At 45.3% G+C, this 69215-nt stretch overlaps 5 protein-coding genes across 5 annotated transcripts; all 5 read left to right on the top strand.

Annotated features, from left to right (window-relative positions):
• Positions 1-12113: 12113 nt before the first annotated feature.
• LOC116875836 (keratin, type I cuticular Ha7-like) lies at positions 12114-16161 on the top strand. Its single transcript, XM_032871605.1, has 7 exons — positions 12114-12605; positions 12871-12953; positions 13813-13969; positions 14342-14503; positions 14590-14715; positions 15123-15343; positions 15751-16161. The coding sequence occupies exons 1-7, from the start codon at positions 12114-12116 to the stop codon at positions 15830-15832; spliced, it is 1323 nt and encodes a 440-aa protein (XP_032727496.1). The 3' UTR covers positions 15833-16161.
• A 7743-nt stretch (positions 16162-23904) lies between these two features.
• Positions 23905-28962, top strand: LOC116875978 (keratin, type I cuticular Ha8-like). Its single transcript, XM_032871813.1, has 7 exons — positions 23905-24333; positions 25573-25655; positions 26654-26810; positions 27140-27301; positions 27388-27513; positions 27892-28112; positions 28827-28962. The coding sequence occupies exons 1-7, from the start codon at positions 23905-23907 to the stop codon at positions 28960-28962; spliced, it is 1314 nt and encodes a 437-aa protein (XP_032727704.1).
• Positions 28963-36911: 7949 nt separating this feature from the next.
• Positions 36912-40244, top strand: LOC116875951 (keratin, type I cuticular Ha1). The gene is made up of 7 exons (XM_032871793.1): positions 36912-37262; positions 37364-37446; positions 37796-37952; positions 38713-38874; positions 38970-39095; positions 39246-39466; positions 40112-40244. The coding sequence occupies exons 1-7, from the start codon at positions 36915-36917 to the stop codon at positions 40242-40244; spliced, it is 1230 nt and encodes a 409-aa protein (XP_032727684.1). The 5' UTR covers positions 36912-36914.
• Positions 40245-51565: 11321 nt separating this feature from the next.
• LOC116875950 (keratin, type I cuticular Ha1-like) lies at positions 51566-54914 on the top strand. Its single transcript, XM_032871792.1, has 7 exons — positions 51566-51928; positions 52027-52109; positions 52639-52795; positions 53653-53814; positions 53909-54034; positions 54159-54379; positions 54830-54914. The coding sequence occupies exons 1-7, from the start codon at positions 51581-51583 to the stop codon at positions 54912-54914; spliced, it is 1182 nt and encodes a 393-aa protein (XP_032727683.1). The 5' UTR covers positions 51566-51580.
• Positions 54915-61588: 6674 nt separating this feature from the next.
• On the top strand, positions 61589-67409 carry LOC116875949 (keratin, type I cuticular Ha3-II). The gene is made up of 7 exons (XM_032871791.1): positions 61589-61939; positions 63431-63513; positions 64486-64642; positions 65544-65705; positions 65800-65925; positions 66050-66270; positions 67283-67409. The coding sequence occupies exons 1-7, from the start codon at positions 61592-61594 to the stop codon at positions 67407-67409; spliced, it is 1224 nt and encodes a 407-aa protein (XP_032727682.1). The 5' UTR covers positions 61589-61591.
• Positions 67410-69215: the final 1806 nt, after the last annotated feature.

The following is a 69215-nucleotide window of genomic DNA, read 5'->3' as shown; positions in this document are numbered from 1 at the left end:
TAATAAACATCTGTTGAAAGAACGAATGTGTCTTCCTGACTTTATCTCTGACTTGTTATGGGGCTTGAGAATCATCATTTAATTCAGCGTTTTCCCCCTGTTATAAAATGAAGGTTATGTCATCTTTCCTACTTACAACCTAGATCTGTCATGGATTCTATGGGTGAGATGACAAAAATTTAAAAAATCTGAAAAGGAGAAAGCACCACATTAATTTCATCCAGAGCCAATGTCATATAATTAGGAATGTGAGTGCTGAGCCAAACTACTCAGAGTTCACCCATGGCCTCGGGTTTTTCCCTCTGGGCAGCTAAAATGAATTTCCTCCAGCAGCTAAATACAATCAGAAACAAAATGGTGCACTTAATAACTTGCTTTCCAGAGCAAATTTTATTTGACTATTTGCATTAGTTCAAAGAAGAAAACTGCTCCAAGGGGTAGATAGAGCCTTCTTAGCAACTCCTTTATATTGAATCTATCCAACAATAGGGGGCCCAATTTTGTGGGTGCTCTTATTTCCTTTTTCTTCCTTTGGGTCCACCATTGTTGAAGTGATGGGAGAATACACTCTAGTCCCCAGAGTCACTCAGTAATTCTAAAGGCCACTGTGATTCTTGTAGAACTCCATTTTGGAGGCTTTGTTTTGGGGGAATAGAGATTATTACCATTTGCAGCCCTGCCTTCTAAATGTGGTTAACAGCTAAAAAAAAATAGCAAAAAAAAAAAAAAAAAAAGAAAAAGAATAGCTCCTATTAGCCTCACTGCTTCTCAGGTCTTGTGCCATCATAAAAGAAAAAAGCAACAAGGAGAAATGAAGTCACTTTGACTACCCACGTCAGAGTAAAGACTGGGATGGCTCAAGGCAGCCATGGGGACAAACTGCTTGTTGGCATTTTGGGCTACAGATACCAGTCCTGAGTGTGTCCTGGTGCTGAGGGGTGATGCTCAGGAAGAACTTCTTATGATATCAACTCACCATTTTGTCTGAAGTGGATTGACTGGCCTGTGTTGGGGCAGGAACAGGAGTCTTTCCAGAAACTGGTTTGTTTTTTTCTTCCCATGAGCTGGAAAGCTTCCTCTGCAACCTTTGCTTTTTTCTGAGAAGTGAAATGAATGAGATGGGACCTGCTGTATTTGTGCCCACCACTGGAGCACTGCCTTTCAGGAAAGATCCAGTTTCCTACTTTTGGCCAGCTTCAGTCCCCTCACTCTGTGGCTGGTGCATTTCTTTACTTCTTGTGAAAAGCAACATCTACATTGCACAGAACCTGCTTTGCTCTCCCCCTCTTTGGTGGTTAAATATTTGAATATAACTGCACAGTTTAATTAAAAAAAATTTTTTTTTTCCTTTTTAAAAAATTAATTTAATTTAATGTGTGTGTGTGTGTGTGTGTGTGTGTGCGTCAAAATTTATTGTTTATGCACCTCACCCAGTACTCCATGCAATAGGTGTCCTCCTTAACACCCACCACCAGGTTCACCCAATCCCACTCCCTCCCCTCCTAAACCCTTAGTTTATTTTAATGGCACAGTTGTAAAATGGAGTTTTATATAGTTGTGTCTTCCTCCCACCTGATGTTAAATGCTGTCTCTTCTTCCCAAAAACAGAATACCACTCTCCAGCATTCTTGTAGGGCAGATGTTATAACTGCTTTTAAAATATGAAGCAGTGACATTCACAGAAGTTAAATAGCTTGACTATAGATGTAATTTGGCAAGTGGCTGATCTAGGACTCAGATCTAAATTTCACTGGCTGTAAAGCAACTCTCATTTTATCACTTAACACATTTTTAAAATTTTTTTTATTTTTTATTTATTTTCAGCATAACAGTATTCATTGTTTTTGTACCACACCCAGTGCTCCATGCAGTCCGTGCCTCACTTAACACATTTATCCTCTGTTACTTTGAATGAGTGAGCCGCCTTTTAAAGAGAGACACTTATGAAAGAAATTGAGAAGGGCACAAAAAGATGGAAAAACATTCCATGCTCATATATTGGAAGAATAAACATTGTTAAGATGTCTATGCTGCACAGAGCAATCTATGCTTTCAAAACAATCCCTATCAAAATACCATTGATATTTTTCACAGAGCTGGAACAAACAATCCTAAAGTTTGTATGGAACCTGAAATGACCCTGAATCACTAGAGGAATGTTGAAAAAGAAAACCAAAGCTGGTGGCATCACACTGGCTGACTTCAAACTATATTACCAAGCTGTAATCATCAAGACAGTATGGTATTGGCACAAAAACAGACAAATAGATCAATGGAACATAATAGAGACCCCAGAAAGGGACCCTCATCTCTATGGCCAACTAATATTTGACAAATCAGGAAAGAATAGCCAATGGAAAAAAGACCGTCTCTTCAATAAATGTGCAGGGAAAATTGGACAGCCACATATAGAAGAATGAAACTGGATCCATTTTTTTTTAGGCCATATACAAAGATAAACTCAAAATGGATGAAAGACCTCAATGTGAGATAGGAATCCATGAAAATCCTACAGGAGAACATAGGCAATAACATCTTTGACTTTGGCCACTTCTTTTTAAGACACATCTCTAAAGGCAAGGGAAACAAAAGCAAAAATGAACTTTTGGGACTTCAAGATAAAAAGCTTCTGCACAGCAAAGTAAATGTAAAAAAACTAAGAGGCAACCCACAGAATGGGAGAAGATATTTGAAAATGTCAATACAGATAAAGGGCTGGTATTCAACATCTATAAAGAACTTCTCAAACTCAACACCTCCCAAATAAATCATCCATCAAGAAATGGGCTGGAGGGGCACCTGTGTGGCTCAGTGGGTTAAAGCCTCTGCCTTCAGCTCAGGTCATGATCCCAGGGTCCTGGAATTGAGCCCCGCATCGGGCTCTCTGCTCAGCAGGGAGCCTGCTTCCACCTCTCTCTCTGCCTGCTTTTCTGCCTACTTGAGATCTCTGTCTGTCAAATAAATAAATAAAAAATCTTAAAAAAAAAAAAAAAGAAATGGGCAGGAAAAGAAGACATCCAGATGGCCAACAGACACATGAAAAAGTGCTCCACGTCACTTGGCATCAGGGAAATACAAATCAAAACCACAATGAGATACCACCTCACACCAGTCAGAATGGCTAAAATTAACAAGTCAGGAAATGACAGATGCTGGCGAGGATGCAGAGAAAGGGGAACCCTCTTACACTGTTGGTGGGAATGCAACTGGTGCAACCACTCTGGAAAACAGCATGGAGGTTCCTCAAAAAGTCGAAAATAGAGCTACCCTATGACCCAGCAATTGCACTACTGGGTATTTACCCTAAAGATACAAATGTAGTGATCCGAAGGGCACGTGCACCCGAATGTTTATAGCAGCAATGTCCACAATAGCCAAACTATGGAAAGAACCTAGATGTCCATCAACAGATGAATGGATAAAGAAGAGGTGGTATATATACACAATGGAATACTATGCAGCCATCAAAAGAAATGAAATCTTGCCATTTGCGACAATGTGGATGGAACTAGAGGGTATTATGCTTAGCAAAATAATTCAATTGGAGAAAGACAACTATCATATGATCTCCCTGATATGAGGAAGTAGAGATGCAACATGGGGGGTTTGGGGGGTAGGAAAAGAATAAATGAAACAAGATGGCATTGGGAGGGAGACAAAACATAAGAGATTCTTAATCTCACAAAACAAACTGAGGGTTACGGGGGGGAGGGAGAGGGTGGTGGGGTTATGGACATTGGGGAGGGTATGTGCTATGGTGAGTGCTGTGAAGTGTGTAAACCTGGCAATTCGCTGACCTGTACCCCTGGGGCTAATAATATATTTATAAAAAAAAAATTATTAAAAAACAGAAAAGAAATGGGCAGAAGACACGAACAGACACTTCTCCAAAGAAGACATACAAATGGCTAACAGACACATGAAAAAATGTTCAACATCACTAGCCATCAGGGAAATACAAGTCAAAAACCACAATGAGATACCACTTCACACCAGTTAGAATGGCAAAAATTAACAAGATAGGAAGCAACAAATGTTAGTGAGGTTGTGGAGAAAGGGAAACCCTCTTACACTGTCAGTGGGAATGCAAGTTGGTAGAGACATTTTGGAAAATAGTGTGGAGGTTCCTCAAAAAATTAAAAATAGAGCTACCCTATGACCCAGTGATTGCACTACTGGGTATTTACCCTAAAGATACAGAAGTAGAAAAGAAGGGTCATATGCACTCCAATGGTCATATGCACCACAATATCCAAACTGTGGAAAGAGCTGAGATGCCCTTCAGCAGAAGAATGGATAAAGAAGATGTGGATAATATACACAATGGAATATTACTCAGTCATCAGAAAGGATGAATACCCAACTTTTGCATCAACATGGATGGTCTTGGAGGAAATTACTAAGTGAAATAAATCAATCAGGGAGAGATAATTATTATATGGTTTCACTCATGTGGAACATAAGGAATAGTATGCAGGACCACAGCGGAAGGGAGTGAAAACTGAATGGGGAGAAATCAGAGAGGGAGACAAGACCATATAAGACTCTGGACTCAGGAAACAAACTGAGGTTTACAGAAGGGAGGGGGTGGGGGATGGGGTAACTGGGTGACGGGTATTAAGGAGGGCACATGTTGTGATGAGCACTGGGTGCTATATGCAACCAATGAATCATTGAACACTACATCAAAAACTAATGATGTACTATAAAAAATAGATACCTTCTTTCCTCAAAAATTTAAAAATAGAATTACCATATGATCCAGTAATTCCACTACTGGGTATTTAACCAAAGAAAATGAAAACACTAATTTGAAAAGATATATGCACCTCTATGTTTATTGCAGCATTATTTACAATAGCAAAGATATGGAAGCAACTCAAGTGTCCATTGATAGACAAATGGTTAAAGAGGAGGTGGTATATATACACAATGGAATATTATTGAGCTGTATAAAAGAATGAAACCTTATCATTTGCAACAACATGAATGGCTCTAGAGGGTATAATGCTAAGTGAAATAAGTTAGTCAGAGAAAGACAAATACCACATGATTTCACTCATATGTGGAATTTAAGAAACAAAACAAATGAACAAAGGAAAAAAAAAGACAAACAAAAAACCAGACCCTTAAATACAGAGAATAAACCAGTGGTTGGTTGCCAGAGAGGTTATAGATGAGGAGAGGGTTGAAATAGATAGAGGAGATTAAGAATGCATTTATCATGATGAACACTGAGTAATGTATAGAATTGTTGAATCACTGTATTATACATCTGAAACTACACTGAATCAAAAAACAATACAGGGAGACCCTGCCATGTGAGCCTTGGATAGCCCCATTTTTTATACGCAAGGTCACTGACATAGTATAATTTGGAAATGGTCACTGAAACCATGTAAGCCCTTTGATTTATTTAGTATAAACCTTACAGGACAGTGTATTATCAGTTCCTGAATGAGCTAATCTGCCCCCTCTCACTGCTGCCTAATTCCTCCTAAATGCCTTGTCTGTTTTGAACATTTCATGGGTCAAATCAGTTATCTGAGAAGGGGTAGAGGATGACTTTGAAGGGGGGAATACGTCATTAGCAGAGAAGGACTATTCCCAGTACAATCAAAGTGATTGATTCTGTCATTAAATAATTCTATTCTTTTCCCAAAAGGACATGGGCTAAACACATAATTCAGTGTGATCTGCTTTTGAATGCTCTGTAGGACTTTTCATAGGAGTATGTTCCTAGATGAAAACAAATGTTATCTTGATTTTGATTTGATTTAAGATGACAGGGTTTAGAAGGCAAGGATTTTCTGTCCTTGGGGCAAGAAGCTACTGTTTGGTTCATACTACATTCATTCATTCATTCATTCATCACATAATTGCTGAGCATCACCATGTACCAGGCACAGTGGAGGATAAACTGAGTGTGACTGACTCTGAGCTGAGTTCATTTAGTTCTTTCTTTCATGTTTTCATTGATTGGGCATTTCCTATGATTTCTTGTGTTGGGAATTACAGAGATGAACAAGACAAAAGTAACAAGGCAAAATCCCTGCTTCCAAGGGTCTTCCACATATGCTGGCAACAGAGCACACTATGGAGAGGGCTATGTTTAAGGTAAACTGGGGATTCAGTGTGAGTGGAGAAGAGGAACTGACTGAATGTTCTGGGAACCTGGACAACGCTTTCTCTTGAAGGCAACTCTTCAGTTGAGAAACATGAATTCCCAGAGATACACTTGACTCTAAGAATGTTTCAGAATCAGGGTATTTAATAATAGGTTTTCAATGTGAAAAATAATGCAGAGTTGTCAATATTTACCTATTTTTAAAGGTTTGTTTATTTTTTTGAGAGAGAGCGAGAGCGAGAGCAAGCAGGGGGAGGGCAGAGGGAGAGGAAGAGGGAGAGAGGAGCAAACAGATATTACACAGAGAACAGAGCCTGATGCAGGGCTTGATCTCACAACCCCGAGATCATGACCTGAGCCGAAATCAAGAGTCAGATGTTCACCTGACTGAGCCACCTGGGCACCCCAATATTTACCCATTTATATTGCATAAAAACTGTGAAGTGGACCAAATAAATAGTTTGACAATGAGTTATTCAGAATTTCATATTTTCCCAACTCCCTAAATCATCCATTCTACAAGTTTCTACAATTGCATTTTTCTCCTTTCCATTAAACATACCTTTGCCCCAGAACCAAGTCAGTGAGAGATTTGTTAGCTTCACATCCATAGGACATGGTACCCCGAGAAGCTCAGAGAAATGGACTCCCAACATTGGGGGGGAAATCCACAAGCCTTTGGGGGCACAGGATAGAGGACATGGCTCCTAGCCTGATGTCCCAAGGACCTCATCAACCAGAATCACCACTCAAAGATGAGACTGTGGAGGGCAAAGCGACTTTTGAATGCTGGGCAGAACAACATCTGAACCCAACCAGTTCAGCACAAAAGTCATAGATTCCTGAAAGGGGAAATGGACCCCAAGGGTGTGCAAACTCTCACAAAACACCAAGAATTTTTTTGTTTGTTTGTTTGTAGAAAGGCTTCTTAAAAAAAAAAACTAGCTTACAAAAATTATACACATAGAACATACATCTTGTGAAAACTTGAAACAGAAGTGAAGCCTACACCATGGAAATAGTCCTCCTCCACAAATTAGTTTCCATATGTATACAGAGGAGAGGAAGCAAATTTTGAGGTTCTAACAGATGATCATCACTATATTTCCTTGTACCCTGGGCCCTTCTAATAGCTGTAGCCCAAGCAGCTCTCGGTGATTTGGGAGAAGGATGGCATAGCAGAAGACAGGGAAGAGGTTTTGAGTCTCATGAGTCCAAGCCCTGAGTTGACAAGAGAATGGACTTGGATGAGATGAGTAAGGGGAAACGTCCCACCCTCCAGTCAGAGGAAGGCATCTGGGATTGAGGAACAAAGAGGAGGGGAAGGGAAGAGAATTTAGATGCTGGTGGATCCCCTGTTTGTCCCACCCCTTTACCCAGGTTGGGATACAGAGTCAAGGGTCAGAAGGGTAATAGGTTGGGGAATGTAGGACCAGAGGGCATCTGTTCTCCCTTTCCCAGGTAGAACTTGGAGAGGCACCAAGACCCTAGGGGAGAAATAGTTCATGGAGAATCTGGACAGAGGGCCTGAGAAAATATAGACAATCCCGAGGCCCAGGATGGTACTGAAGCTGAGACATGACTCTGTGGATCAGAGACTAGCACAAACGGAGCAAAGGGAGACCCGAGAGCTCAAGGGCCATGTGGGTGAGGATGACGATACCATGGCAACACCAGGGTGTTCTGATAGCCGAGAACTGGGCAGGAGGGCCCACATGGGTCTCTCTTACAGTGTGGATGGAGGAAAATGCCAAGGGCTGATTCCTGCCCACCTCCTGTCTCCCAACATCCTGGAGAAAAGGCCCCTGGAACTCAGGGTCACCTCTCGGGAAGGGGTCCTCAAGATGATTCTGCCACTTGGTGTCATGTGGGATGAAGATTAAAAGTACAATTTAGTTCAAGCACAAGAAAGTAAAGCTACATATCTCTCACACCTGACTTTATGGTCTGAGATTCATTCTCACCATAAATGTATTCCCCTTTGGGTAAATATAAAAAGTAGCATACTGGGTATCTTCTTGAGCGTTTGACCTTTTCTTCACTGAAGCTTACATTGCAGGTGTCATTTCTATGTTACTCTATCTGTTTCTCTGTATATCTACCTCATTATTTGCAATGGTGGCAAGCTTTTCCCTATATGCATATACTACAATTCACTTACCCAGGCTTCTTTCGGTGGGTGTTTCATTTCTCTCTAGTCTGCTATGATTCCCCAGATATTGCAATAAATACTCTTGTTATTCTTATGCACATGTCTATGTAAGTGCATCTGGGGTAATTCCTGGAAGTGGAATTATTGGGTCACGGGGTATGTGCAATTGCTATTTGCATAGATATTGCTGAACTGCCTTGAAGAGGCTGCATGATTTACTGGCCCACCCAACAGTGTTTGACAATGCCTGTTTTCTATTCATTGCCAACATTGTGACATCAACCTTTTTGATCTTTGCTCATTTAAATAGGTACAAAATGGTAATTTAATAAGCATTTTAAAATTTCAAATGATGTGAGCATCTAAACCGATGATTAAAAGCCACTGGAAAAAAGCCAGCTAGCACTTATTTTAGTATTTACTCTGCCATGTGCCGGACATTATTTTAAATGGTTTACAGAGATCAAACTCTTTAATAGTTAAAATAAGTCTATGAGCTAGATGCTATTACTGCCTCCGTTTTGCATATGTAGAAATCTCAACACAGAGAGGTCAAGCTACCAGGCCAAGTTTTCACAGCTAGTAAATGGTAGAACCAAAATCTAAATCCAGGCCGGCTGGCTCCAGAGTTCTTGGCCTTTACCACACTGTTATGCTGCATTAAAGGGCTTCATAATGGGCCTGGGTAGGAGATAAATAAGGGCAAATGTGCTGCCCTAGAGTGTTATAAAGGAAAACTGTTATCAGGGGATGGAGAGAGGAAGTACAGATAATTGTTTTTGTCAGCTAGTCTCTGATGCCCTAGAGACCTGGGATAAGACTAAAGCAGAAACTATTAATAAAGACCCTTAAATCAGACTTAAGATTTCCAAGTAATCATATCATAAAATCCCACTTAATAGAGAAGACAGTGGCAGCTTTTGGTCTTTTTCAAAGCCTCTTGAGGTGGCCTTCTGGGTGTCCGTCCTAGAACCCCCTCCTCACAAATGTCCCTGAAGGTGTCTGTCCTGGAACCCCCTCGTCCAGCATGTCTGAGGGTGTACGGACATAGCTGCGTCAGGATGGACCACCTGCTGTGGTTTGACATCTTCCTGGTGTAACACACACAGAGCACGCTGCATGTGGACAGCACCTGCTTCCTTAGACACCCTCAGAATCTCCCCTTGGCAACAGATAAGGTAGCTGCAGACTAGATCCTAACCCTGGGTTGCTCCAACCTCACTGCTTTCTCTTTCACAAAGAGCTCTCTCGGTAGGTCCCAGCGCCGGCATTGAATGATGCTGTTCTGGACCCAGTGCTTCACCTCCCTCTGAAGACAAACTATAACTCCAAAACTTATACTCCCAAAGAGCGACAGTGTGGCCCCTGTGAATGAAGGAGGGCTGCTAGACTGCCTCTCTTTTCACAACTCATCACCAGGACTTCCCTCCACACAACCTGGCCCATATGTTGCTCTCAGGGTCCAGGGTCTCTTTACAGGGAGTGAAAGGAGGCAGACTGGGATGTCAAGGATGGGCTCCTCCCCAGCTCACAATATCTCAAACACCTGTCTCATGTCTTCCACTTACTACCAGTTCTTTTGAGACAAAAGAAAATCAGCAGAACCCTCTTCTCAAAGAGCAACAGGTGGCATCAGTGTAATTATGTAAAACAGACCACGCTGAGCCCAAGCCAGGACTTTAGAGAGGGGTGTCAGGGAGGGCATCAACACTCCAGCTGTGAAGCCTAAGAAGTAACAAGTGGCATGTGTACTGAGATGGAAGGAACCATAATTTCAGTCAATGGGATAAATCCTTCCAGGAAGTAGGGCCACAACGTGGAGCCTATTTAGCAAATCAAAGGAAATGACTGTAATGGTCCAATTCTCTGGATTAAAGTGATGCATTGGGATGAGGCAAGAGAGAAATAAAGAGGTGTTTGAAGATGGAACTTATGCAGATTGGACCTAGAAGCCTCTGAAGGATGGGAAGGCCAAGCCTGGTGATGTCTCCTAATTATAGTGTTTGTAAGGGGTTATTCACTGGTGACCTCAGGGTAACTGGCACTGACCCCACAGTGGGTTTTCCTTTTGGGAAGAATTCCAGATTTCTTTATTTCTTTTTGAGAGAATTCTAAGAGCCCAGGTCTCACCAATACTCATACCCACTGCCTCCCATTTGGTTTTCTTGAGATGCTTTTTCTTGAATTTTAGGAATTAGAGAAAAGACCTATTTATATTCTCCTGGGGTGTTCTCTGATTAACTCTTCCTCCATTCTTTGGTCCGTCTACTTTCCCTCTAGCACTCTGGAGGGGCGACCTCTGACCTCACAGCCCATGGTTGCATTGGTCTCTAACAAAAATCTCTGGGATGTGAGGCCCACTTTAGACTCTTGACTTTTTATATGACTTTCTGTGTGCATTTTTATTTGTCCTTTCTGCTCTGTGTCTAGGCATCTTCTTTTGCTGGAACACAAGGACCCTCAGATATTTTAGTTCTTTTCACATTAGCTTCTTGCCCAACAACTAAGCCTGCGACAACTAAATCCAACAACTAAGTCCTGTGACAAAGCAACAACACAGGCAGTACATAAGTTGTTCTAATTGGGGGTCATGGCAGGGTGGGAAGAGAATGAATGGGCCCTATAGACCTTAGACAGAATCAAGCTCTTGACAATTTATTTCTCTTTGAATTGGAAGATGGACTTTAGTTTCTTCACCTGCACACTGAGGCTATGACTAGCTGCCTCATAGGTAGTAAGGATTAAATAAGAGGGAATATCACAGTATAGCTATTGTCCTTACATCTTCATAAATGTTAGTTCTTGAACTTTTCTTTAGATATCCTTTGAGCTCTGGTCCCAGTTCCCTTTTCTGCAGTCAAATGCTCTACCACTGAGCTATACCCCCTCCCAGTTCCCTTTTCTGGATCAAATAAAGTTTCTTTTAATTGTTGTTGTTTTGTTGTTGTTGTTGTTTGTTAGTAGCTTCACCTAGATACTAGATACATCCTTGGTTAGGACCATGGATCCTCTCTTTCACCAACTCCCATTGATCAATGGTTCTCATTCAAGTTTGTTGAAGATATCCTGAGGTTTCTGGGGTACCCTTTTCTCCTGAAGAATAGGGGCCATTGCATGTTAAAAAACCAGCACACTGCCCACGTTCTAGGAAATGTTCAGGAAACATGATGAACAAGTGAATGACTGAAAACTGATTCTGACTAGTCAACCAAAACTTAGCCAGTTCTAATGTTTCTGGATGCATTAATGCTCTTAAGCTTCTCAAGGGGAGTGTGCAGTGTAAAGGATAGAAGAAAGAAGAAATCAGACCTCTCAATAATCAAGTATCTGTAGACTTACCAGTTTTATAAACTAGTGTTTCTCTTCCAAGGAAAGTCTGCCTGAGTCTAAGCACAGGAGTCATTGTCCCTTCTGCTACAAAGATCACTGGCTGAAAGATTCAATCCTTGAGGGTGTCCACATCCATAGAGATACTGGCCCAGTCCAGAGAGAGGACGTCTGGAAGTTGAATTAACTGCTGGTGATTGTTGGGTAGAAATAGAAATCTCTGACCTTTTGTCAATAGATAACCTGATATGAAAAATCAAAGGGCACCACAAATTCATCAACATTCCTATAATGAGGCGGGGAACTCTTAATAGTAAACTAAACAGCTGAGTAACAGGATGACCGTACAACAATAGGGAGAGAATCGAGGCACTGAGGTCAAACGATGGAGCCAACACCCACCTGGGATGGGGTATAAAAGGCCCAAGAGGGAAGGAGGTTGTCAGACTCAGTGGCTTGACCTTTCCAGCTGCTCTCCAACCTTCTGTGCAACCTCAGCCTAACATCATGACTTCCTGCTACATCAGCTCATCCCAGTGTCCGGGCAGCACCAGGTTGCCTGCCCCAACAAATGTCTATGGCCCCTCCATTGACATTGTGGGCCAGCCTGGGGCAGAGGCCAGGGCTGCCTCCCTGTGCCTGTCAGCCACCATGGCACATGCCAACCGAGCACGTGTGGGGGCAACACCTCTGGGCAAACCCAGTCTGTGCATGCCCTTCAGTTGCTGCACTGCTTGCCCCTTGCCAGGGACCTGCAACATTCCCGGCAACATTGGAGTCTGTGAGAACTATGTGGAAGGTGCCCCGAATGGCCATGAGAAGGTAACTATGAAGTTCTTGAATGACCGTCTGGCCAACTACCTGGAGAAGGTGCGCCAGCTGGAGCGGGACAACGAGGAGCTGGAGATCAAGATCCGAGAGTCGAGCAAATGCCATGAATCTACCATATGTCCAGACTACCAGTCCTACTTCCAGACCATCAAGGAGCTCCAGCAGAAGGTGAGGTTTAGAGTAGCTTGGGGTGTGCTGGGTCTGAGGAAGGTGGAAGGGCATGGCATTTTTCTCCTTTCCATTAAACATACCTTTGCCCCAGAACCAAGTCAGTGAGAGATTTGTTAGCTTCATACCCATAGGACATGGTCCTGAAGGCTCAAGGAGCTTTGGGTTCTTGGATTCTCTCGAATATGAGTGTAGATGCTACCTGTAGAGCTGGAGCCCAGAGTATGATGTTTTGTGTGCAAACTGTCTTCCTGTTTTTCCTCAGATCCTTTGCAGCAAGGCTGAGAATACCAGGATGATTATCCAAGTTGACAATGCCAAGCTGGCAGCTGATGACTTCAGAATCAAGTAAGTAGGGCCAGAAGAGGGCTCAGAGTGACTCCTCTTTTTTGTTCTATTTCTAGGTGCCCATCATGGTACTTGCCCAAAGTAGATGCTTGAAAATAGTTGCTGGCTAGAAGCATTAATGGATCAATACCTAAGTGTTCACATTCTTCCTTTCCAAACCATAATTTAACCTATTACTAGAAATTGTCCTTATATAGGAGAAAGAGAACAAAAGCATTGAAACAAAAAAAGGAAGAATCATCTAGATTGGTCAGGTCCCATGTCATTTTCTCCCCACATCTAGAAGATAAGAGAACTTGGTGTTAGAGCCAGAAACAAAATCAAGTCATTTTAAGAATAAACTTTCAGTGCATTGGCTGTTGACAGATGCACTGACTCTTGGCCAAATTCATCGGTGGGAGAAATTGTCACTGTAGTTCCTTGTTTTCAAGAGTTGCAATTGAATGAATGAGAAAGGTGTAAAAATCCTGCAAAATGATTAATCCATGGGATAAACTAGAAAGCTTTAGGTCCAGAAGGCTTACTTTTAAGCCATTCTTTTCCAGCTGAATGATCTTTTTTAGCAGTATGGACACTGCATTCTTGTTTGAACACTTTGGTTGAATCTGTGTATTTACTATTGACCAAGCAGACAATCCTGGAATATCCATTTATTCTTTCTGAGCCTCAGTTTCCCATTTCATCCCATCCAGTGGGCATAATGATAGTTGTCCTGACCATGAGCTCTGTAGCTACAGGATCCAATAGGGTGAATGTTGATGAATTGAGGAAATGAGGATCCACGTTGGGTGGGAACCAGGGGCAGCTGAGAGGGGATGTCCTTGGTGTCCCGCTGACTTTGCATTTCCTGTGCTGGAAGGCACGAGAGTGAGCACGCCCTGCGCCAAGTGGTAGAGGCAGACATGTGTGGAATGCACAAGCTCATGGATGACCTGAGCTTGGCCAAGGCTGACCTGGAGGCCCAGCAGGAGTCCCTGAAGGAAGAGCTGCTCTGCCTCAAGAGGAACCACGAACAGGTCTGGGCCCAGGGCTGCAGACCCTTGGGGGAGGGTCCTGGGCAGGAAGGAGAGCACTGCTCACCTTGGGGCTCTAGGATTCAAACCTGGGCTCAGTTGGCATCGGGATGAAGAGTTGATCTGGGTCTGGGAGTCAGGCTGACTGTGTGGGAGGTGGTGGAAGGAGAGCTTCTTATCTGTAAAGGTTTGCCTTGTCAATTTAGGAAGGCGTCCAAATGGGCTCTTCCCAGTGGACCATGGGCAAGACTTTTTACATCAGTGCACGAGTGGTGGCATCCCTAAAGCTGTTTGTCTGGAGGAGGGGTTCAGGTGCCATCTGCTCTGTCAAAAGCCCTTTCCTCACTCAGGATGTGGGTCCTTCTGTTCCTGCAGGAAGTGAGCATTCTGAGGAGCCAGCTTGGGGACAAGCTCCAGATTAAGCTGGACGTGGAGCCCACCGTGGACATGAGCAGGGTGCTCCAGGAGATGCGGTGCCACTATGAGGCCATGGTGCAGACCAACCACAATGATCTGGAAGAGTGGTTCCGAGATCAGGTGAGGGCACTGCCTCAGAGCTGGGAGGGACCCTGGCTTTCCCATGGGAAGGCTGCTGATCATGTCTCTGTGCCCTTGTGCTTCAGTCTGAAAGCATCAGCAAGCAGGACATGTCGTGCTCCGAGGAGCTGCGGTGCTGCCAGTCAGAGATCCTGGAGCTGAGACGCACGGTGAACGCCCTGGAGGTGGAGCTTCAGGCCCAGCACACGCTGGTGAGTTCCTTTGCACAGAGGCCTAGAGGCCTCTGCTTGGCTCCCACTCCCAAGAGCAGTTCCTGGCTCAGTACCTGCCTCCCTTAAATACAGACCAGGACACAGTTCAAACCTTGACTTCCTTGCCTGTGCAAGAACCTTTTCATAGATGTGGATGCTGGGTAATGAACATTCGCCCATATGGGGCAGGTCCTGCACACTTATCCTGGGTCTGCAATGAAGAGCAATGGCACATTGTTAGTTCTTCTAGCTGAGGTCTGCTGGCTGAGGTCTGCTAGCTGAGGTCTTCTAACAGGAGCTAGATTGTTCTCCAGGTCTGGCAATACCTCGGGGTGTCACAGTCTTACTGGAGAGACTGAGGGCTACAGTCCACAATTTTCCACTTGCCTACCCCTTTGCCATTACAGAAAGACTGTCTGCAGAACTCCCTGTGTGAGGCTGACGCCCGCTTCGGCACCGAGCTGGCCCAGATGCAGATGCTGATCAGCAACGTGGAGGAGCAGCTGTCCGAGATCCGGGGTGACCTGGAGCGGCAGAACCAGGAGTACCAGGTGCTTCTGGACGTCAAGGCCCGGCTGGAGTGCGAGATTGCCACATACCGGAAACTTCTGGAGAGCGAGGACTGCAAGTATGTGTGATTGGGTCTTTTTCTGCCCAAGATAGATACCTGATGGTCAGGTGGGTCCTCAGAGATAACTGATGGGGTTGTGGAAGGAGATGTCATCGGAAAGAACAAGGCTCCCTGTGCATGCTGGCTAAGGGACGCACTCAGCTCTCTGATGTGTGCAGACTGCCCTGTAGGTCAGTTATATGAAGAGCTGATTCCTAAGCCGAGTACCCCCCCAGAGGGCTCCTGGATGTGGAAAGACATAGATGAGGGTGGACGAGGAACTGGTCATACGGAGTTCATGCGGCCCTGTGACTTGGTGGTAGACCCGTCCTTTACCTGTTTGGCGTTGCCCTTTCTGTGCGTCCCTGAGACACCTTTGCACCTCTCGTGTCTAACTCTTCCTCTCTCTCTCTCCCCCCCTGCAGACTCCCCATGAATCCCTGCTCTATGGCTGCCTCCTGTGTCCTTTGTCCAGGCTGTGCCCCTGCCACCTGCAGCCCTCTCTAAGCCGGTGGCACCAGCACTGAGACCCGATTCTGAAGGTCTGAGTGCCAGCATGGAAGGTCAAGACTGGTTGCCCTCACCTGCTTAGTGTTCCTTCCAGGAAGACCAAACTCACTGGAGGCATTTTCACTGAATCAAAATGTAACAGAAACTTCTAAGCAGTGGCTCCCTGTGCGTCCCTAGGCTGTGTTTCTCCCCCAAAGCTGTAACTGTCTTTCACTTAAGCTATTGTTTGTTCCCAGTACCTCTTCTGGGATTTTGGTTCTACTCCAGTGCTTCAGCCTTTCCTAAGATGTAATTGGATTCCTGTACAAAATGGCCAATAAACCTCCTTCCTGCATTAATTTCTATACTTCTTGTGTTTGGCAATGTATGTGGGGAGATAAAGAGCTCTGGCCCTCAAGACCTTGGGTGGTCGCTGGCTCCAACATGTCTCGTTGCTGCCAGGATCTCTCTGGGGCATTGGGGTCTTAGCCTCTGGATGAAGGCCCTTTGCTGACATGGGATGTGTACTTACCTTGCCCATCGATTCCTATGGACTGGTGAAAGCAAGCCATGCTGGTTGCCAGGTTTGAATTCCTTTAGTACAGCTCAGAACTAACATGTCTCTATCATGCTTTTGGCATCTTCAGACTCCAGGTATTTTGTCTAAGAGCAAAATCACACAACTTAGATTTCCAGGCTAGCCAAAGGGAGGTCATGCTGAGAACTGCCCTGGCCAGGTTGCCAAGTTCTCTCTCTCATTCAGATTGTCCCTTTTATGGAGGCATGGCATTACTACATGCTGTCTTAGATTGGGCTCTGGGGACAGATCTCTGGGTCCTGGGCACGTTTTCTTCCAGAGAGATGTGTGCTGGTCTCCACTGCTGTTGCCTTTGGAGCACCGATGCTGACTGAGGAATGCAGTTGGTGTGAGTGCTCCGTATGCCTGTCTGTCTCTTGGACATGGCTTTGACCCAGACTCAGGTGGGTCACAGCCAGGCATGGCAGAAGAGCACTTGTGAGATTATGTGCCTTCTTTGCTGTCCAAGTCAGTTTAGCATCTGGCATGGGCTGAGCATTTCCAAGAATGAAACTCTCAGATTTTGGCTCCCCTGTGTACCCTGGTCCAAAGACCAAGGCAGATTCGGTTCTTCTGCACGGTAGCATAGTATTGTGGAAAGAGCACTTGCTCTGGAGTTGGGTCGATCTGGGCTCAGATCCCACCCTCTGTGATCCCAGTTCAATGGCCAGGCCACTACACTCTCTTGAGACCTACTCTTCAGTTGTCAAAGTAGAAAAATGTTATTTCCCCTTCACTGTTGTTGAGGGATAATTCATACAATGCTCTTGGCATAGAGAAGATGTTCAGTGGGTATTGGCCTATGGGGCTCCCTGGGAACCAACAGGGATGATCTTTTCCTCTTAGAAGGAAAGCGGGACTGAAGAGTTGATAGCAGAACCCATTAGAAGGATCAGGGGCCATGTATTTCCAAGTCAGTGGCCTGGAAGTTTGACCACCCTCCTTGTCCACTTCTAAGCAATAAGGAAAACCAACCACTCTTGTTACTGGAGCTTAGTGTTCCTCTCCAAATGGCCTAACCCAAACCAACCAACCAACCAACCAACCAAACAAACAAAAGACATTCTTTGGGCTGTTAGAGGACAAGTGGGCTCTTGTGAGCCTCCGTCTAATGAGTAACTCACAAGAATCGTATGTTATAAGGAGTGGCCATAACTTTTTCATGTAACACGGTCGTGAAAATCTGGCCTGTTCCTGCCTTGACTGGTCGGGTCACGATCTGCATGCACTCTAATTTGGGACCCCCACGGTTAGTGGGTGTGATAGGAAAGGCTATTCCGACACAGGGGGGACTGCAGGCTAGGGAAGCTGGCAGGTGGCTATCTAGCTGGCAGGTGGCTATCCCGCCTCGCCCAGGGCACCTGGACACTGGTTTTACAACCATCCATAATGATGCCCGGCAGCTCAGGGCGCCCTCTGGTGCCAAAACCCAAGCATTTCTCCAATCACAGACTGGTTCTCGGGTGTGTACATTCCACCCTGGGCCCTCCAGCCTCCCTTGGTTCCACTATCCTTGCATATTGGACTGATAGGAACCCTAGATGCAGTGTCTAGTTTTGTTTTGGTCACAGTGATTTCAATGAGGTTGATTATTTTTTTTCTCCTGAGACTATTGCTCTCTTGGCTTGGAACCAGATCCTCTTTTGAGCCACCTAGTTAAGTTCCAAGCCCACTAGTTTTCAGATTACTGCCTCTGCACTACCAACGTGCTGATCTGTAATATTTTTTTCCAGGCTTCACACAATAACACCAGGCAGGCCTCTGCAGGCCTCTCCACTCATTGCCTGTTTTTTACTCCAAATGCCATTTCTCCCAAATACCAGCAAAGTGGAAGGAGTGAGGGTAGCTGGCTACAGGCCCCAGGACAGAGGCTGGCAGTCGCTGAGCCAGCTTTGGGGAAGGGCTCACACGTCTGCTCCCACCACCATTTGCTCCTGGAAGCCAAGAGCACTGAGATGGAATTCTGGACTTTTCCAAACAGGAACATTTTTTATTTAGATACTACTTTTTGGTGTGTTGTGGTCCATGACATGTGATCGTTAACGCTTTGCTTCACCACTCCTTCATCCTCCTCCCTTCATCTTCCCGACTGAGAACAAAATCAATCTGCCCCTTCTGTTGGCCACTTATAATAACCTCCCCGAGTTCATTTCATTGAATCATTTCTTTGTTTTCTTGTCACCTAATTTTGTGTTTCTCAGCCTTTTTTTCTTCCTCATCCGTGGCTTTTCTTTAACAAATATTAAAAAAAAACCAAAAAACAAAACCCCTCACTTCTCACTTAATGTTGTTTTAGCTCTCAAAAATATGAATACCAAGCCCTGTCATGGCTAAAAGCTCATTGAGAACATAGGCGGTTTGTTTTTAAATGACACTCCCTCTAACCAAAATATCTTCCTCACCACATCCCCATTGGCAGGGAGAGGGGACTCTTCCTTGGAGAATCACTGCCTGGTTCAGGTAGGAGCCTCTGGGCTAGCTCAACCCAGGCTCTACCTGCCTGCCAGGTGTAAGAAATCTCAGCGACTCCGGAGAGTGTCTCAGTGAGTCCGAGCCACTCAGGTTGCTCTCGTCTGGCTCCAGGCCTTTCCTTCGGTCCTCCTGGTGGGCAGTCCCGTTGGGCTACATTTCACATTCTCAAAACTTGAAGTCAGCATCTTCCCCCTCGAGCCAGCTCTTTGCCTTGACTTTCCGGCTTCCCTTACCACTCCATTCTTGTCCCAGGAACCCAGGGACCTCAAAGACTTTTGATGTCCCTCTCTTCTTTGACCCCCATATCACTCAGCCCTGTAGTGTTTTGGTAGAGTCCTCTTGTAACATGTCTTCCCCCTTCTCTTCCTCTCTGTTGGCACTCCTGATTTCACCACATGCTGCTAGGGGTCTTGTAGGAGCTTTCTCCTCTTCCGTCTGCCCCGTCTCCTCTGTACTGAGTTTATCCTGCACACACTCCAGCCTTTCACCATTTCATTTAACAGTTCCTGGGTATGTGTTATGTACCAGGCACTACACTAGGTGCTGGAGATTGTGCAGAATGGAGATTCAGCGTTTCCATCCCAGGGTGCATTCTGGGCGCTGCTTTTCCTAAACTACCCTTTGATCATCTCTCTTGTCTACTCAAAACCTCCAGAGGACTCTGTCCTCTTCCCTGCTATACTTCTACCTCTCTGGACGAGTGTGCAGCCCGGAGGGGACTGCGGCACTGGTTTAATGAGTGGAGCACGTGGATGGAATGGGTGTCCGTGGTGGCTGGCAAGAAGCCTTGGCTTGGGTTTGAGGGTCTTGGTCGACCTGAGCTAATGTTTCTCGGACTTCCTTTTCTAGTTTTGTGAGCCCAGACAAGTAACCTAACTGCTCTGAGCTTTTTGCTTATTCTATAATGGGATACTAGCAACCACTTTGCAGTGTGATTGAAAGGATTAAAGCCTGAGGTACAATACTGGGGAGCACATAGTAGGTAGTCAAACGTGATAATGTGTCTCAACTCTGAATGTGCGTGTGTGTGTGTGTGTGTGTGTGTGAGAGAGAGAGAGAGAGAGAGAGAGTCATGAAATTCTGTGTGACTGCCAAGCCAAATTCCCAGCACCTAGTAGATATTAATCAGTATCACTTCACTTGACCTTCATCTGTCCGCTACAGACATTGTTTCTTGTGGACAGACTTCATACCCACAGGTTTAACAAACACTGTATGGGTTTCCCTCTGGTCCCTCCCTTCTCCTTCTGTCTTAGACGTTCTTATAAAACAAACCTTTGTGAAGAAGAGTAAACTAGGAAGAAGAAAACAAACAGAATTGCTTATTATATTAAAGACAACCCATGCTAACACATTTCAAGTATGCGCAAACATTGGCCCCTCCTGAATGCATCAAATACTAATGTAGCCCAAGCTACGCTGGGCTTCATTTATATAGGATGACGGCCACCAGGAAGCTCTTCTCTTTCTGTAGAAGAGAGGTCCTGTTCTCAAAGTGCGGTCCCCAGACCCCAGAGTTGGTATCACCTGAGAATTTGTTAGAAATGCAGACTCTTGGGCCTGACCCCAAATCTACTGAATCAGATACCCTGGCATGGGGCCCTGGCAACCTGTCTTTCTGCAAGCCCTCCAGATGATTCTGATACAGCCTAAAAGTTTGAGAATCACTGTGTAGAAGTTATAAAAATATAAGGAGACCACACTTTTTTTTTTTGCATAAATTAGTATAAATTCCACTTCTATAGGCTTTAAAAATGCGATTTGACTCTTGGGGTCTACAGTTTTCTGTCATTCAAAGTTATCTCTGTTGGGGCAGGCCTCTGTTGGCTGCATGCTCACATTCCTGAGGTTGCACCCCTGCTTCTTTGGAGCCCACCATTACGGTTCTGCTTCCGAGTGTGTGCCTGTGGTTATCTTTGTTTTCTAGAAATTCTTTCCCTCTTTCCTCTGCCTGTCCAAATCTTACCTGTCTTTCAAGCTCCAGATAAAGTCTCTTGATGTCCAACGCCCCCACCCCATGCCTGCAGCTCTCTCTGTGACTTTTCTTTCCGCTGAGTGACATGACTATTTCTCTTTCTGCTCTGAGCTTTTTCAGAGATGGGCACTTCTCTGATTCATCATTGCAATCCTCATGGTGCCTTGAAAGGGCTTTGAACATTGGAGGAGGTTATATGAATATTGAATCACTTGGAGTAGCTCACTGGGACAAATTCATGGATGGTGGTAAGCCTCTGTCTTGGTAAATATTGCCCATATCCGTACATAGAGTAATTAAGGGGAAGTGTTCCCATGGGTCTCACTGATTGTATATGAGACATTGTATTGTATATGAGAGTTGGAGGGATCAGCATAGAGCACACAGGAGTCCTGGGAAAGAAGGTTTGCTGGGCCATTTGTTGGCAGCCTCTTAATGCCAGCTCATCAGAAATTCCATTCTAGGGTCCTCACTTAAGAGTAATAGAGGGGGCGTCTGGGTGGCTCAGTGGGTTAAGCTTCTGCCTTCGGCTCAGGTCATGATCTCAGGGTCCTGGGATTGAGCCCCACGTCAGGCTCTCTGCTCAGAGGGAGCCTGCTTCCCCCTCTCTCTCTGCCTGCCTCTCTGTCCACTTGTGATCTCTCTCTCTCTCTGTCAAATAAATAAATAAAAATCTTAAAAAAAAAGAGTAATAGAGACTCCATGGGATGTATTCATAGGAATGTATTCAGGATGGCAAGGGGATTAGAAAGAATTGAAGGTCTGCCATGTGGCCGAATGATTGATTTATCCTCTGTGGGACCCCATGGGTAGAACGAGAAAGTAAATTAACTAAAAGGCAAACTCTCTGACTTACTTGCTAGCATACCACCAGCATCCAGCATCAGAGCCTGCCTGGCACAGTATGGGTCCTCACTCAATGTTTATTGAATGAAAGCAGGAACAAATGAAAGCAATAGCCATAAACAGCACGGAGGTAGATATGTCTTTTTGCATAAAGGACATTCTAACTCCCCTGTATTATAACTCGAGAAGACAGAGCTAGCTGTTTTTATCTCTTGACTCCAGCATCTTGCTCAAAGCCTGGGAAACTGAGCCACAGGGGCCCAGTTGGCCAATGATGGGAGGGGCCTTCTGGGGAGTGGTGGACTGGACAATGAATTGGAAGGTTATCAGAAGACATTTAATGCCAAAGGGCTTTAGACTAGAGGACTTTGAGATCTCCTTTGGCTCATATTCCATGTTTTAGAGCTACCTAAAACATGTAGCTACTGCCTCAAGGGCCCTCCTGGTGAATTCATTCATCTCAGGAATGGGGTCAAAGCAGCGTCTTCGTTAGCATAGCCTAGAAGCTGGCTGGCTGCCCTTTTCCAGAGCTTACTGAACAACTGGCCACTGGCTTATTTGTTTAGGAATAGAGGAGGCCATAAAGCTTCTGATGCGCTGAGTGTGTCTGAAGATTAAGGAAATTTAAATTTTATTTTACAGTCTGCTAAGTAAAGGACCATCAAGGTAGGTGCATTTCAAAGAAATGTACGAAGTTTCAAAAGATGGAAGATCAAAGTTCTTTAGTACGTATCTTCTTAAACAAGGTGAAGAGGGAGTCAGTGGGTGAGAGGACCAATGTCTTACAAGGAAAGCTGCCGGAAAGGAGGGGGAGGTGCCTGAGAACAGACACCATAAAGTACTAATCACTGCCTGCCTTAATTAGCCTATAGACTCTAATACACAAAAACATAATTTTATTTCTTGAGAATCACAGATTACCCTGCTTCATTCATGAAGTTTTTTTTTCCCCCCACTTCCCAAGCTAATTTGTCTCATGCTTGCACAGGGAAGTCTTAATTGCCCAAATCAGTTTGATAGGTGGTATTTTCATTTTAATTCAGTTTAAAATACTTTATTTTCTTATTACCCTTTGACCTATGGTAATTAAAAAGTGTCTCTTCAGTTTTCAGACACCAAAATCAATTTGCAAGTTAGGTTTCTCTTTTGTTGTTTCTGGTCTGATGTTGTCTTCTAATGTTGATACTGGAGACTTTCATCTCTTCTCTATTACTTTCCTTCATAAGGAACATGGATATTTATTTTTCCTCATATTTGGGGAGAGTCAGCTTCCAGGGACAGATTCCTACCTTTGATTTGGCTTTACTTGAAGGCTATATATGGGATGGTCTTGGCATCCAAGGCTTCCCTGGACTGAACGCAACTTTCCAGGGCTGGTGTATGTGTCTTCCTTATAAATGCCAGCACAGTTATACTATCTTCCATTTCCCAGACACGTTTGATTCTGTTCATTTTGGTCTCTATGAGAGATGGTCTCTGTCCCACTGTATCCTGGAAACTATCATTCAAAACACATCTTAAATCCTGTTCCATGAAGTCTTTTTCTAGTCACACAGTGTGCTCTCTTCTTAAAATCTATGCAGCTTTTTTTTTTTAAACCCCTTCTCTTATTGCATTTATAGTAAAGGTCATTTACTTTTTAAATTCTTTTTACTAAAATCTAAGCCCCTCCCTCCAAGCAAGCTAAGCTGTGTCCCACAGTGGAGATCTCTATACACACCTGCTGAAAGAAACTAATTGTGATTTGTTTTGCTTTCCTCAATGTGCCCGATTGATGACCATTTTAGACTTTGCCATGATGGGAAGATTTGGAGGCAGGAAAAGAATACTGGAGTGGGAGAGATTTTGAGGGGATTTTAGGAGACTCCGGTTCTTGATTATCTCACAGACATAAGCTGACAGAGGGGAAAGAGACATAAGCCACTGAATGTGGGCCATTTGAAGAAGACCTCATTTTCTCTGTGTTCTAGGACCCTGCAGTGAGGGGAAGTATCCTGTGTGGGTGAAGGCCTCTTTCATGAGCTCATTAACTCTTTATAAGAGACAAAAATCCCTGACTAATAGAGTGATTGTATGAGAATCAACATAAATATTAATGAGGAAAATGCCTGTTTTCTTGTACCAACACCCACTACAGACCTATATAAGGTCTGGAGGAAGAAGGCTTCTACTTCAAGCAAATCTAACTGTAGGCAAAGCACTCGTCTGGCCTTCAGCACCATGACTTCTCATCGCTGCAGTTCTCTTCTCAGTGGACAGGTTCCAGAGACCAAGGCTGCCTCTCAGTGCCTGTCAGCCATCCTGGCACATGTTAACCGAGCGCGTGTGGGGGCAACCCCTCTGGGCAAACCCAGCCTTTGTATGCCCTTCAGCTGCAACACCGCTTGCCCCTTGCCAGGGACCTGCAACATTCCCGGCAACATTGGAGTCTGTGAGAACTATGTGCAAGGTGCCCCGAATGGCCATGAGAAGGTGACCATGCAGTTCCTGAACGATCGTCTGGCCAACTACCTGGAGAAGGTGCGCCAGCTGGAGCGGGACAATGAGGAGCTGGAGACCATGATCCGAGAGTCGAGCAAATGTCACGAGTCCACCATGTGTCCAGACTACCAGTCCTACTTCCAGACCATTGAGGAGCTCCAGCAGAAGGTGAGGTTTGTGGTGCTTCAGATCAAGGGTTGGTAAACTATGGCCCACTTGGCCTACTGACTGATTTTATAAATAAAGTTTTATTGGTACATGGCCATGCTCATTCATTAATGTATTGCATATGGCTGCTTCTGTGCTCTAATGGCAGAGTTGTGATAGAGATTCATGGCCTTCAAAGTCTTATATATTTACTGTCTGGTCCTTTATAGAAAAAGATTACTGACACTTGCACAAAATTTTCAGGGCCTGGATTGGAAGTGGAAACAGCCACAGTTGAAAAAAAATTTTTTTGGTTGTGGGAAGATAATTTCTCAAGTGCAGATGAATGGGAATATGTAAAAGATGAGATGTTGGATTTGACTCTCCAGGATTCTGAGTCTATGTTTACTTAGTCTTGGTACTTAAAATTCTAACACTGGGGCACCTGGGTGGCTCGGAGGGTTAAAGCCTCTGCCTTTAGCTCAGGTCATGATCCCAGGGTCCTGGGATTGAGCCCCACATCGGGCTCTCTCCTCTCTCTCTCTGTCTCCCTCTCTGCCTACTTGTGATCTCTCTCTGTCAAATAAATAAATAAAATCTTAAAAAAATTCTAACATTATAGTTGCAAAAACAGTGCAACCTAAGTTCTGGTGCAGTACAAGGCAGCGTATTCTAGTGTCCTTTATGAACCAATATATGTCCATTCAGTAGCATTTGTCTCTTCTGCATAGCTACTGGCCCCTTTGGAAATCAATCCAATGCTTCTTAAGAAACTATACCTTTGCTTTGGAGATAGGAAGGCAAAGCATGTCAAATAGGGGCCACAGAAACCTGGATAGATTCACAGAAGACCTTTGGGGAAGTTGGCCAACCAGCATAAGGGACTTCTGATTGAGAATGTGTCCCCCTTCATTTAAAGCTTTCATAACCAGCTCATTGTTCTGTGGCCTAGATTTCAGATCTTGTTTATATCAGGCTAAGTATCATGGCTGGCAAAATAAAATTAAGTCTCTGTTATATGTTCAGTTTGCTATTCCTTTCTATCTCCCAGTTCTTTTGGCTGTATGCCTTTCGCCTCTGCCAAGCATCCTCAAGCATAGCCCCCACCCTGTATCACAGCAGCATTTCTTACGTGTTTGGGAGTTTGTGTTGTCCAAAGGGATGTTGTCGTTTGAATCTCAGCCAATGCAACTTCTTTTGACCCGAGGCCATTGATGGCTCTGGGGATAGTGACTTACTAAACCTACTTTCTTTCCCCAGATCCTGTGCACCAAATCTGAGAACAATAAGCTGGTCGTGCAAATAGACAATGCCAAGCTGGCTGCAGATGACTTCAGGACCAAGTGAGTTGTGGTAGAACAGGCAGAGGGAGGAGGCAGATGCCTAGCCTAACTTCTTGTCTCTTGTGATGCAGTTGGCATCAGAGATATAATTGACCAAGATCCCAAACCGATAGTTACAGCAGGAGAAAAGAGAGGGCATGATGTCCAAGGTCTTGAAAGAACACTCCTCTGCCCCTCGTTTGTTTAGCTTTTATAGTTCACGCCATGTTTGAGAATACATCATACACTTGCTGCTATTGTTCCCAGGAACTGGGGAGGTAGGCAGGGCAGTGATGGCTCCATCCTTGTGAGAGTACCAAAGCTCAGGGCCCTGAAGTGACCTTTCTGAAGCCACGTGGCTACTGAGTGGTAGAACTGTAACCGGCACCACATTTCCTACCCCGAGGCCATTTCCTACCAAATTCTGCTGCCTCCCAGCCAGTTGTGAGCACTAGCACTAGGAACTCACAACAGACATCATGCTCCACTGTCTATGATGGAGGCTTGGGAAGGTCAAAAGATTTATGCCACCTGAGAAGGTCCAACCCAGGAACAGGAAGGAGCATTGTGTTTTATTGTCTTTCTTCAGAGCTCTGTAGAAGCCTCACTCCTCTGGGGCTAAAGAAAGCCATTTCCATCCTCCCATCTGGCATTTGGCTTCTAATCTGAGACAGGACCCAGAGTCTGCCTTAGTAGGGGGCATGGAAGAGGAGGGTCTGTAGGGATCACCTGGCATGGCAGTTGTCAGATTACTCTGCTGCCCTGCCTTTGGCCATCAGCCCATGAGGTCAGATGCTGATCATGTGTCTACCCCAGCACCCTCAGTACTGGCCACTCTGCCTAGTGGTGCTTAGTGTCAAATGAATGGGGCATACCCCATTGCTTTCTGGGCTGGGAGTGTGCCACCTACAAAATGCCAACTCACAATTAGACTGCGGAAGGATGCTGGTGGAATGGCTGCCAGTGTCCTGGGGCACCTCTGCTCTCTACCCTCTACTCCTGTATCATTCCTGCTAAAGGTACCAGACGGAACACTCGCTCTGCCAGCTGGGGGAGGCCGACATCTGTGGCCTGCGCAGGGCACTGGATGACCTCACACTCGCCAAATGTGACCTGGAGGCCCAGCTGGAGTCCCTCACGGAGGAGGTGCTCTGCCTTAAGAAGAACCATGAGCAGGTACATGGCCCTTTGTGTAAGACTTTCTGGGGATGAATTCGGGCTCGTTTGGGGGAAGCAGTGAAGCTCTTCTTCCTGCTCAGGATGGAAGCTCTGCAGGCTTTGCCCTGTGGTTAAACCTCACAAGCTTGGTGAGCTCCAGCTTTCAGTAGGAAATTGCTCTTCATCCACAGCCTTTGGAAGTTGCTAGGCTAATGCTAGGTTACTTGCCTTATCTGCAGAGGAGCACAGGGAAATCACTGGGGAGGGTAGATAGCGGGAGATGAGGCTTTGGGGTGGAGGGCAGTGGGGACTCCATGACTGGGATGTCCCCCCTCCTGTGCCCACAGGAAGTCCACATTCTGAGGAGCCAGCTGGGGGACAAGCTCCAGATTAAGCTGGATGCTGAGCCCACCGTGGACCTGAGCAGTGTGCTCCAGGAGATGCGGTGCCACTATGAGGCCGTGGAGCAGACCAACCACAATGATCTGGAAGAGTGGTTCCAGGATCAGGTGAGGGCGCTGCCTCAGAGCTGGGAGGGACCCCGGCTTTCCCGTGGGAAGGCTGCTGATCATGTCTCTGTGCCCTTGTGCTTCAGTCTGAAAGCATCAGCAAGCAGGACATGTCGTGCTCCGAGGAGCTGCGGTGCTGCCAGTCAGAGATCCTGGAGCTGAGACGCACGGTGAACGCCCTGGAGGTGGAGCTTCAGGCCCAGCACACGCTGGTGAGTTCCTTTGCACAGAGGCCTAGAGGCCTCTGCTTGGCTCCCACTCCCAAGAGCAGTTCCTGGCTCAGTACCTGCCTCCCTTAATACAGACCAGGACACAGTTCAAACCTTGACTTCCTTGCCTGTGCAAGAACCTTCTCATAGATGTGGATGCTGGGTAATGAACATTCGCCCATATGGGGCAGGTTCTGCACACTTATCCTGGGTCTGCAATGAAGAGCAATGGCACATTGTCAGTTCTTCTAGCTGAGGTCTTCTAACAGGAGCTAGATTATTCTCCAGGTCTGGCAATACCTTGGGGTGTCACAGTCTTACTGGAGAGACTGAGAGCTGCAGTCCACAATTTTCCACTTGCCTACCCCTTTGCCATTACAGAAAGACTGTCTGCAGAACTCCCTGTGTGAAGCTGACGCCCGCTTTGGCACCGAGCTGGCCCAGATGCAGATGCTGATCAGCAACGTGGAGGAGCAGCTGTCCGAGATCCGGGGCGACCTGGAGCGGCAGAACCAGGAGTACCAGGTGCTGCTGGACGTCAAGGCCCGGCTGGAGGGCGAAATCAACACATACCAGAAACTTCTGGAGAGCGAGGATTGCAAGTGTGTACCCCAATGTTTGTGCCAATGTCATGTATAAAAACATAGCCCTTTTGTGGGGATGATTTGAAAGGAGGGGTGGCACGGCAGATTGCATCTCTGGGGACAAACTTGCTACCTGGTAAGCCTGGTGAGCTGCTTGGACATAAGGAAGGGTGTGAGGGAACTTTTCAGCTCATGCCATCCATTCTGCTGACCATGTTATATTCCCAGATGCCAGTCACTGCCACAGGGGGGCTGAAATACTGAGAGCTCAGTGTATTTAGGTTTTGTTAAATTCTCTCTGGAAGAAGTATTCTAGTAACAGGGATTCTTCATGCTCAATGTTAAAAAACATTGCTAAGGGCATTTGCAACCATTCTTTCATTTTGTCCTCCCATTGAGCTGTGCAAGAGGTAAGGTGGATAGAACACCCCGTTAAGCAATAAGGAACAAGACTGGGGGCTATGTGTCAATCAGGAGGGCAGCTGAGCCGCTTTTGCTTGGCCAGCCTTTCTGCCTTTCTCGTCCGTGTTCCTTTACCTGCAGCTGGAAGGGCTGGTTTTGCACAGGGGCACCACGAGCTCTGGTCCCAGCTCCACTGTGGATTTTCTAGGCCTAGCAGGAACTCCAAGGTCTACAATCCCCTTTTGCTTTTCCGATTTTGAAATGCCTGTGTACTTTTGTCTTTCATGCCCTTCTGACATCAGTGTTTCAAACACGTTTTTCTCTCCGCAGGCTCCCTTGCAACCCATGCGCGACCCCAGCTTCCAGCACGCCCCGCCCAACCCCTGCAGCCTGTACCCCCTGCTCTCCCTGCCTGTCTGGACCTCCTCGGGCCTCTTGTGGCTCCAGCTCAACACCTCGATGCTGACACACTCCTCAGCCTGAGGACTCAGGAGATGGGAACCGTCTGCAGCTCCGCTGTCTCCACTCCGCAGGCCTACCCCCCCGAGGGCTTGCTCCCTTGGCCTATAGGGCAGGAGACTGATGCCCGGCGACCCTTCTCTGCTGATGGGCTTTCTAGTCCAGCGGCTCAGCTCCGGCCCCTGGATTTGGGCTTCCTCTCTTTAGGGTGTCCTGAACACTTCTTTTGCTCTCTCCTGTTGCTTCACGGTCTGAGAAGTGGTAGGTGGCCTTGTTTTTATTTTGCTAATAAACCTCACTTCAGCAGCATGAAGAGTGCAGGGCCTGTGGTCAGTGTCTCCATCCTATGCCAAGAGTGTTGCCGAGGGGCCCTTTGAGACAGCTGTTCTCACAGAAGCAGGGGTTGGGGGCTCCCTCCCAGGAGGGGTCCTGGGAGATGGCAAAGGCAGCCAGGACCACAGTTAAAAATTGGCCTGTAGCAAAATGACACCGTTGACAGATACCCAGCTATAACTGGGTATCCATAAGTATCTAAAGCTTATTAGAGCTGGATTCACAGAGCTTTGAAAATACTCGCACCAGCTAAAATCTCCCCTTATCAGGACGAAGACTTCATCCTTGTACAAAGGAGAAGCTCAGGTCAGAGTTTCTTCTAGGACCCCAAGAATGCTCTACTTAAAGTAAGCTTTTATGATCATGGGCCCATGGCAAGCAAGGCACAGTCCTGGGGCTTCAGAGATCTTGTGACAACAGGGGTCTGCCAAAGCCCGCAATGAGGGAGCACCTGGTGGCTGAATCAAGACTTGAACCCTGGTCTCCCTGAGTTAGGCCCAAAGCCCATACTTTGGAAGCATTGAAGGGAAAAAAATTAAACATGAGAAGTTTTGAGGTAGTGGTTCTAAAAGTGTTCCAACCAGTAGAACCACTTGGGGACTTTTAGGAAATGCAAAGTCTTGGGCCCCACCTCCAACTTTCTGAATAAGCAGTCTGATTTATTGAGCCTTCCAGGTGATTCTATGCATGCTCAAGTTTGAGAATCACTGGGTTAGGGCGTTTCTTTGGCGACTGAGCCCCTCACGGGCCAGATATGATGTAGAAGGAGTTGGCTGCGGCCTCCTATAGATACCGTGTGTGAGCAGTGTCTCATCGGATCAAGGCAGCGCCTTTCCCCTGCACGCTGTGAAATGCTGAATGTATTAAAGGATGATGGTTGCGGAGCCTGTCAGACTATCAGTCTAGAGAAGGCCAAATGGACCCACCCAAGCTTCCTCACGGGCTCCACTAGCAAGCTTTCTGGCAGCTGCTTGGCTTGGACCTTCCTTGTAGGCAGTAGACACATGAACCAGAAGCTCCATGTTTAGGCAGCCATGGCCAAGAACAGCGTGTCTCCAGAGACCATTGTCAGAGCTGCCCAGAGATGGGAAGCAGTGAGTTCCCCATCACTGGAGGCATACAAGCAGGTCTTTATAACCACCTGGTGGGATGTTGAAGAGGATACTCAGGCGTCTGATGGGGCTGGATGGATGGTTGTAGAGGGTATTCTAGTCCCCAGATTCTATGACCCCCTGAGATCTAGGTCTTATTCATTGGTGAGGTTATAAGTGTTAAAGTGGAGCTGACACACCAACCCCCACAGGCTGGTTCTTGTCTTCTCTCTGCTCCGTGAGCACTCCAAATCAGAGTAGCCTGCTGAGAAATATACAAAGTCCAGCCCATCCTGGTGAGGAGTGACCATAGTCCCAAGCCTGAAGGGTGGAGAGATCTTAAGCCAGGGCCTGGTTTTTGTGCCTCCAACGGCTCTCAAATCCAAAATCCTACCTGTTGGCCACCATCTGTGTGGACAAAATTGATTTGCTTGGAAAGCACCAGGACTTCCAACACAGGGAATCTGGAAGGGTCAGAGGTCACCCTTCCCTCCCTTCTCCTCCACTCTGCCTCTGTTCTTTTTTCTAAGCTGTATAGGTATTTGGGTACAGGTGACATCTCTCTCTCTCTCTCTTTTTAAGGATTTTTCCCCCAAGATTTTATTTATTTATTTGACACAGAGAGAGAGATCACAGGTACGCAGAGAGAGGGGAAAGCAGGCTCCCCACCAAGCAGAGAGCCTGATGCGGGGCTCAATCCCAGGACCCTGAGACCATGACCTGAGCCAAAGGCAGAGGCTTTAACCCACTGAGCTACCCAGGCATCCCTTTAAGGATTTAAAAAAAAAAAAGATTTTATTTATGTGTGTGTGTGTGTGTGAAAGAGAGAGAGGGGGAGAAATAATGCACAAGCAGGGGGAGTGGCAGACAGAGCAGGCAGAGGGAGAAGCTGACTCCCTGCTGAGCAAGGAGCCTGACATGGGGTTCGATCCTGGGATCCAGGTCACCATGACCTGAGCCGAAGGCAGACACTTAACCCACTGAGCCACCCAGGTGTCTCAGGTGATACATCTCTGAGGATAGGTCCCAATAAGAAAGAACAATCTTGGTAAGTCTTAATTTAGCACCTGGCCAAAATACCTTTGCTTTTCCTTTGTACTTAAAAAGTACCTTTCATCCAACAAGTTCAAAGCAGTCTAACAAAACAAACCCACTTATTCTTGCACCATGACAGTAGGTAAGCATTGTTTTTCCCTTTTAAGGAGAGGGAGAGAAGGTGAGTCATTGAGTGGTTGAGGGATTCTTCTGGTGACATGAAATGAGTCAGTGGGGCCCCAGGGTAATTGACCTGTGCTTCTTAAGTTCATGTCCAGCCCCCTGAATATAATTAAAAGAGGAGCTTTGATGAGACATTGTGTGTGTGTGTGTGTGTGTGTGGTACATAATGTATGTGTGAAGTGGTTTGGGTTTCCTGGGAAGAAATGCTGGGTGGAGGCATCACTCTGCTTGGGGTGTGTGTGAAGAGCTTCCTCAGAGACCAAACAGTCCCTCATCACCACCATCATCTCCATCATCGTCACCAACACTGAAGCTCACATTCATTGAGCCATGGCACTCATCTAAGTTACAGATAAATTTATGTATATAAACTTATATAATCCCTATTTTGGAGTGAGAAACTATGGCTCAGAGAGGTTAAGGAACATGCCCAAGGTCACACAGCTAGTAGGTGGTGAAGCCAGGATTCAGATCCAGGCTGTCTACCTCCAGCAACTGTACTCCTAACCACTGTGCTGCACATAGCCCAAGTCTCCAATTGTGTGGGCAGGATGACAGAACCATAATGACCCCATTGTTTTGGTTCCTTTTCCTTGAAGGAAATGGTAGAGTGTTTATGCTAGCAGAACCACTGCTAAGAATCTCTGCCACAAAAGGCAGTACAAGAAATAAAGGTTGTACCTCATTTCAAAATAGTCTGAGAACCATGGCAATTTTAATGACTGCAAATCGTGAAAGAAGGTCCACTCACCCCCTGCCATTGTTAAAAACACTCTGTCTACTGAGGAAGAGGAGAGAGAAACTGTCAGAATCACTTACCTATGCATCTCTTCACCACTTACAATGTGCTTTCACACAGGCTATCCAGTTTGAAATGCCCCAGACTCCTGGGAGAGGCAGAGCAGGCTCCACAGTCCCCATTTTGCAGGGGGACAGGTTCAGGGTTGGGAGGGAAATGAGCCTGCGAGGTCTCCCTGTGGTCTGTCCCTCAAGCCCTTTGCCCTGTCCCTGCACGTCCCTGCACGCAATTGCTAAGGGCTGGAGGCAGATCTGCCTAAGACTGCCCATTCAGACCGACTGTCTGATCCTGCTGTGAGGTGGCTGGGATGGATTTTACAGGGCCTGGGAATCTCCCCAAGGAGAATCTTCCTGTGTTTACTCCCATCTTGCCGGATCCTCCCCACCCCAACCGCATTTCAGACCGAGCTTCTGTCCTTTGGCCGTCCCCTAGCCTTCTTCAGCTGAGGCTCCCCTTTTATGCTGGACTTCGTGTCTAAAGCTCCCTCCCTTGCCTCTCCCTTCTCCCTGCTGGGTTGCTGGACATACTAAACACATGCCCCAAGGCCCTCCACCAAGATGCCTCTCCTGGTAGTAGATCTCTCTCATCCCAAGGGTGGCCAGCGTGTGCCTGCTCACCAGCTGGCTCGCGCTTCACCCCCATTTTCCCACGTGAGTCTCAGGCCCTTTGACACTTCTCTTTCACTTGCTTGATTTAATATTGCTTCTTCTTCTGCTGCTATCCCATACTGTGTCCTGGAGACCTCTTCCAGGTGCTTGGAAGCACACCCTAGTACCATGATGCCTCTGGGGATCCCGCGGGGCAGCCAGACCACTCAACTGTGGTGTCCAAAGCAAAAAGAACAAACTACCAAAAAAAAAAAAAAAATGACCAGACCTCGTGGAAGACAGGATTCTTAAAGGGATTAAGGCTCTGAGGAGACTGCTTGTTTGAATCCTACCCCCGAGTCACCTAGGGAATAGGGTTTACTACTAAGTCTCCTTCGGGATACAGGTAAATAATCTGAAATGGTCTCATCCCACATCTCCAGGCAGAGAATCAGATACTGGTTTAAAATGGTCTGACTGGAGGCTGGGACAGGATTATGTGTGGGAAGAAGTGAAGGAGTAAAGAAGAAACTTTTGGAAGGGTAGGGTCCAATGATATCACCTTATACTAGAGGTTGTTGTGGGCCCATATGTATGCTCAGCAGGACTGAGAGCTCACAGAGGACTGCAGCATATCATCTCCCCACTGTCCCCGTGTCCCTGTCCCTGTCAGCCCTGGGGCTAGGCCAGGTGTTTGCCAGAGATTCAGTAAATGACTTCTGCCCTTAATCTTGTATATGCAATTTCCTAATTACATTAAATACAAACATATTTCCAGACATGTCCATCTTACATCTCTTAAACATCTCACCGTTTTGTTTCTCAGATATTTTGGGGACCCATATGAGCCTGAATTGCTCATAAAAATATAATCCTCTACCAGAACGATGATTCTTCTGTTCCAATGTAGCCCTGTGTCCAGCATGGAGAAGCTGCATGCACCATACATGTGCTTTGAATAAAACTGATCTAAAGAAAGAACGTGGGCTTGATTGTCCCTTGACCACTCAGTTTCTCTTTGAGTGAGTACAGTTTGCAGATATTTCAATTAGGAAATCAAGAGAGTACACAAAGTTGACTCCTAGCCCATGTGAGTTCTCAAAGACCTTATAGTACAGGAGTCCCTTTCCCTCTAATTCAAGAAGCAAATTCACTCAAGCCTACTGGAATTTTAAAAAACACTGCAAGGCAGAGGCAAGATTTACAAGGGATGGCAGCATTGTGTTCACTCACCAGTCACTCCGTCTGCTGTCCCTCTCCTGAATCCTTGTGCCATTGCATCTGCGGGGTGGCCAGCAGGGAAAAAGGAATCTCTGGTTGTAACCTGTTCATTCCTGTGTCTTTGGTGTGGTTGCTGGTTGGCCATGACCCGAAGCCAGTGCAGCTCTGTCCTCCTCTGCTCCTTTCTTCCTTTCTCCTGTTCACACCTTACTCATTCAGGAACAGGAGGCATTGTCCCCTTCCGACCTTATGCTGCCTGGTATAGACAATCCTGTATTTCTCAGCCACAGACAAATCTCAGACAGGATTGTGGAGGTGATGCTCTGGTCTGGGCACCTTGGGAAAGGTCACTTCTTTTGGAGGCCTCAGAAGCTGTGATCTCATGTCTGTAGATCTTTCCTGAATCATCTTGATTTACATCATGTGGGACTCTCAACAGGGTGGGTCAGTCTTCTGCCCATGGATTTGGGTCGTCTTGGCTACTTCTCAGCATTGCATTCTCCAGGTCCACTTATTTGAAGATGGGCTCACTTTGTTGGAGCAGAGCGGCTGCAACGGTTCTGAGGATTCCTTCCTTGCCTCTCCGGTCCGTTGTTACCTCTTATTCAATGCACTGCTCCTGGTTTCCATTTCTCTGGTTTCTTGGCATTGCATGCAAACTCTAGTTCTGCTTTTTTGTTGACCCAATTCTTGAATCTTCTCTTTCTTAGACCTAAACACTCTCCTTGGACTAAAGTCCCCGTGAGGCTGTGCTGGCTAATCAGTGGGCTAGGCCAGAGAACTTGAAAAACTGCGGCCATTGTTCTGTGCCCAGGGGCCAGTGTCCTTGGGTAGGGAGGAAGGCAGGGGTGAGGAACAGCTCTGGGCTGGAAAGCCAGTGCTCTGGAGCAGGCTGACAAGAGGCAGGAAGCAGGATGCCAGTGCTATTCCCTCTAAGCAAACACTCATCAGTCTGATGGATAGGCCTTTGCATCTGTCCCAAGCCCAGCTCAAGTGAGACAGATGCTCCCTATGCCTGGCCTTGCATCCTTCCTCTGGAAAGTCTCAGTGGTGCCTGCCTCAGGACCCACCTATTTCTGCCCCTTTAATTGCCCAGGAGGAAAACAAAGAAATTTTGGTTTTATTATAAGTCTGGGCTTCTTTGTAGTGTGGTGGGGCTTTCCATCTGAATGGCATTATAATAAGTGGTAAGATAATGGCTTTGGAGAGGGTAGATGGAGGACCTTTTATCTGGGACCCAAGCGGAGTGCTACATGAATACCATCATGAAAGCTTGTTGGGGAGAAGGACTCCAATAAGTTGTCAATAAAACTACCATTCTGGCTGGGAGCCAAAGCCACAATGGAAGTTGAGATGCTGCTACCCAAGAGGCAGGGGGTACCCCAGTGGGGCCTATAATTATGCAACCTTTATATACTCAGAACTTTGGCCACCCCTTTCCACAGACCTTCTGGTGCCTTCCCTCCCCTCCCAAGTCAACCCCGTATGACTTCAAGCTTGCTCTGCCAAACTTGCTTCTGCTCTGTCTCAGCAGTTTCTAGTCCTGGTGCCTTAGTCCTTGGATTCAATTATACCACCACAGAGCCCTCCTTGGTGCCTTTTAACATTTGGTTCTTAAACCAAATTGTGTGTAACTCAGTAAGGCTGGGGATGGGAACCCAGGACGGGATGTGGTCCATCTTCTGAGTGTGTTGATTTCACTGAGAAGATTGGGCAAAAATCTTAGAAAGTTTAACTGGAAATTGTAAAACTGTTCTTTAAAAATATTAAAGCCAACATGGGCATATGATGGAATATAAGGTTAATTCACATGAAGTTTTAAGATCAACCTCCTTGAGCAGGCTCCTTTGGGCAATCTCTTGATTTCCCCAATTATCTGCTCATGCTGGTCTAAAGCTAGACCAGTGGTAAGGTTTGACTAGCAGTGCCTTTTTCCTTTCCAAGCCAGTCCCAGATACTTCTCCTGGACAGCTGAAATACATTTATATGGTTCTCTCAGGAATCCTTCCAAATGATCTCTTCCAGAACCTTCCCTGTTCTTAAAGCAATTATCAGAGCCTCTTCCTTTGAAATGCTTCTATAATCCATGTATACAAAATATAGGAGGCATTCCACAAACAACTGCCCATCCTTCTCAGCCATGGCCCAACTCAGTCCTTATCCACATCAAGGCTTACCAGGCTTGGAATGGTGCACTGTTGAGGGTTCTTCCTCTAAAGCAGATGGAAAGGGAGTTCAATGAAACTTCTTCTTTGACTCAATCTCAGTCCCTCCCTAGAAATGCCAGGTGGGCCAGGAAATGAGTCTGAGTATGGGTTTACAGGATCACATAACACAGAAGAATGTCATTGGATGGACCAACTCCCAATTAACAAGGGCAGATACCTGGGCCAGACTGTGTGGCCTCTTTTAAGATCTACCACAAAACTCTGATTTTATGGGTATACTGCCTGAAGAGGAGTCCTGACTTAGCAAGAAGCCCAAGTAAAGAATTTTATGGGACAAGGGACTCTTCTGAGGAAGGCAAATAACAGACTGAGGGAAGGGCATTTGAAAACTAGAGAAGACATAGAGAGAAAAAAGACATTACATACCATGTCCACACCCTCTGTGAAGGGAATATAAATCCTCCTCAGAGGAAGGAAATCCACAAGCTCCTTGGAGAACTTGGACTCTGTGTTCAGCCAGGTGCCTTGCTCCCTCCAGCACCATGCCTTACAACTGCTGCCTGCCCAACGTGAGCTGCCGCTCCACCTGCTCCTCCCGGCCCTGCGTGCCCCCCAGCTGCCACACCTGCACCCTGCCCGGGGCCTGCAACATCCCCGCCAATGTGGGCAACTGTGGCTGGTTCTGCGAGGGCTCCTTCAATGGCAGCGAGAAGGAGACCATGCAGTTCCTGAACGACCGTCTGGCCAGCTACCTGGAGAAGGTGCGCCAGCTGGAGCGGGAGAACGCGGAGCTGGAGAGCCGCATTCGGGAACGGTGCCAGCAGCAGGAGCCCTATGTGTGTCCCAGCTACCAGTCCTACTTCCGGACCATCGAGGAGCTCCAGCAGAAGGTGAGGGGGTCTTCTGTGGGGGTGCAACAGCAGCTGACTGTCCTTGAACAATAAGACCTTCTCAAGTTCAAGCGGCCCTCACAGTAGAATCTTGCTTTCAGATTCTGTGTGCCAAGTCTGAGAATGCCAGGCTGGTGGTGCAGATCGACAATGCCAAGTTGGCTGCGGATGATTTCAGAACAAAGTGAGTTGTTCAGATTTCACATTGATGTCATTCCTTTTGTTTCATCTCCGGTTAAGTGAAAGGGATTTTCCAAAGCTTTACTGAACCACACTTCCATCCATTGGTTGTGAAGAATCCAATAGGGATTGAGGAGAACCAAGTAAAGGAATCACAAAAATAGATGAGGGCTCAAATTGTTCTGTTTATTTTTGGATCAATATTTGGTCTGGACTGAGACTCCAGAACCCTCTGTCTCTTGGGTCTACTCATTGCAAAAAGTGGAAAGGCTAAGTGCGTGGGGGCTATCAAAGATCATTTCTGTTTGTCTTGGAGGTCCGCCGGTCACTGATTTGACCTTGTCCTTGTGCAGGTATGAGACGGAGCTGGGCTTGCGGCAGCTGGTGGAGTCAGACATCAATGGTCTACGCAGGATCCTGGACGAGCTGACCCTGTGCAAATCTGACCTGGAGGCCCAGGTGGAATCCCTGAAGGAGGAGCTCCTGTGCCTCAAGAGGAACCATGAGGAGGTGAGACCAGAAATGAAAAATGAAGTACCCTAGCTCAGCCTCAGGCTGAGGGTGACTTGAACCATTTGGGATGGCAGAAACTGGAATATGAGGTTGGGGCTGACTTCATGATTTTCCTTTAAAAACACCAAAACTTCAGGATGAATGAAAAAACAAGAGATGAAACCTATCCATGTTCTCAGATAAGGTGTATTTTTCACTCAAAACTGGTACATCATGTGAGTTTCCTGGAGTCTCTCCATCAGCTTCTGATTGATCACTGAGCGGTAGAAAGAGCCTCAGTGTTGCTGTATTCATGCTGTACCAACTCATCTCTCTCCCCAAAGGTCACAAATCAAGCCTGGTAGATCTAAATCTCCACTCTTTCAAAGTCTTACTGAAAAATGTTCTGGGGCTCCTCCTTTCTCCTGGAGGGGCCATACCATGATCTTATTTGATGGCAAGAATTTTTTGCTATACAATCTGAAATTGTACAGTGAATTCTTTGTATTATGAGGTCTTCTGCAGTCAGTCTGCAAATTGGGAACATTGGGAATTAGTCCATCTTTTGGAGGCATCCGAGCAAATCCTCGGATTTGAGCCCAAGTGCCATGGCACAGTTGTGTGAGGAGGGAGCTCTGCCACATGAAGCACAGAGCACTTTGCCTTGAGTTGTCACAGACTGCTCCACTCAAAGTCTCTTTTCCAAGGAAATAGACTAATGGGGCTCAAGTTTATTCTTCACTGAGGAGAGTCACTCTTGCCTTTTTTGCATCCACAGGAAGTCAACACCCTGCGCTGCCAGATCGGAGATCGCCTCAACGTGGAGGTGGACGCAGCCCCTGCTGTGGACCTGAACCGCGTCCTCAATGAGACCAGGTGTCAGTATGAGGCTCTGGTGGAGACCAACCGCAGGGATGTGGAAGAATGGTTTACCACCCAGGTGGGCATCTCAGCACATGGCTGCTAAGGACCCCGTGGCCCCTCAGGGCCCTTGAGGCAGGGTCTGACCCTGTCTTCTCCCCTGTGCTGTTTCAGACTGAGGAGCTGAACAAGCAGGTGGTGTCCAGCTCAGAGCAGCTGCAGTCCTGCCAGGCAGAGATCATTGAGCTGAGACGCACGGTCAACGCCCTGGAGATCGAGCTGCAGGCCCAGCACAACCTGGTGGGTATTGTTCAGTCCTCCTGGTGACCAATGTAAGGTTGGGGAACCGGAGTCAGCGGAAGCCTTGTGAAGCCTGGGGCTTCTCTGGAGCCCCACGGGGGAAGCTCCCTGAGGAGGGACTCTGTGACCTTCCTTATTTTCTCCACACAGAGGGACTCTCTGGAGAACACGCTGACGGAGACCGAGGCCCGCTACAGCTCCCAGCTGTCCCAGCTGCAATGCATGATCACCAATGTGGAGTCCCAGCTGGCTGAGATCAGGAGTGACCTGGAGCGGCAGAACCAGGAGTACCAGGTGCTGCTGGACGTGCGGGCCCGGCTGGAGTGCGAGATCAACACGTACCGGGGCCTGCTGGAGAGTGAGGACTGCAAGTGAGTAGACGGCTGGAGATATCTGATGAAACCATGCTCACATAAGTGTGCTTCTCCATTGGACTCCAGACAAAGATTGCATACTTTCAAAAGGAAATTATGACTCCACACCAGACATGATCAAACAGAACTCAGAAAACACAATATAGGCATCATTAGAAATAGAGAAAAGAGAGAGCTGTTTGATGGACAAACTGCAATTGTACAGCTATTTCTTTGCATTCAACTGTGGTCATATAGATATAAGATCAATGATGTTTATTGCATTTTACAAGACTGTATTGTGTTGAGGGTGCGTGTCCATACGCTACCTTATCTGACCTTGTAGTTACTGCCAAGCCGGTTGGATCAGTACTGTTTCCATTCTGTAGGTGAAGAAACTGGGGCTTGGAGAGGCTAAGCGACTTTCCTAGTCTCACTAGCTAGGAATGGACAATGTTGGGAGTCAAAGCCAGAGTTCTAGAGTTTCTGTCTAGTACTTTGGGCACTATGTGGTAGGAAGACATTAGCAATTTGATAGGGACCTTTACAGCAGGGGAATCTGTGGCTCTCTCTGTTAGGGGTCAAATCCCACAGGCATTCTGCTCTTCTAGATACTACAAGCCTCCCTCAATTCACCTTTTCCACGTCTTTCTTTTTCTCCAGGCTGCCCTGCAACCCTTGTGCCACAACGAATGCATGCGGATCCTCCGGGTCCTGTGTCTCTAATTCCTGTGCCCCCTGCACGCCCTGTGTCCCCCGCCCGCGCTGTGGGCCCTGCAACTCCTTCATGCGCTAGAGCCCAGGGGCTGCCAGAGAAGCAAGGAGGCAGGGCACAAGGTTCCAGATCTTCGACCTGACACTGGCTCTCTTGACAGAAAGGGGCAGAGAACATGGTTTGCGTGGCTGGAGCCGCCCCAATAAGGCAGCCACGAAACTCATCCCCCCCACCCCCCGCAGGCTGTTCCTTGCCCACCCTTTCCTTCACTGTGGTCTGTTCCTTTTTCACTCGCCCAGGGAACCCTCGGAAGTGCCAGGGCGTTCCCTTGTAACCTGCTAATAAACTTGATTTCCCTGGCAAAGCAGATGCCTTTCTCATTGGTATTCATTCGTTTTGCCGCGCCCATTTCTTGAGCACTCTATAAAAAGCCACTTGAAAGTCAGGCTACATAATGGCCTGACTCTTGGGTACAAGAGCCGTTCTTTGCCTGGCGGGCAGATGGCTGACCTGGCGCCCTGGGTGCAGGGGTGAGGCAGGCTGTCAGAGGGGAGGGCAGAGCAGCCCTAGTGCTGTAGCCTTCATCTCTTCTTGACCATTCCTGCATGTTTCCCTCTCTCCCCTGTTGACCTGGACATCATCTAGAGCTGACTGCCTCTAAATTCGAAAGGAGGAGGCATGAGCTGGGCATGAGAAAGAGGCTCTGGAAAGCTCATCTTTTCTCAGCAGGAAGCGTCAGGTCCAGTGCTGTATTTCCTGGTTCGTGGTGGTCCCGGCTTTCCAGGCAGCCTCAGGAACACCCAGCAAAGGGGTGCTCTGGCCTGCCTGCTGTGCCCAGGTCTTCCTCCTTCCTCCTGTGTCAGTGAATCATTATCACCCTGGGCTCCAGGGGTTCACTTCTGTTCCCAACTGATCTGATGCCTTCATCTGATAACTCCTACCTTTTTCAGTCCATCCTAACCACTACCTGTTCCCTACTCTATGCACATCCTGGATAGTGGGGAAGGGAGACACATGTCAAGAAAGACATAGTCCTGGCTGCAAGTTTTTTTTTTTACAACTTGTAAAGGAATAAAACTAGTCCCTAAGTTATGCTATCATAAGGCATTGTCCCCGACACTGAACACTCAGGCTCATGCTGCAAACAAATCACCAAGTGCTGAAAATGACAGTAGCATTCATGAAGAAAGGCTTGAACTTGAATCTTTAACTTCAAAGAAGAGCCAAGGAAATGTTAAGCATTGGCTTTCTAGAAGCCCACAGGACCATTTTGACACGAAACGATCAGAAAGCACTCAGGTTTCTTCCTTTTCCCATGAACTGTCCCATCAAACCAGGCTTTCTGAGGCAGATATCAGACCCCACTTTGGTGAAACACAATCTTGTGTACTAAAATAACCAAGTGGATTGAAATTACATATATATTTGATAAAGCAACTATTTATTGTTTCCACCATAATTGTTACCCCTCACCCTTATTTTTAAAGCTCAAATTCCAGGGTGGATTCAGATATGCACACCTGCTGGGCTTGTGAGCAGCCTCTGACCTGGAATCCCTTCTCTGATGTGGTCTGCTACTGTTTCTGTGATTTCTTCCAAACCCGAGGTCAAGCTCAGTTCAGAGGCCATCCCTAATTTTGCTTGTTCCTTTATTCCATGTTCTGCTTACATCTATTATTTTACAGTAATGCAAAAGTAATGTTAATGGCTCCTGTGGTAAGCAGAATGACTGTCCCCCTTCTCTGCAAAGATGAGCATATAATTTTCTGGAACCCAGGAATGTGTTAGGTTGTACACAAAGGGAATTTAAAGGTGAGAATGAGATTGAAGCAGCCATCCAGCTGACTTTAAAATGGGGGAGATTAAACTGGATTATCCAATGGGCCCAATATAATCACAGGGGTCCTTCAAAATGGAAGGGGAGGCAGAGGATAGAGAGGGAGATAAGACCGAGGACACAGGTCAGAGCAATGTGATATGAGGACTAGTGCTTTCATTGCAGGATCTAAAGATGGAGGAAGGGGGCCCAAAACCAAGAAAGTAGGTAGCTTCTAGATGCCGGAGAAGGGAAGGAAATGGAGTCTCTGTTAGAGTCTCCAGAAAGGAACGTAGCCCTGCCAACACCTTGGTTTTTCTCTTTTTTGTGTGTGGAAAAATACATATGTATATATAACATAAAATTTACCATTTTGCCTTTTTTTTTTTTTAAGTGTTTAGTTCAGGGGCATCAAGTACATTCACATTGTTGTCCATCCACCATCACTATCCATCTCCAGAACTTTCTAACCAATCTGAACTAAAACTCTATTCTCATTAAACTCCATGACCTCCCTGCCTCAAGCCTCTGCTAACTGCCATTCCACTTTCTGTCCGTATGAATTTGAATACTCTAGGTACCTCATATAAATGGAATCATACAGTATTTTTTTTGTGTATGTGTGTGTGTGTCTGGCTTATTTCACTGGGTATAATGTTTTCAAGGCTTATTCATGTAGCAGGTATCAGAATTTTATTCCCTTTAAAGATTAGATAATTGTACATTGTATATACATTGTATACACAGACATTTCCAAAACACAGTATACATTGTGTATATCACATTTTGTTTGTCCATTCATCCATGGATGGATATTTTGGCTATTGGGGCTAATGTTGCTGTGAACACTGCTATACATATATCTGTTCAAGTCCCTGCTTTCAATTCTTTTGTGTCTGCACCTAGAAGTGGAGTTACTGGATCCTTTGGTAACTGTGTTTAATTGTTTGAGGCCATGCCATTTAACATACCTACCAGCCATGCACAAGTGTTCCAATTTCTTCATATCCATGCCAGGACTTTTTTTTTTTCTTTTTAAAAAAATTAACATATAATGTATTATTTGCCCCAGGGGTACAGGTCTGTGAATCATCAGGCTTAACACAATTCACAGCACTCCCCGTAGTACATACCCTCCCCAATGTCCATTGCCCAGCCACCCTATCCCTACATGCCAGAACTTTTTAAATTCTGGATTGTTTGTTTGGTTTTTTGCTAATAGCCATCCTAGTTGGTGTGAAGTGGTACCTCATTGTGGTTTTAGTGTTCATTTCCCTGATGATTAGTGATGCTGAAGCACCTTTTCATGTGCTTGTTGACCTTTTGTATATCTTTGGAGAAATATCTATTCAAATCTTCTGACCATGTGTTTAATGGAGTCTTTCAGTTTTGTTGTTGAGTTGTAGGAGTTCTTTATATACTCTGGATGTTAATCCCTTATTTAGAAATATAATTTGCAAATATTTTCTTCCATTCTGTGGGCTGCCTTTTTCACTCCCTTAATAGTGTCCTTTGGTGCACAGAAGTTTTTACATCTTCTGGAGTTCATTTTACTTATTTTTCTCTTTTGTTATCTATGCTTTTGGTGCTGTGGCCAGGAAATCATTGCCACACCCAATGTCATGAAGTTTTTCTCTATGATTTCTTCCAAAAGTTTAACAGTTTTAGCTCTTACATTTAGGTCCATGATCCATTTTGGGTTCACATTTTGTATATGTTGTGAGGTAAGGGTTTAACTTAATTCTTTGCATGTAAGTATGCAGTTTTTTTCAGCACCATTCATTGAAAAGACTGTCTTTCCTTCACTGAATGGCACCCTTTTTGAAAATCATTTGATCATATATGTGAAGGAATGATTTTTGGATTCCCTATTCTATTTCATTGGTCTATATGTCTGTCCTTACTCCAGTGTCACACTGTTTTGAATATTATAGCTTTGTAGTAAGTCTTGAAATAAGGAAATGTGAGTTTTCTAATTTTGTTCTTCTTTTTTAAAGGTGAGCCTGGTGGTGGGTATTAAGGAGGGCACATATTGCATGGAGCACTGGGTGTGGTGCACAAACAATGAATCTTGGAACACTGAAAAAATAAAATTAAATTTAAAAAATAAAGAGTGTTTTCACTATTTGGGGTACCTTGAAATCTCATGTAAATTTTAGGATGAGGTTTTCTATTTCTTAGAAAGACATCATTGGGATTTTGATAGGGATCACATTGAATCTCTTTGATAGGGATTTCTTTGGGCAATACTGCCATCTTAAACATACTAAATCTTCCACAAACACAGGAGGTTTTCCCATTTACTTGTATCTTTTTAAATTTCTTTTGGTAAAGTTTTGCAGTTTTCAGTGTACAAGTCTTTTGCCTCCTTGGTTGCTTTTATTTCCATGTATTTTATTCTTTTGGATGTTATTATAAACTTCCTTCTTAATCTTACTCCCAGTGAGAGTAAAACTTGGATTTTAGACCCATGTTAAGCTTCTGACCTATAGAACTTCAGCATAATAATTTGGGTTGGTTTAAACCACTACACTTGTGGTGATTTGTGAAAGTAGCAATAGGAAACTAATACAGCTCACATCTATTGGATATCAGCTATGGGTTAAGCAAAACACTAGGAACTTATCTGAATCTTTATAAAATTCTTCAAATTAAACCCATTTTAACAAATGAGGAAACTGAAGCTTGGAAATTTGCTCAAAATCACAGTTTGTTATTAGCAGTTATGAGATTTGAATCAGGTTCAATTAATAGATGCACATGACACTACCACAAAGTATGGAGAGTGATTAAAAGATCAGGACAGAATGAATATATCCAGGTCAATGACATTCTTCATAGTTTTTCCTTACACACAGATTTCAGCTTAATTTTGTCAGGTATCTAAGAATTGGCTTTCAAATCAATTATGAGCCACAAGCACATGGAGGTATTTTTTAAAATTATCTAACTTGATCGTCCATCTTATTCATAAAGTTTCTTGTTGAATGGCTTCCCCCCCAAAATCAAATCTATCCTTAAAAGACAAAGATTTAGTGTTAACAAACTGGTTATTAAAAAGATACAGACATTTCCAAAACACAAAACTCCAAACATGCTTTGAACAGAGGCCATCACTAGAACAAAGGAGATTCTGGCCAGGAGCAAAGTTTTTTCGATCTGTAAGTTCTGTCATTTTTTTTTTTTTTCAAAACAGAAATCTCAATCCCTGTAGCTGAACTATAATTTTGTAAGTAAATGTATTCTACATCCCCTTAAATACTTCCATGTGGCTTTTAAATTGTTTCCCGGTACTCTGTCATCGTCATCATACATGATGACAGTTTTTCTCCACCTTGGTGGTACTCTGGAATCACCTGGGAACTTAAAAAAAATGGCAAAGCCTGAGTTTGCCCTTAGAGAATCTGATTTAATTGGTCTGGGATGTAGGCTGGCTGCTGTGAGTTTTCTTATTTTTATTTTTTATTTTATTTTTTAAATTTAAATTCAATGAGCCAACATATAAGTACACCATTAGTTTCAGATGTAGTGGTCAATAATTTATCAGTTGCATATAACTCCCAGTGCTCATCACATCATGTGACCTCCTTAATGCTCATCATCCAGTTAACCCTATCCCCGCACCCACCTCCCCTCCAGCAGCCCTGTTTGCTTCCTGGAGTTAAGAGTTTCTCAAACTCAACACATGCAAAACAGATAATCATGTCAAAAAATGGGCAGAAGACATGAACAGACACTTCTCCAATGAAGACATACAAATGGCTATCAGGCACATGAAAAAATGTTCATCATCACTAGCCATCAGGGAGATTCAAATTAAAACCACATTGAGATACCACCTTATACCAGTTAGAATGGCCAAAATTAGCAAGACAGGAAACAACATGTGTTGGAGAGGATGTGGAGAAAGGGGAACCCTCTTACACTGTTGGTGGGAATGCAAGTTGGTGCAGCCACTTTGGAGAACAGTGTGGAGATTCCTCAAGAAATTAAAAATAGAGCTTCCCTATGACCCTGCAATTGCACTACTGGGTATTTACCCCAAAGATACAGATATAGTGAAAAGAAGGGCCATCTGTACCCCAATGTTTATAGCAGCAATGGCCACGGTTACCAAACTGTGGAAAGAACCAAGATGCCCTTCAACGGACGAATGGATAAGGAAGATGTGGTCCATATACACTCTGGAGTATTATGCCTCCATCAGAAAGGATGAATACCCAACTTTTGTAGCACCATGGACAGGACTGGAAGAGATTATGCTGAGTGAAGTAAGTCAAGCAGAGAGAGAGTCAATTATCATATGGTTTCACTTATTTGTGGAGCATAACAAATAACATGGAGGACATAGGGAGATGGAGAGGAGAAGGGAAATGAAGGAAATTGGAAGGGGAGATGAGCCATGAGAGACTATGGACTCTGAAAAACAATCTGAGGGTTTTGAAGGGGGGGGTGGGAGGTTGGGGGAGCCAGGTGGTGGGTATTATGGAGGGCATGTATGGCATGAAGCACTGGGTGTGGTGCATAAACAATGAATTCTGTTATGCTGAAAAGAAATTAATTTAAAAAAATTTAAAAAGGAAATAAAAAAAAAGAGTTTCTCATGGTTTGTCTCCCTCTCTGCTCTCTTCCCATTCAGTTTTCCCTCTCTTCCCTTATAATTCTCTGCACTGTTTCTTATATTCCACATATGAGTGAAACCATATGATAATTGTCTTTCTCCAATTGATTTATTTCACTCAGCATAATACCCTCCAGTTCCATCCATGTTGATGTAAATGGTAAGTATTCATCCTTTCTGATAACTGAGTAGTATTCTGTTGTATATACGAACCAAATCTTCTTTGTCCACTGTTGAAGGACATCTTGGCTGCTTCCACAGTTTGGCTATTGTGGACATTGCTGCTATGAACACTGGGGTGCAGTGGGAGTTTAAAAATCTCTACTGGCTCTACTCTACTCTAATGAGCCAGTTGTGACCCACTTGCCAGAAGTAGGGTTCTAGTTCTCACTTACCTTTTCATCAGTTCTGTGTCCTTGGACAAGATATGTAACTTCTCTGAGCCTCAGTTTCCCCAGAGTGGAGGAAACAATATCTTCTCTGCCTGCATTATACATTTGCCAAGAGGATTGTGGAAGACTGTGTTTATGGAAAAACTTTGCAAACCAGATATTTTTATTAGGATTATAATTTTGATTATTGATGACTTAACATATAGATAAGCTTCTTAAAAATAGAAAAGCATGGTCATTTTTGTTGTTGTTGTTTCATGCCCAACAGTAGAATTTGTATACCATCCTGTTGTCTTTTACATCATTGTTTCTTTCTTTAAGTCCCCTACCTAGCTCTGGAGTATATATTCTATATAATATTATTTGATACCTTTTGGCTCCACCCCCATCTTCTGATAGGACCCCAGGCCCATCTCATTGCATGTCCAGTGCTCTTTTGTGATCTATTTAGTTGGCTCTTGGCTGTCCTGGTCTGAACTCTTAGCCCACTGGGAATATCATTCTCAGATACTTGACCCATCCCCAAGCTTATGTCCTGAAAATTTTGGTTGATCCTTTTCCTGAAAATTCTTATTTGTTATGGGTATAGCTAGGGCTTTTTTTTTTTTTTTTTTTTTTTTTTTTTTTTGCATCCGTATATCTGTGGTCAGAGTCATTGTTTGAGTGCTTTGAGGCCTGAGGCTGCTGTCAGGATCTCTAGGAAGAGCAGGACTGTCCAGGAATGTACAGCATTTCTCTCTGTAAAAGCCCATCTCATTACTTCCAGGAGGCACACCTCATCACAAGCTTGTGGGATTTGTCACTTTTTAATCTCCAGTTTACTGAGGAGCAAAGCAACATGCAGGAAGCCTAGGTGTGTCTTCCTGTTCGTGCTCAGAGTTGGCATTGGAATTCATGAGCTACCTCTGTTTTCTTCCAGTTCTCATGTTTTGTCACATCCTGGCCTACACCAGTGTCCTATCTTTCTACTTCACAGTGAGGTGCGATGGGCCCAGCAGACTTGAGTCTACTTACTTGTGTCCTTTTAGACTTTACTTTCTTCTCAGATTCTTGATCTCTGATACATGGTGACAATAATGGCATTGAAACATCCAGAGTTTGGTGTGAAGATGGAATTTTATATGTGAAGGGTCCTAGTAGACTACCTGATGAGGAAGTGACATATTGCTATTCATTTCTTTCCTGCCTCATCATCTGAGCCTCAGTTTTCTTCTCCATAAATTCAGGTCTTTCTAGCTCTAGAGTTATTTGATTCTTAGGAAATAGATCCTACTTCTGAGGTGAGTTTTATTGGGCTAAAAATTCAGGGTGAGGCAAGTAGGCTTTCTCTGGCATTCTAAATCACCTTAGGTCATGCCGTTGTGCATTTTGTTTTTTTAATTTTTTTTAATTTTAATTTTAATTTTTATTTTAAGATTATTTATTTATTTGACAGACAGAGATCATAAGTAGGCAGAGAGGCAGGCAGAGAGAAAGAAGGAAGCAGGATCCCCGCGGAGCAGATAGCCTGATGCAGGGCTCGATTCCAGGTCCCTGGGATCATGACCTGAGCCGAAGGCAGAGGCTTTAACCCACTGAGCCACCCAGGCGCCCCCATTTTGATTTTTTTAGATGCTAAGAAAAGGCAATCTAATTTTCAATCTGGACATAGCAACCAATCATGCAAAAGGACAGCCTTTTGCCTGTGAAGAAAAGGAAATAAGAATAATTTGGTTTTGGTTCAAGAGGGTACCATAGAGTGTAGCTGGGTGAGAGAGGCCTTTGGGCAGAGAGAACTTTGGAAGACTGATGAGCTTGAGGGGTGGGATAGGAACAGGGCCCTGGTAGGAATCAGAAACAAAAACTATAAAGAGAGGGGCAAGGGGAAGAAAGGAATCTAAGATTTCCTTCCCCTCACAAAATCAGAGAAACTTCTGTGCCAAATGTTTGCACTGTGTTTAGGTATTCAGGGTCAGAAATTAGACAATGAATTGTTCAAATCCCAACTCTGCCACTTATTGGCTGTGTCTTGGGAAAATCCTGAGCCTTTCCCAATCTCTTAATTTATCTGTAAAATGGCAATAATTTTATAGGCCAATCTTACAGGCTTGTTGGGAGGGTCAAATGAGAAATGTACTACAGCACTTGTTTGGCATAGAATAAGTGCCTTGTTTGGCATAGAATAAGTATTCATGAAGTGGTAAGTAACATGGTCAGCATCACCAAAACCACTACCTTATTATGGATGTTAGCACAGAAACACACTGGGGGAGTCCCCAGTAGATTCAGTGGACTCCATTTCAAGGCCAGTACAAGAAAGGGGGCTTTCATGGCATTACAACCCTGTATAGAGAACATGTCCTCCTCTAGAACCACCCCAAATAAGGTAACCAAATCCACAAGATCATTAACTTTTCAGGGAATGTAGGGATAATGGGCCCTCTGTTAACTTCCTACTCTGGCCACCAAGCTAATGTTAAAATTTTCATTTTTGTTGACTAATTCATGAATATAGTTCTGTGCCCTAGTGTTTGCAAGGTAAGTGAGTGAAGTTTTATCACCATTGGGCTGTCATGGGCTGTGTGCCCAGGTGTCTGCTTAACAGAATTGGATTTTCAGAAAATTCTACATCTGAGCCATCTGGGCCAACAGTAAGGAGGAAGATTATGGAAATGATCATCACTCCCACCCCCATCCATATTCACACACAATATTACACACACACACACACACACACACACACACATATATATATACACATATAAGATTTTAATTACTTATTAGGAAGCGGGGGGCAATGACAGGGGGGACAATAGGTAGAGGGAGAAGCAGGCTCCCCAGTGAGCAGGGAGCCTGATGTAGGACTTGATCCCAGGACCCTAGGATAGTGACTCAAGCCGAAGGCAGACACTTAACCAACTGAACCACCCAGGCATCCCCACACACAATATATTAGTTATATTTTACAACAAAACTATGAGGTGGGGAGCATATTACTACTTAAACTTAAGAAATGAAGAGAATGAGTCAAAAAGGGGAACTCACTTCTCTGAACTCATATGATCAGTAAGAATGTGACCTCAGGTAGGTTAGCTTCAAATGTGTGCTTTTCTGTTACCTTCATACTTCCTTTGAAATCTGGACACAATGTTCATAAATTGCGTATATGATGTTGCACAAATAATTTTTTGGGGACTTCTGTCTGAGCCCAAGATTTTGTTTCTGTGTAGAAGGAAGGACAGAAAAAATGACAAGGAATAGAAGGTGAGATGAGGAAGGCTACTTCATTAAGATCCTTTACCGGGCAATAGGGAGACTCCCAAGAGTTTGGAGGTGTCCAAGGGTCTCTGATCCCAGAGGTAATATAGAGGTGCATGCTCATCAGAGATGGTGCCCACTTCTTAGGGACGACAGAGTGAAGGTGCATTCTCATGGGTTGTGACTTGTTCTGGGAACATTTCAGGTGGGTAGAGTTACACCCCTAGGGATATACAATGCTCTCAGAAAGAGGATTAGCACTAGGGATAAGGTGAGAGAAATTTCCAGAGACTTTGAGATAAGATCACCATAGACACAAAGATAACTCTGAGCTCCTCATTCTGGTTTTCCATTCTGTTGAGCCTGAAGTATCATGCTTTATGTTTATGCTTCAACATTGCCATTTGAACTCTCTGTGGACTATTCCAGGCATAATTTTATTTCTAGATATTTCTTCTCTTTCTCATCTTTAGGGAGATTGTTGTTTCAGTACAGATTGGTAAACTTCTTCTCTAAAGGGCCAGATCATAAATATTTTAGGCTTTGCAAGCCGTATGGTTTCTGTTACACTATTCAACTCTGCCATTGTAGGCCAAAAGCGGCCACAGATAATACCTAATAAACGTAGGTGTGTGCTATGTTCATTTATTTAGAAAAGAAAGGGAGCAGGCTGAACTTGGATTGTGGGCCCTAGTTTGCTGATCTCTGCTTCAGTGTTATTCTACCCATTTTAGCCAGTTTCACTTCTCAGCCATAAACAATCCATTATTTTCAATCTCCATGTATTGATAAATTCCTTAAGCCCCAGTTAATACTCTCATGAGTGGCTAAAACAGGACAAGTTTCTGCTACGAAGTCAAGTTGAACCCAACACTGAGGAATGGGTAGGCCTGGGAAAAAAGGGCCACCTGGAAGACTGTTCTCTCCAGACTCTTTCCAGGGAACTAGTGGTGGAACCTCATGGGTGAGGAGTCCCAAACAACTCCACCCCATGTCCCTGGATCTCCTCCCCTCTGAGTAATGGGGAGACCATTTGGGTTTGTGATGATTCTGTCTCCTTTGAAGCCATCTGATGAAACTCTGATTTCACCAACCACTAGCACCCAGGAGGAACCTGGTGTGACACAAGCCGAATGGAATAATTTTATGGGTTGAGGGGACTCTTTGGAGGCATCTAACTAGCATATTTTGGAGAAAAAATTAGCTGAAGCATTAGGAAGGGAAACTATGTTGTATGCCAACCCCCACCCACCAATAAGGGTATAAAAGGACCATGGAGGAAGGAGAGACTCAAACCTCACCACATCCACCTGTGTTAGCTTACCTGCTCTCCATCACCTCTCCCTGCACCATGCCTTACAACTGCTGCCTGCCCAACGTGAGCTGCCGCTCCACCTGCTGCTCTCGGCCCTGCGTGCCCCCCAGCTGCCACACCTGCACCCTGCCCGGGGCCTGCAACATCCCCGCCAATGTGGGCAACTGCGGCTGGTTCTGCGAGGGCTCCTTCAATGGCAGCGAGAAGGAGACCATGCAGTTCCTGAACGACCGTCTGGCCAGCTACCTGGAGAAGGTGCGCCAGCTGGAGCGGGAGAATGCGGAGCTGGAGAGCCGCATCCGGGAGTGGTGCCAGCAGCAGGTGCCCTTCGTGTGTCCCAGCTACCAGTCCTACTTCCGGACCATTGAGGAGCTCCAGCAGAAGGTGAGGGGGTCTTCTGTGGGGGTGCAACAGCAGCTGACTGTCCCTGAACAATAAGACCTCAAGTTCAAGTGGTCCTCACAGTAGAATCTTGCTTTCAGATTCTGTGTGCCAAGTCTGAGAATGCCAGGCTGGTGGTGCAGATCGACAATGCCAAGTTGGCCTCTGATGACTTCAGAACCAAGTATGTTGAGAATTTCAGGCTATGTGACCTCTAAGACCCCTATGTCTCTCTCATGGTCCTGTGAGACTAACATTTCCTGGAAGGGAAGAGGCAGCCATTTCATCCTTTTCATTTCTCTTCTCAAGCCTGGGTTTGTATAAAACCATTTTCTAACAGAAATCCATATGCTGCATGCTCTTCAGTTTATAATGGTCTTTCTGGAAGATTTTCTCAAACTCCCAAATTTGGACGACATGAACTGTTCTTGGAGAATGGATTGGTTCTTGGGGGATAGTGGTATATTAACCAACAAAATTGAGAGAAGAATTAGAGACTCCATTTAATGAATCCCTGTGGGCACCTTCTAGTGTTAGGGTGAGTCAGGAAGGGTCCTCTCCAGTCTCTCTGTGCAGAGCTTGAGGGAAACATGGGGGAAAAGAGGCAGAAAACTGTTTTAGCTCAAAGAGATTGAGACCAGCCCATCTACAAGACACACAGTGGGATTGGATTCTTTCCTACCTCATCATCCCACTCTGATCTGCGTGTGCAGGTACCACACGGAGCTGGGCTTGAGGCAGCTTGTGGAGTCAGACATCAACGGCCTGCGTAGGATCCTGGACGAGCTGACCCTGTGCAAGTCTGACCTGGAGGCCCAGGTGGAGTCCCTGAGGGAGGAGCTGCTGAGCCTCAAGAGTACCCATGAAGAGGTAAGAGGAAAAGGAAAAAAAAAGGAGGCTTCAGAGCCACGCCTTTAGCACTGGCAACCAAGAGGCAACTGACATCAGGCTTCTTGGGTTGGGACCCTTCTCTGAAGAGGTCAAGGTCAGCCAGTGAGTGAATCATGGTGCTATACCCATAGCATGGAGTGAGGTGGGTTGCTTATTCTCAAGCAGCTGGATGAGGGTTGGGCAGTGTTGGAGATGCTGAGCAAGGGCAGCCATTTATTGAGCCCTGCTCTCTCCTTGTCACTGTTAGTTTCTGAATTAGTTAGAGAGATTAGTTAGAGGAAAAAGAGAAATAAGACATGCCCCTCTCTTCAACAAGCTCCCAGTCTAGTCTGGCGAGATGGCCATGTAAAGACAACGATATGAGGCAGGGAGAGGACAAGCAGCATATTCAAGGAGTAATCCAGTCTACCTGGAAAGAGATAAGGAACACTTCTTAGAGGCATGTCATGGGAAAGAGGAGGAATTCACACTGGGATGTTTCAATCTGGGGGAAGAGGCTAAGCAAAGACACAGAGGTGCTAGAGTATATATATTGAGTTTGGCCCATGGACTGATACGGCTGGGCATATAGGGATGTGAGGTGAAACAAGGTAGGACCTGCATACACCAGGGTGTTTGGATTTAATATTATTGGAAATGTGAGATTCTTTAAGGTTTTTGGGAAAGAAATTGATGTGATCCCTACTTGGGTTTATTCCTACAACATATTTGCGTCAGTCTTGGGGAATGATCAGGATATTCCCTTCAGTGCATTTTTGTTGTGCATACTTTCCTACAGTAGGAAGGTAGACAGTAGATCCATTTATGTGGCTCATTCATTCTTCTTCTTCCATCAGGAAGTCAACACCCTGCGCTGCCAGATCGGAGACCGCCTCAACGTGGAGGTGGATGCAGCCCCCACTGTGGACCTGAACCGCGTGCTTAACGAGACCAGGAGTCAGTATGAGGCCCTGGTGGAGACCAACCGCAGGGATGTGGAAGAATGGTTCACCACCCAGGTGGGCATCTCAGCACATGGCCGCTCAGAACCCTTGGGCCCTTGGGGCTCTTGAGGCAGGGTCTGACCCTGTCTTCTCCCCTGTGCTGTTTCAGACCGAGGAGCTGAACAAGCAGGTGGTGTCCAGCTCTGAGCAGCTGCAGTCCTGCCAGGCGGAGATCATTGAGCTGAGACGCACGGTCAACGCCCTGGAGATCGAGCTGCAGGCCCAGCACAACCTGGTGGGTGTTGTTCAGGATACTGTCCATACTGTCCTGACCTCATGAAGCCTGGGGCTTCTCTGGAACCCCATGGAGAAGCTCCCTGAGGAGCGGCTCTGTGACCTGCCTTATCTTCCCCACACAGAGGGACTCTCTGGAGAACACGCTGACAGAGACCGAGGCCCGCTACAGCTCCCAGCTGTCCCAGGTGCAGTGCATGATCACCAATGTGGAGTCCCAGCTGGCTGAGATCAGGTGTGACCTGGAGCGGCAGAACCAGGAGTACCAGGTGCTGTTGGACGTCAAGGCCCGGCTGGAGTGCGAGATCAACACGTACCGGGGCCTGCTGGAGAGTGAGGACTGCAAGTGAGTAGGAGGCAAAGGAGGCATGTAGTCCCATGTGGTGGGACTACAAGACATTGTGGTCATACACATGTGGGCCACATTTTCAACTCACAGAACATGCATTTATAGAGAATTCACTATGTGACAGTTACATAGAAATTGAAGGTCAAAGGTGAAGGGCATACATCCCCTGCCTCAGGGAGCTAATAATGGAGAAGTGGGGGTGGAGAGATTGTTACAACAATAACTGTTGGGTAAGGCATATTGTGTTAGTTCCATGAAAGCTCAAGAGCATGAGAACAATTTTCTGCCTCAGCCCAAAGCCTTCTCAGATGGGGATAAAGATTTGATAACAATCAAATTTGATTCCAACTATCTCCAACCACTGAGAATTCATGAGTTGTTTCATTAAAGCGCCTAGGGCTCTTTCCACAATCATCCCCAATCCATTTTAAACCTCTGTCCTCCCAGGCTCCCCTGCAACCCATGTGCCACCACCAACGCTTGCGGCAATTCCTGTGGGTCCTGTGGCAACTGTCAAACGCGTTGCTCTTAATTTAAGAACTTACATCCTTTTTGAAGACGACAATGAAGCCATTCAGATCAAGTACAGGAAAGGTCCTTAGGTTTTGCCTTCGTTGGAGCTCAGCTGCCAGTTAGAAGCCTACCCACACCAGATGTGATATTTCTAGACATAGAAATGCTTTCCAGATTCAACAAGCAAAGTCACACATCATTAACTTCCAATATCTGGAAAATCCCTTCCTATTGAAGATCGAGTATCTTTGTTTCTGAAGATGACCAGCTCCCTGTAATCTGAGCTCCAGGTATTACTTTTAGGGCATTTCCTGTATGTATTGTGTTTCCTGCTTTTCTTGCTTCTTTGGTATTCTCTGGAATGCAAGGAAGCTACTTCATTTACTTCCCAATAAACTTTATTTCTCTGGCATAGTAAATGTGTTTCTCATTCATATTTATGTACTGTAAAGAACTTGTGTTGCTGTTTCATAAAAATACCTCTTTGTCAGGAAGAAATGGGTTAAAAGACTGACCCCAACCATTATATTCCAATGGTAAATACTGATGGGGAAGGGGATCTATCCTCCTGGGAGGCTACCACCAAGGAGAGACCATGCAGAAATCCTGACCTCCAGCACTCATGACTATCTTGCCTTGGCTGCAGGGTCCTAGGTAATACTGAGAGTCTTCCCCAAACCTCACCGCTCTCCCATTGTCACCTTCATCACTCAGGGGTCAATTCTCTGCTCCCCTTACTCCTAAAGTACTTAAAGACCAGCTTCTGTAGAAACTGCTCAAAGAGAAGCAGTCCTACTTCTCTCCTTTCAGCTTGTCAGCTGTACCTGCATCACCAATATGGATACCTATCTTTCCCTCAAAATGTACCTTCAGTGATTTCCATAAACCCACACACTCTGGGCCCTCTTGTTATATCTCCTACTACTTGTTCTCCAGCCCCGGATTAGCCTGACTTCTCCTTTCTGTTGCAACTGGAGGAAATGCCTAGATCCTCTGCTGTGTTTCTTTTTCTCCTTCCCTGTTCGGTGAGAACTAGCCTCTCTACACTGATGACTCCCAAAGCTCTCTAGCTCAAGTCCTGGGTCTTGCCCATAGGACAGTTTGGCTTGGTGTTATGTTGCCATTTCACATTTAATTAGACTCCAACTTATCTTTGCCAGACTGGTTCCTTTTGTTACCCACTTGTTATACCCAACACTTTGTAATCCAAAGACCCTTTAAATGTAGGCAAGTGTATCTCCTTACCTGCCTCTTTTTACGTTTACTCATTCCTCTAGGTCTTTATAAATAGGTCTATAATGTTCTCCTGTAACTTCTGTATTACTTTATTTCCTATAATTTTAAGAAAGACCAGTGTTCATAGTCTCCCCCTACAGATATTAATCCTACCCCCACTTGACTCATATCTGAATTATTAAAGCTCTCAATTCTTTTGGCCACCATCTCAATTCTTCATTTAATTTGGCATTCTCTAACCTACACTACTTCAATCAACCATCTCCTTTGTGTTTCACTAGGGTGTAGAGCACTGAGAACACACGGATAAGTGAGACCTAGTCCTAGCCCACAGTATGTTCATAGTCTAGAGTGGAAAAGACAAAGAGATAACTGTGCTACAGACAGACATCAATGTGGCTCAAGAAAGGTGTAAATGAAGAATGATGAATTTTGGCTGTGTGAGAGAAAGACTATATTTTCAGGGACCATTTATGCTTTGAGGTGTAAGAGATTAGTAAAAAAGAGGCTCCAAGAAGAGATAGAGCTCAATCAGGGCTGTGAAAACTCAATAATTCCATCCATAAAAATATTGTCTGCCTGTCCTACAAGAAACTGTATCTTCACCCAACTAAAGCCTAGTGTTAACCATAGAATACTGTAAGAGGAATAAAGGAACAGTAACACTAATAAGTATTCATGAGAAGGTTATTAAAACTTTAAATACTTCCCTTGTTCTGACTTCAATCAATGAGTACTATATGATATTAGCATAATTCTGAAATAAAGTTTGATGGGCTCTGTTTGGACAGATGAGTGTGTGCAGGTATGACAAGAGGGAAAGTTTTTATGAACATGAGCTTTGCCTAGTGAGGAGGCGGGGAAGCAGGAAGTATATCTAGAGCTCGACAGAACAATTTCTAGCTGGAGCAAACCATAAATACGGGGGTGGAAAATGAAACTGCACAGTAGTCACAGATGACCATATCTGGGGGTGCTTTTCATTGTTATCTGTGAGATTTGTTTGTAAGGAAGTTTAGCATATGTTCTGTCAAGCAGCTATGTATAGGCTGGGTCATGATGGGTCCCAGAAAGTGGGCTTGGGTGGGAGAAAAGGAAGAACAGTTGGAAGGCTGATGAGAGACAATAGGGCTGAGATGGGAGGAGAGTGGAAGGCTGAGGGAGGGGGTGGATTTTAGAGGCACAGTCCAGGAGGTGGAAGCTGATTAGAGATAGAACAATGGAAAGAGAAGGAAGGAAACTAATACTGATTAAATATCTACTTTGGGTCAACATGAGGGATGTTTTTGAGCCTGAGAAAATGAAACACCAGTGGGGCTCCAGTGAAGAGAGCTAGAAGAGAATGACTGGATTTGGGAGAGATGTCAGAAATGATCAGTTAGAGCTGAGGAGTTGTTAAGACTGTCAAAGGGATGATGTTAGACTAGGGATAACCTTGAGAAGCACTGGGAGAAAGGATAGAGTGCCCTCAGTCTCTCCAAAGTCTCTGACATGAGGTTCCTTCTTGGTTTGGCCCAGTCCCCAAAGACAGAGGTGACATCTGGTTATAAACCGTTGGAGTGGGAAGCAGCTGAAGCAACACAGAAGTCAAAAGAAGTCGGGGTTTTGATGAGGGGATGGTCAATGACATCTTTCTCATGAATCCTCATTAGTGTTACTGTTCCTTATTTATTCCACTTACAGTATTCTATGATTTATACTAGGCTTTAATTAGGTGAACATACTATCTCTCTTGAAGGGTCAGGAATATTGAGGATTCAGACAAGTCAGTGTACATAGCAATAGGGAGATTGCTGGTGACCACAGAGAGAGCAGGGTCTATGGGATGCAGGGGGAAGAAGGCATATTTCAGTGGCTCTTTCACATCTGTTTCAAATCACCATCTTGATAGTAAACTTAATGCAAATGTTCAACACAACTTATTCATACTAAATATGAAGCTTACTTTGCTTTATCCTCTGTGTAACTCTTAGAATGTTTTGGCATCTGTTCTTCCCTTTGATCTGTAGAGCAGTCACACAAACAGGTTTTTATCCCTTCTCCGAATGGTTCCCAGATCTAGCTTTCCCAGAAGACTAGGACTATTAAGTTATATTGTCTTGGATTGTTTCATGTTCTTCTTGACTCCTCTATTCTAGACTGGATAGAGTTAAAGACCTACTGATGAACTTTGCATTTTTCTGATTTGGCTTGGTCCCTGAAGACCTCCAAACTCTATTCCCATTGGGAGTTGAAGCCTGAGCTTAAGAAACAATGGCAGCTCTAGAGAGGATTTGAGTAATGAACACTGAGTCTTATTTTGGGGTGCTGTACCTCTCGTTGCTCAGTCCATATTATTACTGGCTCATTCTCCATGTCCTCTCCATGTTCTCCCCTGCTTGTCCTTCATTGGAAATGTTGTTTGAATATCTTCCCAAAGCCAAACCTGTTGGTTTATTTCCTGGATCACCACCATAATTTCTCCCCTCAACGTGGTAAGTCTGGGTGATTGATAAATTGGCAACAGACACCTTTATGGAACAGCCTATGGAAGCCCTGTATCTTGTTCTCATAAGCAGCTCTAAATGGGGCTGGCTCAACAGGGTGGGCTGATGTTGGTATCAAAGAGTGTTTCTGCTTTTCTAATTCTCCAATGGTCAACTCTCCAACTCTTTTAGGCAAATGTCAGTATCTTGGCTTGTGTATGTCCAGTGATACCACTCCTGTCCTCTCTTTGCTATTCATCTACATTAAGATAGAGTAAATCTGTAAGGGACCCAATATGTTACTTTGCATTTCCTAAAGAATGTAGTTTACATTTCTCATGATGAGAATTTTAAGTGCCAGGTACTGGCATCAGAGAAGATGGTTTTGGGAAGGAGTGGGGAAGCTTCCTAATACCTTTCAAGTTCTGCCTTGGGGAGAATGGTCTTAGCAGATCTGCCCTGATTCCACTCTGTGGTTAAGTGCCGCTGATGAGTTTGCATGTGATCTCTCCTACAGAAATATCCTTGGCTTCCATAATAGATAGTATCTTTAAACCTCAACTGCAATTTTCTCACATCTGGTGACCAGAAGCCTTACCATGGCGTCTGCCACAATTATATGGGCAGGTTTAAACCTTTTTGTTTGTTAGGATTTGATTTGCTCATCAGGTTTATTGAAGGGTCATTGACCAGAGACGATGGCATTGCTTATGTAAAGGTAAAGATGCACATCAAGCAGTAAGTGGAATAAATAAATGAAAAGCATCTGCTTTCCAGAATTCCTGGGAAATGACTTGAAACTTGGCTCTTTTCTCAATAAACCCCAAACCTCTCAGCTATTATAACTTAATGATCATGCAGCCAAGTGGCAATAATGGTTATTTCTACTCAAGAGGTGGGAGTGGTCCTGTTTTCTAAACTCTGCTCTTCACTTTTGAAGATACAGAGACACTTACCTCTGGCTCATTTTGCTCTGAGGTTCAAACTGCTGTAATGTTTTAGGGATCCCTAGGGACATTTTTGGCAATTTACACAGCATTCCTTTCCTATTCTTTAAAAAAATTGCCATTGTCTAGATTTTTCTCTTTTGAAGCCTGGGGCATAGAAGAAGGAAGGAAACAGAATAGCTAATGAATCCTGTTATTTCCTTTATGTTATTTGATCTGATCCAACAGGGCTTCAATCAGTTTGGTATTGATTTTAAATAAGCACATCCATCTCCTATCTCTCTAAAGGTAGAGATTCAGGCAGGAGGGCAGAGAGTTGTGGATTGTGAATGTGGTTAAGGATGGCATTGTCCTCAAAGCATTATGCTCTGGTAGACCACACATTTACTTCAAATCTGCTGTCCTTCATGGAAGCATATTCGAAGCTCCACGTTGGAAATGACTTTCAGAGTCACCCAAGAAAATGTACATTATTGTTTTACAGTCACAATGTGCTTCTGACCCATTAAAGATGCTACTAAGTTTGGTTGTTTGTTCCACTCACTAAGGTTGCTTCCAAATGATATCTGGCTGGTTTCAAAAATAAGAACACCCTCAGAAGATGAAGATTTGTCTTCAATGAGGATAACCAAAAGAAAGTGTCCCAGACTGTGAGGTCAACTTTGTAGAAGTGATGATCTGAGTGGTAGCTCTACAGAGGAATTAGTACATAGATTTCAAAAGGAGCTGTTTTAAGGAGTATCTGTCCTGTTTTGAGAACTGATGAATTAAACATAAAAACCTCCTAATTTGTATCCCTATCTGGAATAGCACACAGGCAGAACATCTGTTTGCCAAAATGTATTGAAGGTCACAAGATGCTATTAAGCATGTCATGATGTGGTGGTTTTTCAGGATCACATCATTTGGAGAACTGGGCCCAGAAGTTTCTTCATTAAATCAACCAAGGGTTTCCTTTTTTCAAGCTTTCAGCAGGTATTACTTACTCACTTACTAGACTTTCTTCCATTAGAATAGAAATGACCTTTGGTTCTTTGATAGAGAACAGGCTTAGGTTTCCTGGATCATTCTAATTTGGGAGAGGATACTGTCTGGTAGTGATTGAGCTTCATGGAACTCAATTCATTTGTGCATCAGTGAGGAGGTCAGAAGAGAGACAGTTGGTGTGATGGAGAGAGCATGGCTGTTGGAGTCAGAGAGGTTTGTGTTTGAATGCTGGCCACCATGTAGGAGTTTTGGGACCATTGGAAACCTCTCAGAGCTTGGGTCCTCATCTACAAACCCCACAAGACTTTGTGAGGCCTGAAGGAGATGATGCATATGCAGTGCTTTGAATAGTGGGTGCTCAATAAGCAGGAACCATTGTGATGACACTCCTGTTGTGTGTAAGCGTAGGTGCTCCCAAGTTGTTTGTTTTCTTAATATTCTATGAACATTGAGTAACAGTAGAAATGGAGACTAGGGGGATTTCCTACAGTCCCCTAAGGAGAGGGAAGAATTGCCTCCATCTTGCCTGGATGGAAGGGGAAAGGGTTGTTGAACAGGTTGTCCTCATAGGTCTGCTCTGATCTCAGCTTCCAGGATTTTCTACTGAACAGTCTAGTCTCCAGGTGGGCTTCCTTAAATGGCTTTTCTCAGGAGCTGGATGAGCACAGATGTTTCCTCATTTAGGAAAAAGAGGCATAGATATGTCCCTCTCTGGGGTACAGCTCTTACCACAAATCAACACCCTGTGAACAAGCGCTGTTGTTGGCAAGGTAATGGGTTGGTCACTTTGAAGGTCTTACTTAACCAACCAGCATAATTGGTGAGGAGTCCTGACTTAGCAGGAAGCCAGGGCAAAGCATTTTATGAGGTAAAGGACTCGAGTGAGGTGGCTAAATAACAAATGGAAAAATGGGTAAATAGGGTAAAAGAGGGTAATGGTGCATGTGGTCACCACACCCATGGCTGACAGAATATAAAGTCCTGGAAAGGACCAGGGCTTACACCAGAGAGAGGAACCAGCCTTTGAAACTGACCTTCAGAGCTCCACTCCCTCCAGCACCATGCCTTACAACTGCTGCCTGCCCAATGTGAGCTGCCGCTCCACTTGCTGCTCCCGGCCCTGCGTGCCCCCCAGCTGCCACACCTGCACCCTGCCCGGGGCCTGCAACATCCCCGCCAATGTGGGCAACTGCGGCTGGTTCTGCGAGGGCTCCTTCAATGGCAGCGAGAAGGAGACCATGCAGTTCCTGAACGACCGTCTGGCCAGCTACCTGGAGAAGGTGCGCCAGCTGGAGCGGGAGAACGCGGAGATGGAGAGCCGCATCCGGGAGTGGTGCCAGCAGCAGGTGCCCTTCGTGTGTCCCAGCTACCAGTCCTACTTCCGGACCATCGAAGAGCTCCAGCAGAAGGTGAGGGGGTGGCCACCACACTGCTGATTTAGTTAACTATTTAAATTTAACATACCAACTTCTGAAATGGATCTAAGCCCATTCAAAGCTGCGATGATAGAGATATTGACTTCATTGGTTTAGGTAGGACATATCAAATCATCTTAGGAAATCTATTTGGGAAGCCCCACAGGGAAAGATATGGACTGGGATGGGGTAAGACATTGGACTATGATCAGTCATAGCAATCTTATGTTGCTTCTTACTAAAACCAGAGTGCCTGATTTTTTAGTTCTATTATGATATCTTGGTCTTATTTTTAGGTCTATAGCATTAAAAAATATGCATCTGAATTATTTCTTAAAACTAGTAATTTCCCAAGTGGATCCTCAAATACTTAAAGCCTTCCAAGTTTGTTGCAAGAGACTGTGTCCATAGTAAATCAAAAGAACTATTGACCCCATAAGCTTCAATAATATACTCAGACCCTGTACCATTCACTAAAGCAAGCACGCAGGTGAGAATTCAGGGCCAGAAATGCAGGAGTAGAAGCGGGGATAAGTAAAGAGTGAGCATAAAGGTGGGACCTAGTGTATGGTATAGGACAGGGAGGGCTTCCCAGAAGAGGAATATCTGAGCAGGGTTAGATGGATGAGTAGGAGTTTTTACTCAATGGTGCAAGCCTTTAATTCTCCAAGGAGATTAACTGTCCACTGCTCAGCAGTGCTAGCAAAGTGAATGCCAGGAAGGGGCCATGCAATTTGAAGACCATGCTTTCATTTGCCCATATTTACTGAATACAAGGTACAGTACTTGAGCCAGGGATAAAGGACAGTGTGAGACAGTCTGTTTCCTTCAGGAGCTCACAGTCTAATAGGGGAGACAGACATGGCTGGGGTGAAGGGGAGAAGCGTAACTGGCTAATTGCAGTACTGTTGGGGGGTGCATGGAGGAGGTGACCCCCTGCAGCAGCTGAGGGGTGGAGGAGAACGTGGGTCATGCAAGGGGTCTTGCTAGGTGGGTGAGGACATCCCTGAACATTCTAGACAGATGGAGAAGCTCTGTGCAAAAGCATGGACAGGGCAATATGACGGAGAGTGGAAAGAGGTCAGCAGGACAGGAATAACGAATGTGAGGGTAGGAAAACCAGCCTGTTCTGGTTGAGCTAGGATTTTTCTGGGTTTAGCATCCCAGTTTGCTTATTTCTAAGCAAACTGGGATGTAGGTCACTCTAAGGAAGGCTCAATATCCAGTATGCTCAATTCCTTCAGGAAGCCAGAGGCAGACCAAGGAGAGAAGAATTCATGACAAAGAACACATTTCTCCATGTTTTGAAATGAACAATGCTATTAATTAATCCTCTTTTTATCCCCAAACTGAAACTCTGAGAAGACTCAAAGCTATTTGGCAGGAATGTGTATTTGAAAAAAACAAAACAAAACACCTTTTCACTTTAAGGTACAACGCATTCCTTCTTAGTATAACTCCTTTCATAATGAATTGTGTCCCCAGATACTGTGCAGCAAGTCTGAGAACGCCAGGCTGGTGGTGCAGATCGACAATGCCAAACTGGCTGCAGATGACTTCAGAACGAAGTAAGATTTTTCTAATGATCAGAGCAATCTAGTAATGGACAGGCTGACCTGCAACAGGATGAACTCTGTCCTGGGTGTGCATAAGCAGAAATTTTTGGGATGGCATTAGGAGGATCCTTGCATTGGGTTAGTTAGGTTAAATGGCAGTTTCCTCTCCGAATGAAAGAATGCTGTGTTTTCAGCTTATTTTTAAGGAATGAAAGAAATCACCCATTCTTTCTTTTTTTCAACTTACTATGTGAACCACGTATAAAAGTAAATTTCACACCTGCTTCTTAGTATAGGGTCATCACTCTCAGCCCATCAGAAAAAAGTTATTAAATCACAAAAATAGGAGGCAAAATCCACTTCAGAATATAATTTTTTTAGGTGTGACCATTACAATCATAAGAATCCTTTGCATTTTTCTGTGGAACTTTATAGCTTGCAACATATTTGTAATCACTATGTCATTTCTTCATCTTCGGACCAACCGTGTGAAGTGTTAGTTTGGTTTCCATTTTATAGAGGAAGAAATCAAGGCTCAGAGACATGAAGGAATTTATCCATGGCCATGACTATGAGGCCGAACCTAACTGATTTCGACTTCAGTGCTTTTATCACAAGATCAGGTTGCTTTCAAGGTGGTTGGAAAGGATGGCGAGACAATCTGTATAACAGGCTTATGAAGTTCACTAACTCAGTTAAAGAAGAAAGGCAGGGCTTAATCCATAGCAAACGCTTAAAACAAATGCAGTTAATATCAGATTAAAACTACAGAGGTCCCCCCACCAATACCTTCTCTGTGGATCTCAGGGAGGAAATAGGTCTTTTTACACAAGCACGGTGGTATATTTTTCCCCTTCCAAAAAGGGAATTTTGAGAAAAATTCAAAAACTTTCAAAATGTAATGAATTTGACTAGGTCGGCCATGTAAAGTCCTGGAAAAAGTCTTCCTTTTTGACTCTCTTTCAACTTCTGCCATGTGTGCAGGTATGAGACAGAGCTGGGCTTGCGGCAGCTTGTAGAGTCGGACATCAATGCCCTGCGCAGGATTCTGGATGAGCTGACCTTGTGCAAGTCTGACCTGGAGGCCCAGGTGGAGTCCCTGAAGGAGGAGTTGCTGAGCCTCAAGCAGAACCACGAGCAGGTGAGGGAGTCCCAGCCCACATCATTCTATATGGAGAGTTCCATACCTTTCCTGAGCAGGATAAGGTTGGTCTTTGCTAAGCACCCTAGAGCTAACACAACATTTTGCTACTTGCTCAAAACACATTTGGGGGATTTTGGTGGAATGAATCATAAGCTTACCTCTTTTACCTTAAAGAATGTGGTCAGCTGACTTATTTCTCCTTGGGGCCAGATACATGGCCAAGAGTCCACACAAAGATCTTTAAAGTACTTCCTACTGCTTGACAAAATCTTTTATCTTCTGAAGGTGCCAAATTAAGGACCAAGGCTAGAAGGAGACAGCAAACTTCCTCATATCATATGTCACCTAGATATTAGAACCCAATGGATGGATGGATGGGTGGATGGATGGGTAGATGGGAAAAATGAGAGAGATGAAGGAATTTAAATAATGGTTGACTCAGACTTCATGGTTGAATATAATAATAGTAGGATGTCAGATGCCTATACTGAAGATTAGATGTTTTGAAGAAAAGGAGAGTATCCCAAGTAGACAGTATATAAAAGTAGAAGACCATGAAATAAACGGAGGAGTTATCCCTGGTTTCTCTATGTTTAAGGAGCAATAATTATACTAGATACCATGCCAGATTTGTCACTGAGCAAAGGGAAAACCAGAAAGAAATGAGAGAATCTTGGGTTGGAAAGGAACATTAGCAATCACTTATTCAAGCTGCCTCATTATGCTGATGAGGAGACACTAAGACAGGAGGCCTGAATCACAGAGGTAACTTAGCTGTTTTATGTCAACTGTGCTTGAACTCACTGTAATCTTCTCCCCACCACATTGGACTCAATCAAAGAGAGTTTAGTTATAGACTTTTTTCCCAGTGGGTTCATTCTTCCCCTTCCTCCTTCAGGAAGTCAACACCCTGCGCTGCCAGATTGGAGACCGCCTCAACGTGGAGGTGGATGCAGCCCCCACTGTGGACCTGAACCGCGTGCTCAATGAGACCAGGAGTCAGTATGAGGCCCTGGTGGAGACCAACCGCAGGGATGTGGAGGAATGGTTCACCACCCAGGTGTGCATCTCAGCACTTGGCCGCTCAGGACCCTTGGCCCCTTGGGGCTCTTGAGGCAGGGTCTGACCCTGTCTTCTCCCCTGTGCTGTTTCAGACTGAGGAGCTGAACAAGCAGGTGGTGTCCAGCTCTGAGCAGCTGCAGTCCTGCCAGGCAGAGATCATTGAGCTGAGACGCACGGTCAACGCCCTGGAGATCGAGCTGCAGGCCCAGCACAACCTGGTGGGTGTTGTTCAGGGTACTGTCCACACTCTCCTGACCTCGTGAAGCCTGGGGCTTCTCTGGAACCCCATGGAGAAGCTCCCTGAGGAGCGGCTCTGTGACCTGCCTTATTTTCTCCACACAGAGGGACTCCCTGGAGAACACACTGACAGAGACCGAGGCCCGCTACAGCTCCCAGCTGTCCCAGGTGCAGTGCATGATCACCAATGTGGAGTCCCAGCTGGCTGAGATCAGGTGTGACCTGGAGCGGCAGAACCAGGAGTACCAGGTGCTGTTGGACGTCAAGGCCCGGCTGGAGTGCGAGATCAACACGTACCGGGGCCTGTTGGAGAGCGAGGACTGCAAGTGAGTAGCCCGCAGGCCATACCCTTGCAGTGCGCACACACGGTTTTACTCAAGGACAAAACAGAGACTTTTCAAGTGAAGTTCCAGAAGCCAATATGTCTGTAACGACCAGAGTTTTCTTTGCAGTGGTGTACCATGGAGAGTATTTTTTGCAGTCATTATATAGCCAAAAGATATTTTCTGTTTCAAAAGATGCTTGTGAGACTTGATTGTTTTCTCCAACTGGTGAGCTTTTTGAGGCTGATGCATAAATAAAGTTTTGTACCTTCACGGTTGGCCTGTTACAACAAAAGGAAAAACAAAAATGCAATGACCATGAAATATATTTGAATAGTCTTTTGGGTTTAACCCACACTTTCAAATCCCCTGTCTCACTGATCTTTGTTGCAATCATTTGAGACAGGCAGAATGGGGACAGTATAACCATTGTAGATGAGCATTTGAAACTGAACAAGAAGACAATTCATTAGCTTACAGAGTACAGCACTCAGCACCTGACATTATTTTCATAAACACAGTCTGTGTGGTAGGTATTACCAATCCCGTCTTAAAGGCGAGGAGGCAGAGGCTTTGGGGGGTAAATTCACTTCTGCATGACTCCAGGGTAATAGGATGAGGGCTGGAATGCCACCTTCAGTCTTTGCTATTTTCTGCCACTGTCTCAGAGCTCTGTAAAGGGGCAATGCAGTTAAGGCTTTGGCTTCCTAAGATGTCAGAGAATGGTTTCTACATTTTCTGTCTCCTTGGGTTGAGCTCTCTCCTTTTTAGAAATTATCCCTCTCGGGGCACCTGGGTGGCTCAGTGGGTTGAGCCTCTGCTTTCAGCTCAGGTTGTGATCCCAGGGTCCTGGGATCGAGCCCCGCCTCAGGCTCTTGGCTCAGGAGGGAGCCTGCTTCCCCCCCTCTCTCTGCCTGCCTCTCTGCCTACTTGTGTTCTCTGTCTGTCAAATAAATAAAATCTTAAAAAAAAATTATCCCTCTCATGCTGACCAACTATTAATTCTGTGTCCTAGGCTGCCCTGCAACCCCTGTGCTACGACCAACGCATGTGACAGGCCCATCGGACCCTGTGTCACCAATCCCTGCACCCCATGTGGCCCACGCTCCCGCTGTGGGCCCTGCAACACCTTTGGATGCTAGATACCCCGGGGCCAGCTAGAGGATTGCATGAAGACCGAAGGACCATCCATGGACCAGCCCTGCTTCTCTAACAAGCACCAACCACAGAAGCAGCCCCAGACAGCCTCGTAAATCATGGTCTGGAAGGAGAGAAAATGCCCAGGTGTGGCCTGACTCAGAGCTGAGCCCACCCGATCCCCTTCATTCTCTTCTGTGACCTGGTGGTCTGATAGGACTGGGCTGCGAAGGTGCCCTACAAGGTGTGTTATGGTTCTCTCTGTTGCTTTGACCTTCCTCGCAGGTCCCTAAATCCCTCTGTAGACCTAATAAACTTTCCTCTTGCAAAGCAGTGATGGGGCTCATTTGTATTCATTCTTTCCAAAGTGTTCACTCTGTATGTGCTTCTTATAAAGCCACTTGAAAGCACAGGAGGACTGTGTCATTAATCCTCTCCCTAGAGGGCTTCATCACCATTAATTAACATTCATTAGGTGCAGTGAGCCTGGCGTCCACTTGGGCCGGCCAGGAACTAGTGGGGCCACTAAGGCAAGAGGCCTCATCCAAATATCATGAATATTCACTATGGGAGCTGACTCAATACGGTACCATGGTTAACATTTCTAGAAAGTTCCACTTTTTCTTTCCAAGTGCCTGCCAGAAGAGGGACAGAATTTACATTTCCTGAACACCAACCAAGTATAAGGAGCTGTATGACTCATTTTCTTTCTAATTCACATAATAAGGAGCTTAGAGTCCATGGTCAGTATGATATGACTGTGAGGGAATGAAACCCAGCCGTAACAAGCACCAAGGGTCTTAGCTACTCTTCAACACTGTCACAATGGGGAGAGATGATGCTCTCAGCGCCCCAAAAACTCTCCTTCGGGAAATAGAATTTGGAACAGTAAAAAGGGCATCTCTTATATCTGAGTAATATCTGACAGAAATTTAAAGTGTTTCTCTTCCTGTTTGACTTTTGTAACCACAAGGACTAAAACTGGATTTTGGGACCAGCTCCCTTCCATACCCCAAAAGAAGTTCTTTAGAATCCAACTAGGATATTGAGTCTCTGGTCTCTGCCAGTGTTAAAGTGACATTTAGGCTGGTGCCCTGCCCCTGCTGGTGTCTACTGATGTCTGGCCATGCCTGATGGCTCTCACAGCTGTGCACACTGTGGCCCATGCAAGGCCACTGTCCTGTCTGGGCTAAACTGCCAGTTAGGTCTTCTCTCCTTGAGATGAAGCTGGTGCTCTCTCCCCCTGCTGTGATGATGGCTGCTCCAACCTTGGTCATAAATCCTTGTCTTATACTCTGGTTCTCTTAGTGTCCACTCTGCTGTTGTTGATATTTTGGGTGTTGCTAGAGCTCCCTTATCCAGATGAGCCTCTCAAACGCCCAGTTCTCTGCCTTGCGAGAGCCCCAATTGGTCAGCAACGGAAATACACCTTTTCTTATTGTTCAATGTGCACAGCATCAAAAAAAAATTTTGCCTCTATGTTAGACAAGCCTTTGTCAGTGGGACATGTGGGTCTGGGGGAGGCAGTCCTGAGGCTTGGTCTCTGCCACGGTGCTTGCTTTCTTTGGTGAGGCAGAGAAAGGAGTGTCAGGGAAATCACTTTGTCCCAGAACACAGCCAAACTGATTTCTGAGATGTCTGGGTGGAGTTCAGTGTTACTACTGACCTCACATATGCGGCAAGACACATGGTGCTGAAGTCCACTGCCGAGGACCTATGATTTGCAACGGCATAACAAGGCACTGCTGCTATTTCTTATTTTAAATCGCTTATTATGAAATATTTCAAACACCTGAAAGTACAAAAAATAA

The sequence above is a fragment of the Lontra canadensis genome, unplaced genomic scaffold, assembly GCF_010015895.1.
Source record: "Lontra canadensis isolate GAN:19392208 unplaced genomic scaffold, GSC_riverotter_1.0 scaffold43, whole genome shotgun sequence".
In the NCBI taxonomy this organism is placed as follows: domain Eukaryota; kingdom Metazoa; phylum Chordata; class Mammalia; order Carnivora; family Mustelidae; genus Lontra; species Lontra canadensis.
This window is presented reverse-complemented; position numbering and strand designations above follow the sequence as displayed.

What these genes read in the sequence shown, in the direction of transcription:
- LOC116875836 (XM_032871605.1), top strand. Translation starts at nt 12,114, where the DNA reads ATGACTTCCTGCTACATCAGCTCATCCCAGTGTCCGGGCAGCACCAGG. An exon ending in GCTGATGACTTCAGAATCAA is followed by an intron (nt 12,954 to 13,812) that starts GTAAGTAGGGCC and finishes CTGTGCTGGAAG; the next exon opens with GCACGAGAGTGAGCACGCCC. An exon ending in AAGAGTGGTTCCGAGATCAG is followed by an intron (nt 14,504 to 14,589) that starts GTGAGGGCACTG and finishes CTTGTGCTTCAG; the next exon opens with TCTGAAAGCATCAGCAAGCA.
- LOC116875978 (XM_032871813.1), top strand. Translation starts at nt 23,905, where the DNA reads ATGACTTCTCATCGCTGCAGTTCTCTTCTCAGTGGACAGGTTCCAGAG. An exon ending in TTAAGAAGAACCATGAGCAG is followed by an intron (nt 26,811 to 27,139) that starts GTACATGGCCCT and finishes CTGTGCCCACAG; the next exon opens with GAAGTCCACATTCTGAGGAG. An exon ending in AAGAGTGGTTCCAGGATCAG is followed by an intron (nt 27,302 to 27,387) that starts GTGAGGGCGCTG and finishes CTTGTGCTTCAG; the next exon opens with TCTGAAAGCATCAGCAAGCA.
- LOC116875951 (XM_032871793.1), top strand. Translation starts at nt 36,915, where the DNA reads ATGCCTTACAACTGCTGCCTGCCCAACGTGAGCTGCCGCTCCACCTGC. An exon ending in GCGGATGATTTCAGAACAAA is followed by an intron (nt 37,447 to 37,795) that starts GTGAGTTGTTCA and finishes GTCCTTGTGCAG; the next exon opens with GTATGAGACGGAGCTGGGCT. An exon ending in CTGGAGAGTGAGGACTGCAA is followed by an intron (nt 39,467 to 40,111) that starts GTGAGTAGACGG and finishes CTTTTTCTCCAG; the next exon opens with GCTGCCCTGCAACCCTTGTG.
- LOC116875950 (XM_032871792.1), top strand. Translation starts at nt 51,581, where the DNA reads ATGCCTTACAACTGCTGCCTGCCCAACGTGAGCTGCCGCTCCACCTGC. An exon ending in TTGAGGAGCTCCAGCAGAAG is followed by an intron (nt 51,929 to 52,026) that starts GTGAGGGGGTCT and finishes TCTTGCTTTCAG; the next exon opens with ATTCTGTGTGCCAAGTCTGA. An exon ending in TGCAGGCCCAGCACAACCTG is followed by an intron (nt 54,035 to 54,158) that starts GTGGGTGTTGTT and finishes TTCCCCACACAG; the next exon opens with AGGGACTCTCTGGAGAACAC.
- LOC116875949 (XM_032871791.1), top strand. Translation starts at nt 61,592, where the DNA reads ATGCCTTACAACTGCTGCCTGCCCAATGTGAGCTGCCGCTCCACTTGC. An exon ending in AGGAATGGTTCACCACCCAG is followed by an intron (nt 65,706 to 65,799) that starts GTGTGCATCTCA and finishes GTGCTGTTTCAG; the next exon opens with ACTGAGGAGCTGAACAAGCA. An exon ending in TGCAGGCCCAGCACAACCTG is followed by an intron (nt 65,926 to 66,049) that starts GTGGGTGTTGTT and finishes TTCTCCACACAG; the next exon opens with AGGGACTCCCTGGAGAACAC.